This window comes from Amblyomma maculatum, chromosome 3 (genome assembly GCF_055883805.1).
Source record: "Amblyomma maculatum isolate TAMU_Amacu chromosome 3, ASM5588380v1, whole genome shotgun sequence".
NCBI classification, from domain to species: Eukaryota; Metazoa; Arthropoda; class Arachnida; order Ixodida; family Ixodidae; genus Amblyomma; species Amblyomma maculatum.
In genome coordinates this window covers 107,535,068-107,601,026 of record NC_139346.1, presented here as the reverse complement: position 1 = coordinate 107,601,026, position 65,959 = coordinate 107,535,068, and the positions used below count along the sequence as shown (strand labels likewise).

Here is a 65,959-nt window from a genome sequence, read left to right as displayed (position 1 = left end):
TGACTTGGAGGAGTCTTTCGATGGTTTTGAGAGTGATTGACATAGCAGTCATAATTACTTCGCTCAATAAACTTGATGTTGCTGAAGATAAATCGAATTTTGAATCGATCAGCGACTTTTTTTTTTTTTGGTAGACAAATGTCGCCGCCATCCTGAATTTCGGTCCCATTCAGGAAAAGCGCCCCCTCCACCTTTCGGGTAATTTCGACGTGTGAGGGGGGGGGGGGGGGGGCTTGCTCGGAATTTTACGGTAATAGATGTGCTGGTTAGCGTTTGATCAGATGCAAAAGACAGCAAGAAAAGACACTCCTTCACATCATGCTTTCTTGGGTGCAAATGAACGAAAGAACTGGTGTCCATATTTCAAAGTGCTACAGATCGACTGTCCCTATCAAACATTCTTGAGATATTATCAATAGGCCAACACAACGTCAGCATGAAATCCCTCCATGAGATCAAGAAAGAACTGTGTGAATCTAGCAATGGCCATCACAGTCTCAAAGTTCGAAGCTATAGCCTTCATGCAGTGAACAGCACTTACAAAACCTGGGCACGTAGCAAGACTGAAACTCGTGGAATTTCTACAGGCTGACTACAACTTGTTCAAGAAATTCTAAACAAACATTTGCCACTGAGAGTTGAATTTACCCATGTTTTGAGACATGCAGTGACTTGAAAATGTTCATATAAATTCAGGAGCCATTGAGGCAGGCTGTCTAGCAAACCACTATTTTCAATATCCCTGACTTTTCCATGTTTTCCCTGACTACTTTAGTTCAAATTCCTTGACGAGTGAAGAGGCTAAAAAATATAGCTGCTGATAATGAGCACAGACTAATCATTTCAAACAAAAAGCTAGTTATTAATCATATTCTGCAATTTTACAATAGTTTACAGCAGCGATTTACAGCAGCAGCGGCGGCAAATGGACATGCATAACAACTCCTGAAATTTTCCTCTGTGCAGGCGGGGACCAGACAACACACGTATTTTGCATCCGCCACCGCCAGCTCTTTACATTCTTCTTGCAATAGACATTGACGACATCCAGACACTCAGTGGGACTGCGCTGCAGAGCTTTCTAGGCCCCCACCCATCCGTGATCCCCACCGAGGTGTAAAGATAATGTGCACCGAGACATCGTTCAGTTTGCAAGTGGAAGCGGCGGCAAATGGACATGCAAACAACCCCTGAAATTTTCCTTTGTGCAGGTGGGGACCAGACACCGCTCGTATTTTGCATCCGCCACCGCCAGCTTTTTGCATTCCTCTTGCAATAGACGTTGACGACATCCAGGCACTCAATGCGACTGCACTGCAGAGCTTTCTACGCCCCCATCCACCCGTGATCACCACCGAGGTGTAAAGATAATGTGCACTGAGACTTAGCAAAATTTTTGATGCTTTCCCTGACATTTCCCCGACTTTTGCTGGTGCATAAAATTTCCCTGACAATTCCTGGTTTTGCCGGTTGCTAGACACCCTGATTGAGGTCATGCCTATCATAGAAGAACAATTTCAGCACTTACCCCAACTTACACCCAACTTGCAGAAGGCGCATAACCTCCTGCGGCTCAAGATTACAGTAACCGAAGAAATGCGAAACGAAAGTGGAAATGCTGTGCTCTTGAAAGACAAGTCGAATATAGCAGGTAAAAAAAGGCAGGCTGACATAAGGACTGACCATAAACTGTGCATTTTTTGACTAAAAAAATTGAAATCAACTGTATGCCTCGATACAGGCAAGAATGCCGAACTGGCGCAAATGTTTTCTCCAAGACAATCAAGTGAGAGTCAATTCTAGACTTTCTGGATGTACTATCTGTCGATGAAACATACAAAACCATCAAGACCAGAATGACATGTTATTGGTGATTGTTGAAAATGACAATGTGGAAAGCACAACAGTAGCTACGACAAGACAAGATAGTGAACCCAACGATCAACTACCAGACCATGCACCAGAGGGCTCAACAGCAACATTGACAAGGAAGCTAAAAGTGCTCGCAACCATTCTGGAATGCTGAAATGCTGGGGACGAAGTTACCATAAATAAAGTGGTACAGCCAGAAAGCAGTGCAATCAGCAAGAGTTATCTACTTGTGACTGAAGGTTACCCCTATTCAGAAACAATGCATCGCATGCTTTTATAAGCTCTGCTGCAAATTCAGTTATTGCTGCCTGATGCACACTCTGGTCAACATGTTGCAGTTCTTCAGAGTGCATTTGGGTGCTTCTTATTACTGTATATGTCCATTACTCGCATCTTATTGTTTGAAATAAAGCTGCAGTACTTGCTTAATAAAAAAAGTATGCAGTCCGAGCAAATACACCAGGAAAATGTTGAGATCCCAGTAGCACAGGGTACTAATGCCAAGCCAGGTATGAGAGGTACATCTCTCGCATGAAAAGGCATCGCTAGACAGCATTGGCACTACTATGGTGCTAAAGCAGAAATGAGGGATGGATAACCAGGTGGTTAATTGATGGTGCACACGCGCATTATGCATATACATATAGGCATACATGTGGTAATATCCTGAGTCATTGGCAACCCCAAAAACCATGTTAACCATGGGCCTCATACTTCACTGAAAATACTGTATTGACTTCAATCTAAGATGACATTTTTATTTTTTTCAAAAATATGGTGCACGGTTTGGGGGAGTCGTCCTAGGTTCGGGGATGTCTGAAAACCGGGTTGAGAAAAAAAAAAAAGCTTACGCGAGAAGCACACGACACTACAGTGGTAGCCTGGCGACAAAAAAAAAAAACAACCGTGATCTCCCGAAACCCACTCAAGGTCACCCGGATCCTTAGCCTAGGGCCAGACTGTGTAGCGTCCGCTGTTCTGACATTCTCTTTTACTTCTGCCTGCGTACTCCCTCCGCTTAGGGCATGAAGATAGGAGAGAATGAATAGGCGAGGGAAGAAGCAGAGCAGTTTCAAGTGATAGGCCTGAAACAATGCTACTCGCCGCAAAGTCAGCGCTTGTGCGTCGTCTCTTTCTCTATGAGGGAGATTCCGTGGTGCGTCCATTTTTTTGTTTGCGTCTTCTTTGTTTGCGGATGTAAGCAGTCCGGCTTGTGTGTGCTTCGTGATGAGTGAAACCAGGCGCCATTATACAGCACAGTCCAAGCGAAAAGTTATTGCTGTTGCGAATGAGACTGGGAACAACCTGGAAGCAGCCAGGCACTTCGGTGTTGCAGAGGTGAACGTGCACAGGTGGCTACGAAATGGCAGCAGTTTGGCAGCGTGTTCGAGTCCGCGGAAAGCCTTTACGGGATCGCAACGCGGGTGCCATGCAGAGTTCGAGAAAGGCTTACTCAGTATGTGAATGAGCTCAGGAACAGATGTGTTGCCGTCATCATCAAAATGACAGAGATGAAAGCGAGGGAATTGGTCTGTAAGCATGGGATTAGTCACACAATTTTCAAAGCAAGCAACAGCTAGGTGAGGTGTTTTATGAACCGCGCGGGATTTTCGCTCCGCCGCCGGTCTTCAGTGCATAAAAGGCTTCTGGAAGACTGAAGAGTTAGTTTCATTTCAGCGTTACGTCACCGGGCTGCGACGCCAACAAGGCTACAGCCTGGGAGAAATAGGCAACGCTCATCAAACAGTGATGCATTTTGACATGCCAGTCAAATCCACTGTCCAAAACATTGGCTCTAAACACCTGAAAGTTTGGACGACTGGAAATGAGAAGCAACTGGTGACCGTTATGTTAGCATGTACTGCTGATGGTAGAAGGCTTCCCCCCACACTACCTTCAACCGGAAGACATTGCTGAAAAAAACTTTCCTGCCGGCATGATCATCTGCTGTAATGAAAAAGGGTGGATGACTACAGACATGTTAGACTGTCTCTGCACCGTTTAGTTCGTCGTCCAGGAGCGCTGCTGAGACCACGTTCGATGCTTGTTGTGGACGCGTTCAATGGGGCACACCATTGACCTGTGCCAGTGTTTGCTCTTTCACTGCGGTCGATGTTTACGTTAATTGCGACCCAAAAGAACATTATGTCTTTAAGATGCGGTCCATTTTACATTGTGTATTATGTTGCCAAGTAGTGGCATGACAGCATCTCTGAAATTTAAGACTGTGAGTACACTCAGCAAATCTGTGTAAATAACACTGTTTTCAATGCTCCTGATCATTATTTTTCTATTTAGGATAGCATAAGATTCAGCTGTAAAAATTGATGCACATGAAAGAAGCCTAATTACTTAACCCAGTTCTCTTCCACTGTTGCACAAGCAATATAAGCAGTTTCTGAACTGTACATATATTGTATCGCAATATTCTTTTATGATATAAACTTTAGGAATTCAGCTTTTGTTGAACTGTGTTAGAGTGGAGTCACATAATAGTACAGTGCAGGTTAAAGATTCCCAGGCGGTCAAAATTACTTCATAGCCCTCCACTACCGCTCCTCTTTCTCTTTCAACTTTCATTCCCACCTTTCTCCCTTCCCTAAAAGCGTGGTTTCCGAAGTCAACGCTAATGCCGAGTTTAAAAAACAAAGCCACAATTCAAACTGCTGCTGCAGTGAAGAATGGGACTTTGGCATCAAACAGAAGGCGGATGAGGACAACGCCGTTTGAAGAATATAAGTTCCCTTATTGTGGTTAAAGTGGGCATGGAATGCCACTTTTCCTATAAGCGGTCCCATTTTGAAACAAAAAAAGCGTGACAGATAGCCTCACAAAATGGAGTAGAAAATTTCAGCGTCAGCGTTTAAAAGGGGCCATAGACTTGTATTCAAAACCGTCTCAGGTGAGGGTGCTGCAGTGAACAGAGCTGTCTGCACTGACTGGCAGCAAGGGCAGCTGCAGGAGATTTTCATCACTACAAATCGAGACATTTTCAAAGTCAACGAGATGGGTCTTTTTTACAAGCCCCTTCCATTGAAGACGCTCGCCTACAAAGGCAAAGCCAGCACGAGTGGTGAACGGAGCAAGGAGAACATGCACAAAGATTAAGTACAGACTGTGCAATGTATGGAGAAATTTTTGTCAGTACAGGCTAAAGTTGAATGCTACATTTGATGGTGCTTTGTCAAAGTTCACTATGGCAGTTTTTAGGCCTCAAGCTTTAACAAGACTCTCATCAGTTTACTATATGACTGACCCAAAGAGTTTAGATTAGCATCTCAGATGCCTGCCTGCCATATGATTAGGCTTGTCTGCAAATGGCTGGCACAGGAAACATATGCAACCTCATTGATGTTGGGGCATTGAATGACATGCACAGCTCATCAATTCTGCAGCCTGATGACCACAAACGGATTGCAGTGGCTGGCCCGAAAGCCTTTTTTTGCTAACGTTGGTGCTTTGGTGCCATACATAGCAGGCTTCACTGCTCGAAAAGTCAGTAGATGTGAGCAGTGAACCACAGCCCAGATAAGATGAGCAGGCACATTTACTATGAAAAAAAGCTGAGGTGGCCTTGTTTCACTGCTGCAAAATGTCACTGGCCTCTGTGAAACAGTTGAGACAACTACAGGCTGAATGTGATGCTATATAACGATGAAGTGAAGGGCAAAACATCATCATGAAAGTCTTGGGTGCTTCGTTAGAGAAAAAGTGGTTCATTATAGTCATATTTACAATCTGTGATAAAAATGCTCAAAAATACATAAATATAAAGGCAGACCGCATGACTTGTATATTTGGAATCCTGTCCCTTCATTCCATATTATATCTTGATTCATTTCATTATGGGTGCTGACCTAGTGGCAACAAAAACAAAATTTTAGTTCCTAGAGCGTAGCCTTCAACTCTATACCAAAATGACATCTTAGTCAAGCAGATCTTGTGTTATCACAGCCTCCTAAGCCAAAGTTGACGAAGTATGACATCATGCTGCTTTCTAAGAAATGACAGACCTTAGAGTTTCCCCATCTCCTTTTAAAGTCTTCAGCTCTAGCTTTGAGCCTTAAGGCAACGCACCTTTATTGATGCCAGATTGGCAGAGTTCAGATGACAGCAGCAGCCAATACGGTGCCTGTGCCTAGCCAGCAGCAGTTGTGCCGAACGAACGTAGCACAACTTCTGCTCGCGGAAGCTCCAATTGTGAGCTTCCTGAATCTGGCAGTTTCGGGAGTACACACTGATATGTTGCGTCTCAGTCTTGCAGCCTATCCTATGTTGAGGAACACATTCAGCCATAGCAAGAGAGTGCAACTGCTAACCGAAGCATTCGAATAGATCCAGCTGCGAGCGGTGCATGTCGATGCCGACTGTTCTGAAGAGCGCCGGTTGCCACGAGATCTCGGCGGCAATTGGAAAGCAGTTGTCTCGGTGCACCACTGAGAACTCGCATTTTAATATACACTGACTCGACGAAGTCGTACCAACTGTACTACTCCAAATGCTTCTTGATTACGGCTGCCCATAAAGGACATAAGGACCTTGAGCAAAGGGCAGCAAAGCGTGAACAAGTCACCATCTGCTTGTCATATTCTCAAGCGCGAAACAATGTAATATAACTGCTATTGTGGGAGGCAGTGCTGATAAATGACTTCAACTTTAGCCAAACTTATTACGATCATCCCACATCATGCCTTAGCAAAAAAATGCGGAAGAAAAAGTGCCAATGTTGTGTTTTTGCTGTGTGTCACTCAGAGTCGACATTGTGACATGCTAGTGCAAAAATAAAAATGCCGGTCTTAATTTTACATTTTCGTAAGGGGTACATATGAGCATGGCATTTTACTATGAAGGTTATTGGACTGCTGAACTCCATGGACGAGACTACAAGATAACACGAATCATCTAGCACGTGTGAATTTGCGATAATGGGGTACTGATGAGCTATTTGGTTTTCAGGCACATGTTTCATTTTTATGCTGTTGTTGGGACGAATCGACTGTTGGCCAAGTTGGTACATAATAGAGTAGATATACCACGCAAAATGAACAGGACGGAAGCCTTGTCCGTGTTTATTTCTTTGTTCCGTCCTGTTCATTTTGCGCCATGCATCTACTCTTACCTTGTTTATCGGACAAGTGCGGCTGATTAGTGGGAGTGCATCAGAGACAAGAATTTGCCTGTAATATGTGTGTAAAGGGGAGGACTGCAGTGTGTGCAGAAGGCATTTAAATGTAGGGAAGAGCTACCCTTACTGAAGAGACAAAAGGATATGTGCACTGAGCGAGTGCGATATCTTGCGAGGTGTTCGCAAAGCTTCTGATCAAGAAGAAGAGAATGTTCATTCCATTCCATGTTAGCCGCTAAAGATAGCGAGCCAACGCTGAGAACAAATAGGTCGAACCGTAGCCAGAAGCAATGGTTGCTAGAGAGCACTGTAGAAACTGAACTGATGAGTGGGGTAGCAACCATGGAGAACAATTTCAGTGTGGAGAGCAGGTTACAGAACACCAGTGATTTCCCTACACACTCCCCTGTTTTTTTCTGAAGACCCCCCTCAATTCGCAATGAGCTTTCTGCTCGTTACGAATTGCCAGATGTCCGACATGGCACTGAAAATGATTGACATGTTTTTAGATTTTATCGGAAAAGTTGTGGGGTGTTAAAGCAAGAAAGCGAGACGGGTTTAACTGTTCAGATGGCTGAGAATGCGCACATATATTTGTGTTGGTTTCGTACTGTACTGTGTCGAATACTGCACACAGAAAGCTAGAATTTTTGCTGCAACATTGCATTGGTCCCTGCTATAAAAAAAACGTATATTTTGAAAATTTTTTGTTTTATTTTCATCAAAAAACTGATACTTTTGTGTTTTTTTTACCACAATTTTTTGCTGATGGTTCTTTTTTTCATCACTTATAAAATAAATATATGGCTTGTCCCTAATACCAATGCGAAGAGGAATTCCTCCTCTACAATTTGGTACTAGACACTCCTGTACCAAGCAAGTTTTCGGGGAGACGCAGGTCGAAAATCACCATTTTTTTTTTATTTTTTGGTTTTGCTTGTTTTAGCATCTTTCAGCATCCTACGTTTATGCAGCAAATTATGAAAACAAAATATCAATGAGAAGTTAGTTAAAAACATGCCTGAATGACTCGTGGTGACTGAAAAAATCACGAATTCTGCCAAATTTTGGCCATCTTTGAGCGGCCGCCTCGCAGCAACGGCGCCGGCCGGCATTGCGGCCATTTGCAAAAAATAGTCCAAGCCTTCTGCTTTTGATGGGCACATCTGTCAGTTTCGTATTCTCACAGGAAAACAAAAAAAAAAAACCTTATTCCGTCTTCCGAGCGCTCCCACTGGACACGTGACACGAACGCGAAACCGCCATTGGCTGGCACCGTGAGGTGCAGCCAGCGACGCAGTTTCATATCAGGCTGCATTTCATCTTGTCTCTGGACCAGCCGGCGTTTCTATTCTTATCGAAAGTTTGACGCGATGGACAAGAAAAAGCGCAACTTTCGTCTCACAAGAAAACGGACTGTGCGCCTGTACAGAGGAAAGCGCGAATAGAAGCACAGGTATGCAACAAACGCGGCGGACGCTGCAAGCACCGTACACCAACGGAAAGGCAGCCCGCCTTCAAACGTTACGAGTGCTATGCAATCAAGCAAGTCTGACTTTATCAGCGACGCTTTCAGTGAGCGCATCAGAGAAGAAGCTGACAATGTTCCGAGATGATGAAGCAGTTGATAGTGGAAGCGGTGCAAGCGCCGTTGGCGAAATTGACGCGCTGACCCGGCTCGTGAGCGGTGCCATGTGCGCGACTTGCGGGAAATGCGAACTCGCTGTTGTAGAGGTCGTCAACAAGCGCAAAGGCCTCGCTTCTCTCCTGGAGCTCAGGTGTGCGAATGGAGCATGCCCGGTAGCAGTGGTTTCTGCTGCTTATTCATCACTTCGCACTGCTACTGCCGCACGCGAAGGCTGCGACCCGGAGCAGTGCAATGGTAGCCTCCGTGATAGTTTTGCGATCAACATGAAAGCAGTGCTTGCTGCGCGTTCGATTGGTGTTGGCCAAGACCAGCTATCGAGGTTTTGTGGCATTCCTGGTCTACCGAAACCACTTCACCACAAGACATTCTTCAACATAGCCAAGAAAGTGCACATCGCGGCCACCAAAGCAGTCTCCAACAACCTTGCTGAAGCGAGGCAAGTAACTTCATTGGAAGTGGGTCAAACTGACATTGCTGTCATGTTTGATGGGACATGGCAGAAGCGAGGGCACAACAGCCACAATGGTATTGGCACTGCCATTTCTGCGGACACTGGCCTGTGCCTAGACTTCGAAGTACAGTCAAACCTCGTTATAACGAAGTCTCATTTTGCGCGGAAATTCGTTCGTTATATCCCATATTCGTTGTAAAAGTACACACAAATTCCTACAAAAAAAAATTCTGTTCATAAACCCAAGCAAAGGCTACGCTAAAATGGAAAGCACAGAGCTGAAGAAAAAGCATTTTGTTTTCTTTAAAGCGTGGTATAAGCACGCGAAGCCTTAACTTTCATTTTGCACTGCCAAGCAAAAATGAGCACACAAATCGGGATTTAGGCCACGCAGAACTGATTCATTTAAAAAAAGACGTAATCTTCATTTGGCGGCACTTCACACTATTCGATAGAATAAATTTCTCAACGAAATCGACACTGTGCAGTGCTTTCCCAATGTCAGCTGATTTGGCCACAGGTAGGTTCTCAAGGTACCTTCTCAATTTCCTCGCCATATCGGCGCCCTCGGTGCTGCTGCGAGCTCGCTCTTCGCCTTCTTCACTCTCATTGCTGCTCGTAGCATCATCTGTAGGAAACAGCAGATCGACAATTTCTTGGTTGGTCAATTCGGGCGCCACAGCCAAGTTGTCATCGGCAGCAATAAAGTCCTCGAACGTAACATTCGGAACCGCCAGTTGACGCCATGTCGACTCGTCAAAATTGTCCGCTTCACCTTCAGAATCATGGGCGTCGTTGGGCTGTCTCGCCAGTGGATGGTGCTAGGCCAGCATCAACAAAGCAATTTCTTATTGTCGACTGTACCACTTCGATCCATGCACCGTACAGCATGTCCAGCGTAATTTTGAGGTTTATGGCCGTTAAAATGCCCCTGTCTATGTCAAATACGAGCTGCGTAACCAATCGCTTTCGGTAGCAGCATTTTAGTGAGCGAATGATGCCCCTGTCTAATGGCTGCAGCACTGAGGTCGAGTTTGGCGGCAAAAAAACTAGGCGGACCGCTTCAAGTGGTACAGACACCTTATGGGCAGAGCAGTTGTCCAATATAAGGAGCACTTTCCTGCGCTGCTCTGCCATGTCTTTGTCGAAGGCCTTCATCCATGCTTCAAAGAGTGACGACGTCATCCACGCCTTTTTGTTCGAGTGATAGTCCGCTTGGACATTCCGGGCGTTGCGCAGGCACCTGGGGCGAGCAGATTTACCAATAACAGTTAGCCGCCTTTTATCTGACCCATCCATGTCGACACAAACAACGGTGACGCGGTCTTTGCTTTTCTTGCCTCCTCGGCACAGTTTGTTCTTCGCAACGAGTGACCTTTCCGGGAGCAGCTTAAAAAAAAGCGCAGTCTCGTTCACGTTGTAGACATCGCGCATCTCGTAGCCATCCAGTTGCATGCGGAAGTTTTCTGCCCACTTCTCGCAGTTCTCTACATCGACGGCTGCTTCTTCGCCCAACAAGGTGTGGCAAACAATCTGGTGGCGGTCTTTAAATCGCTGCAGCCAGCCACTGCTTGCATAGAAGTCATCGTGGCCTAAGACGGAAGCGAGACTTCTTGCCTTCATTTGAAGCACGGCACCAGACACAGGCACGCTGCGCACGCTAACGTCCTTGAACCACGCGAACAAGGCATCTTCAACATCCTGGTGGTGACAATACCTGACGCGCTTCCTGTCGTTCTTCACGATGCCTGCAGAGTGCACGTTTTCTATCTTCTGCCTTGCGCTCAGTATGGTTGACAGAGTGCTAGGCGCAACGCCGAAGTCTGCGGTAATCTCTTTCTTCTTGCGCCCGCTTTCGACCGCCCTGAATATTTTTATCTTTGTTTCAAGAGAAACTGCTTTGCGTTTCGGCGCCGCCATGCTGCAAGACGACGGCACGACCTCGAGGAAAGTGAGCACAAGCGCGGGTCGGCAAAAAGTAGGGGCAGGGGCACGCGGGCGGTGGTTCAATCACGTGCAGGTCACATGCCAGGCGTTGATGCTAGATTCACTCGCAGTCCCTAGATGGTGTGGCGTGCGAAAGCGCGGGTGATTCAAGCACATTTTAGGTGGAGGCGACGCGGGCGGTGGTTCGATCACGTGCTGGTCACATGCCAAGCAGCCGTTGATGCTAGATTCATTCGCAGTCCCTAGATGGCGTGGCGTGCGAAAGCGCGGGTGATTCAAACACATTTTTAGGTGGAGGCGATTGATAAAACCGAAACTTAGCGTTTTGAAAAATTTTTTTTTTGCTTCTCTGCGGATTTTGAGTCGTGTGAATACGAAATATGCTTCGTTATAACCGATTTAGCGTCAAATTTTCAGTTTTTCATTTCGTTATACAGATAGAACTCCCATACAAATAAAGCACAGCCAACCAAACTTTGCTTTTGCTTCGTTATATCCGATAATTCGCTGTATCCGTGTTCGTTATAACGAGGTTCGACTGTACTGTCAAATTACTGCCAAGCTTGTAACAGCCACAAAGTGCTTGATGAGAAAGAAGAGGAAGCATGGCAGGCATTTCATTCTGCTTTGTGTGAAAAAAATGTGCAGTGCTCATCGCATGCTATGGAGACAGAAGTAGAGCTAAGTATCTGGGGCAGGACAGAATCTTACGACACGCAGATGCCGTTCACCACATTTCTCTGTGATGGTGACAGCAAGGCATATACTGCAGTGTGTGAAGCAAAAGTGTACGGATGCAAGGCAGTGACAAAAGAAGACTGCAAAAACCCCGTTGCCAAACGTCTTGGTAGTGCACTAAGGAAGCTCAAGACACCGCTGCCATGTGGAGAGAAGCTTGGTGACAAGGCCCTTCAGAAACTGCAAAACTATTATCAGATAGCAGTAACAGGCAACAAAGGTAGTGTACAAGAAATGTACTATGCAATATGGGCAACATACTTTCATTCATGCTCGAGCAATGGAGCAAGCAGCCACAAGAATTGACCTGACGGGAGAGAGTCATGGTGCAAGCACAAGAGAGCCCAAGCTTTGGGAGAACCAGCTACGGACCACACCCCCCTCCTGAACAAAGCGCAAGGAAAGGCAATGCTGCCCATATATAAACGCTTGACAGATGCCAAACTGCTTTCTCGGTGTTTGCGAGGAAAGACCCAAAATGCTGCAGAGTCCCTCAATAGCAAGATCTCGATGTTGTGCCCGAAGACTCGCTTTGCTTCACAGACCGCAGTGGAGACTGCCACCGCCATTGCAGTGCTGTGGTTCAACAGGGGCAACTCCAGCTTCGAAAAAGTGCTGGAAGAACTTGAAGTCTTCCCTTCAAAGCAGCTGGCCAGATTCAGCTTTGAATGTGGCCAGAAAAGGATAAAAAACATGTCCACCAAGCTGACTGCTGAAGCGAACTCCCATCGCCTTAGGCAGGTGGGGCGAGCTCGTACAGAAGACTATTCACAAGAACCGTGAGGGTGAAACATATGCAGCAGGAGATTTTTAGTCTAGTAATCTAATGGTCAACATTTTGAACTATAGTATCACCAAGTTTCATGGGATTTCAGTGAGAATTTTGGCATTCAACAAGCAAATAAACTTTCAATTGCGTTTTTCTCAAATTGGTGTTTTTGCCCATTTGTATAGTTTGTGCATACAATTTGTCCCCCTTGCACTTGTTGAATCACAATGACATTTTGCACAGATGTTCCTTGGGGTGCACAGAGGTGCAAATCTTGTTCTTACTAGTCTCATCATATTTTTCTGAGTTTCATAAAAAAAACTAACACGCAATAGAATGCCCCACTTTGTGGTCTATAATGAACTACCCAGGCTGATTTAAAATGCTCAGTCATAATAATTAAGAAGAAAAATTGTGTGCACAAAAAAAGTGTTAATTATGCATTTCATAGATAATAAAAATTTACCTACTATACATATAAAAACACTCACTGCATATTTCATAACAGAAGCTCGCTTTATACGAGCTGTGCAAATTTCAGCTAACTTCCTTATTAAAAAAAAAAGATTTTTCGAGGAGCGTCTCCCCTTAAAGAAAAAAAAAATGTTCATGACACCACCCAAAAACCACCCCTTTTCCCGCGAACAGGAAAGTGTTAACAGCTAAGGGACATGTGGACGAAACCTCACAGACAATTTTATAATAATTTTGTCAAATGAAGTCAATGCTGCTTTGCCGCTTTGTGGATGAAGAGTGGGCCATTGAGTGTCAACACAGATTACTGGTGAGCAAGGTGGAAAAAAGACTTGCCGGTTCCGCAGGCAAGTTAAGAAAGGAATGTAGCCAAGATACATCGTATGTCGTTATTTTATGACCAACTGACTATGGTTGTGCCAGCAAAAGCTGCTTCCAAGCTGTTGAAGTCAGCCAAAGTGCTTCTACTGAGCAATAAGGAAGCACTTTCTGAGGCTTGTGCACAAGGCATTGTTTCAGAAACGGCTGTCCTTAAAAGGTTCACATACAAGTCATAATAAGCCCAATGTTTTTGTAGAAAGGGCAATATTGCAACAGGGCTGCATTTCTGGGATAGCAATTGTGACAAGGTAATTAGAGAAGCCTGACAACATCGTGAAACTTGTGCAGGAATCTCGTAAACTGAGGTGCCAAAATTTAAGTGCAGTGTAATGATGAACTGTTTCAGCTGTTGTGCAGCTGTGACAGTCGGTGCTTCGTGAGTAGATGCTAGGCGACACCCCAGATAAGAAAAGCAGCTGGTACTGAGCAACTGTTCAGCATGTATGAGATATTTCGGTTAATTCATAAGTAGTATTTGCAACTCATCGGTGACTCATTTATGCATATAGACATGGAAGAGCAGGTCGTACCAGGGTGAATAAATGCATACCCACTTACAGTGCAAAAGATAAGGTGGAGCATTTCCACCTAATAAAGTGCTCATGTTTTCGCCTTCATGCCACTCTTCCGGCATAGTAAGAAGTGCCTTAGTATTCATGAATTTACAGCAGTTCAAAGTTCCATACAACTGCCTTTTCCCTCACACTCCTCCGCAGAAGATCAAGGCAGTCTAAACTCAAAGTGAACGTGGAGAGCAGGTTCAAGCAATCATGCCGTCAGCACGGCTGCCTATTGTAGGCCACATCAGGATGCTTGTCCAGGCTTCCAGTGGAAGGCGCACTGCAATGCCTACCCGCGGCCTCTGGGATCGAGAAAGTGGATAGGGGCCCCTTCCCTCCCTAGGCCTGTTCTTTAGCTCGTTTCGATATACTGTGGTCCAGCTTGCCAAATGCCAAGCGGCTCCACACTAACACAAATCCTGTCGCCCTGTCCTCTTCAGTTTACACGTTCTCTTATACTGCACCCTCCAAACATGATTTGGCAGCCAATCGGCACACTGGCATGACACGGGAATATAGTGACGCACACATGGTTAACGTGTGATAAGAGCAGTTTGCATTTGGGATGATATTCCCAACAGACAACAACGAATAGCATAATCTGTATCAGCCCAGCAATTAAAGTGTCATTTTTGCACAGCTTAAAAAAACTAAGACCGGCAAAGAAACACGTACAAACTAAGCGCTGGATATCGCTTTTTGAGCTGTGCAAAAATGCCTAACGCCAACCAACTTGCCCAGTATTCAGTTCTACTCTAGCTGAATCATTCACAGCAGCGTATAAAGCTACGCGGTCAAGAGCACTCCCAGTAAAAATGAAGTCACCTGAGAGTCCTGGAGCCCTTAGAGAATCCAACAAGCCATTCTTATTTTCTCTTGTGCACTGCCTGCACTGCACGACTTAAAATCTTTCAAAAGGGGGGGGGGGGGGGGTATGTCTGATTTATGTTGCCGCATGAGACCTTCCCCAGCAACCGAGAGGCTAAAACGAGAACCACGTTCAGAGCCTCCAACTTGAGCACCTCGATTCATTCGACATTTAGCTCAGCACAAGGCCCTTTGTCCAGCTGAATGTTGACCTCAATGAGGTGCTTCAGGTGCTCTACATCCACAGCGCAGGAACAGTTGCTCTCCTGTGCAAGGGTTGCTCGTGGCATGCTGCAGCTATTGCTTCTGCAGCCAGCGTCACAGAGTGCCCAGGCGGCGCCGGTGCTCCGCCCGCACTGCCTCCAGCTCCAGCTGGGGCACCTTGCTCAGTTCCTTCACTTTGCCATCGGAGGCATAGCACTGGGCAGCCAGCTTCTGGGCCTCCTTGTCGAGCCACTGCCGCAGTTGCACGCAAGCAGCTTCCAAAGCAGGCCTCTGCCTCCTACCAATTGTGCTCCAGAGCCTCCTGGTGGATGTTCTCCAGCTCCTCTCGCAAATGCACCCGTTCACAAACCGAGGCCCATGCCTGATGCAGGTATGCTTCTCGATTGTGCACCCGCTGCTGCAGCTGTGCCGCCTGCTCCTTAGCAAGCTTCTGCTCGGCCCTGTGACTTTTTTCGTTCTGCTGCACCCTGTTCAGCTGCTGATTCAGCTCCTACCTCGACTCTTTCACCTTGCTGACACGCAGGAGTGCGCTGACGATCAGCCTCCATGTCACACTGCCGCTGAACGTGCGTGGGTCGAACAGTACGTCTCGCCTCTGCATTCACTGTCACACTCGAATAAAATGAGGCCAACGATGCCAGTGAATGAGAGAAAACACATTGTCGGTATGAGTACTAAGGGAATGTCACAATAAATTATTTGTGGGCTCACCGAATGAGTCTCAAGGACATCAGTCAAATCATTAGGACTTAGTGGGATGAGAAAAGAAGAAGAAAGGGCGATGCACGGTAAAGTGGACGAGGCGTGTGTAGCAATAACAAAGCACACCAGAACGGCCGCTTATGCACAAAAAGAAATTTGCAAAGAACTTGGTTTGGACATCTGCTACTGGATGACCCAACAAAGGCCGAGAAAGGCAGAGCTCAAGCAAATGCACAGTTGCAAAAAGGTTCATTGAACCGACGTCCAGAGTCATTTAAAACCAGAGTTGTAGGCACACTGCAAGACAGCACCGTTAATGACTGAGGAAAAAAGTGCTTGAGGACAAACGCAGGTATGAAATCAAGATTCTGTGTAATCAGAACAACCGCCTGATGAGACAATATGCCACACAACACAATACGCCATGGGCGCCACTGAGAGCCATGTAGCGGCAGCCGCTGGGCCTGGTACGGCAAGCATGGCTAAGTGCTTATTCAAAGAAAGCGTCTGCTCAGGTGGTTTAGGACAGAAGATCGTAGTGGGGTCATCACTGCATCAGCACAACTCCATATGCACCAAGTGCCTGCCACAGATGAGTGTCAACAAGCTTGCATGCAAAGTGGAGCTCATTGCGAGAACACCGCTTTAATTAAAATGCCGTGCCAATTCATTGACCCTTAACAAATGTTCTTTCATTTCTTTATGATACAGCTTGCTTCGTTTACATGCAATGTTCTGTTACAGCAGGTTGAGGGGGCACCGTCGAATCTGCGAGTGCAACATAAAAAGCCAGCGACCTTGCAAATCAACACTGTGAGCACGACAAAAATAGCCCATATACATGTAGTGCAATAGCGCTACGGTAGAACGTGCTGATGCCATAAGTGAGATAACAGTACAGGGCAGCTAAAAAGCTGCCTCACTGGTTGGCCAAGAGCATGACGATTCTATATCTCATATATATGACATTATTAATCTTATCACCCTTATTTTCATTAGTGTCCCCTTTGCACCCAAATGTAGAATTAAAGCGCATTTTATCACCTACTCAAATGCCCTTAGTAAAAAATAGCAATGCAGCATGTCTTATCGCTTATGTAATATTGCAAGATTACTGAAATATTGGCTATAGCATTAAAATTACCTGCATGGGATGTTTCAAAACATATATTTCGCAAATATTTGCTCAGCCCCCCGCAGTGGTTTAGTGGCAAGGGTGCCCGGCTACTTAGCCAGTTGCTGGGATTGAACCCAGGCGTGGCGGTCGCATTTCAACGGAGGCAAAATGCAACCGTGTGCTGTGTGATTTCAGGGGGGCACACTAAATATCTCCAGTTGATCAAAATTATTCCACAGCCCTCCATTACCGCGCCTCTTTCCTCCACCTTCCTCTCTTGTCTTACAGCACGGGTCGGGTGCCTACTGAAATGAGAGAGAATATCTGCTCTGTTTCCTTTCCTAAAACCATTTCTTTTTATTCGGTATAACAGGGCTGGCGAAACAAAATTGAAGATGCACGCTTTCTAGAGTGCAGCCTTAAAGTGGCATTTTAGGCATGTTTCGCAGGTGCCCAATTTCTCGCTGGAAGATGCAGAATTCACTTGCAAAGCAGGGCAGAGAGGATATGGAAATGCATTGCTACTGTAGTGCTATGTGTAAACACAAAAGGGCACAGCTTACGGACAAATGACGCATGGCAGTGAGGCAAGCCTTCAGTGAAAGCCTTGGGATTTACTGAAAGAGAGCATGGCTGGAAATCTTCTATGGGAAATGCGTGGAAGAGTTGATTACACTACCCCTAGCAGCCCCTCCTGTACAAAATGCGACAGCTGTAGCCACTCTGCTTGATGGCCTTCGGGGAGAAAACTGCCCACTTCTAACTGCAATTAGCAACAAATTCTCCCGTCAAGTTTTAGTGGAACTAGAGACTAAAGCAACCCTGAGTTCAGCACCAACTCAGGACACCTGCAACAGCTGTGCCAATGCCTTGAGTCAAGGAAAAGAAAAGGACACCCCCACCAGCTGTGCCGATGCTTTGTGTCAAGCAAAAGAAAAGGACACCCCCACCAGCTGTGTCAATTCCTTGTGTCAAGCAAAGGAAAAGGACACCCCACCAGCTGTGCCGATGCCTTGAGCAGCAAGTCCTGCCTTGGAGCAGTCACAAGTGAAGGTAAGCCCTTCTTGTATCATAAAAAGCACCCTTCAATTGTTCTGTTGCGTAGATCGAATATGTTTTGGGTCGGTTCCATATAATAAATATATTTTAATTTTTGAATCACTTGCTCTTTGCCATTAATTTAAACTATGCCATGCCCCGCAGTCGCTTTTCATTACCGGCTGAGGCACAAAGCATGGTGTTGCTTTAGGCAATGGAGAAGAGTGGGAATTTCAAAAAAGAAACAAAATATACGAAGATACGTTATATTATACCGACTTGGTTTTTATATTTAACGCATCACTGATATTTAGTACTTTGCTTTTCAGCAGGAGGCATATATGAGTTAGCTCCGGACACCTGAGAAAAGCGCTCATCCCCGGAAAGTAAAGACCATCAGTGAAAATTTATTCCAGCGGCTAAAGATTACAAATCAGAAAACAAAGCAGCTAAGTCAACGTTTGGGCAGCCTTGCAAGCCAGATAACAGCAACGAAAGAAGTAAACTCAAAATCAAGTGGAGATACATTCCAGCAGAAAAATGAATCCTTAACAACAAAGCAACAAGATGCTTTGCACAAGTTCAAAGCATCAAAAGGAAAAAGCAAGACAGGAATGATGTACTCAGAAGAATGGATCCCGGAATGCATTATTATGAGCATGAAAGGCCCATTGAACAGGATTCGGCTTTAGCGAGAAAGTCTCGAAAATTATCGAGCAAAAGACACGCACCATGGATGTATTCGAGAGACTTGGTGAGCTCATCATCAATGAGAATGAATGGAACTATCAAAGAATGTGTCTCCTCTGCAGAACATATTCACGAATTTGTAGACATGGCTAAATTCACCCCAAGAAGTGGTAAGCACAATGTGCCTGACCATGGCATGGTGGCAATATGCATACCATTTACTAGCAAGTGGACACAGGTAACTGCTTCTTTTGCTAACTTGGGGAAATACGAAAGAGAACCTTTTGACAGAAGTCATGCTGGTAGCAGTAATCCTGGCACAGAAAGCTGGGTTGTTTATGGACTTCATTCCTTTACTTATGACGGTGCCACTTGCCATGACGTGGAAGGTCATGGCAATTCATGCAACGGCATCAAATATCAGATGCAAAAAAATACAACATGCAGTTGACGGGAAGCGGTTTCTTCATTTCGCCTCTGACTCCCTGCATCGTGTTAAATGTCAGAATGCCCTCCTGCACCCAGGCTTCAATACATCAGCCGGACGTGGAAGTTTTGAAGCCTCTTTCAATTAATTTCTGAAAACTGCTACTGTTTAGTACATGGAATACTATCACTGGAGATGAAATAATGCACATTATTTACCATTAAAAGACATTGAACTTTTTACAATATTTAGGTAATTCTAGTACAATAGAGTAGGCAAGAAAAAATTTATTTTTGTAATGTGATTGACTACAGGTGCCGGTCTACCCAGTACGGGAGGATAGCTCCAACATGACCCTTCAGGTTATGCCAGGCATAAATGCACGCCACACACACCGCCGAACAACTTTGCAAAAAATGCAAATGACATTCACATGCAAGAAAAGTGGTGGCGGCTTTATTTTACCTCATTTTATAGTGTGTTCATACTATGTTGTACTTCTTTCAGAATGATGCCAGACCTCATAGAGATTATGATGTCTCGATTTCCCACTAAGGCCCTGTGTCCAGATTTCAACTGCTGAGAACAACCTCATCTCATTTTTGACACAAGTTTCCGGGTGGGAGGTTCACGCCAACGAACGTGACGATTTCTTGTCAAGCTCTACAGCGATTGGACTTAAGGTCACTATTGGCAGCACACTGTCCTTTAACGGACTACCTAGCATGCAGCGCTGGGTGCTAATTCCTCATTTTTTGGCATCGCTAGGCAGTCTTAAGACTGCAACACATACCCAATACCAGAGCAGTTCTAGGTCACTGAGTCCTGCCTTAGCTTTTACAATCTAGCCAAGTCTGCTTCACATGGAAATACAGAACCAGTTGTGATTCTTTACACAGCCATGATGCTGTACAAGAGGCAAGAGGCACCACTAACTAATTGACAACCTGATTGCTAATGCTGATCACTGCAGTGCTGAGCTTGCTGTAAAGCAACTGAAAGAGACAACTTGTGATCACATAACATGTGCGTCCACAAGGAGTAATCAGCATTTTATTTTTTTTTATGTCACAGGATATGCAGCAGAAAAATTTTTGGCCAAACTGGCATGCAATGCATGTAGAAAGCTCCTACTCGTTGACAAAAATGATATACGAAACCTTCATGCTCCGGAGTTTACATGCCTGAAGCATAAAGGAGGCCTTTTATATCCGTTTCGCTTCCTTTAGGTTTCTGGAGAAGCTGAAAGAACCTTTTCACTAGCTGTTTCAGCATGCAGGAGCTTCACCATGAAAGTGTCACGGATATCTTTCGTTCAAACAGAAGCAGAGTATTGGCTATCCTGATCACTCTGAATCACTGTGCTGAGATGATGGTATTAGGGAGTTTAAGTGTACTGCAATCCGCTACCATGATCCACCACTGCGCAATCCATTGTGCATGCGCAGATCCCCTTGACACCAATAAATGACGCCACGTGCTGGAAGCCGGCATAAACACTTGCCGCGCTGGAACCAATCAGCACGTGTGCACTGTCCGCATGCGGTGCAGGATCACAGTATACTAAATACTAAACCTCTCTATTATGTAACAAGGCTGCACTTTTCTGTTAAGTCACTGAACTGTGCCAGAATGCAGAAGCCCAAAGGAGCGAAATATCTTAAGCTCATTTGCTCTTGACACATATATGATTTGGTGCTTTAATTCATGAAGTGTTTGTTTCTGTCCATTTGTTTCAATGCGTTTCACTTTCAGTTGTCACAGCATGTGCATGCAGACTGTTCTGTATAACATAGGACTATAATACATCTGCGCTTTTGTGCTTTGATTTCACATGCCTGCATATTTTATGAAATATAATGTGTCAGATTTGATTGTACATATCGTGAACTTCATCCACATCTGTAGTTACTCATCATCACCCTTCATTTCATGTGAACTTTATCTTCATTTGTGATTCATCATCATCGTCAATGTTCTGTGTGATCGTTCTTCTACATCATTGTTCGCAGTGCCAATAAAGCTCGGTCGCCCACCTCACAAGCGGTGCAGCCTGCTGCTGATTCCAGCACCTCTCAACTGAAACCCTGCAGCTACATCCGGTCGAATCCTGGTCGGCCAATCTACCAGGAAAGAATATCGCAATCAACATTCCCATGTTCCGGGTGTTGTCTTCCAAACTGCTGCTTCTTCCCAAACTGGCGTATTTCCCAAATCCGAGGCTTCTAGTGGCACAGCTACCACTCACATGTCCCAGGCTACGCCGTCAGGTCAGCCAACCTGAATTATTACCACCTAGCAGCGGTGTCCTCCCATTTATTCTGGCCTCCCCAGCCACGACGTTGAGAATTGGCTGGAGCAGTATAAAGATGCTGGCACCTACAATCACTGGAACGTTTCAACAAAACTTTTACGTTGGCTTCTTCTTGAGCCATGTAGCTAAGACTTGGATTGTAAACCATCGGGCTGCCACTCGCCATTCCTGACTGGACGCAGTTTACCACTCAGCTTCGTCAGACCTAATGGCACAGTAGCCACCAGCCTCGCTGTTTACCAACAGATATTAGACACCTGCGTGCAGCTTCCCGGGGAGAGTTACACCTCAAATATTGAGGACGTACGGAAGCCAGCTGCAACAGCATGGTACGTGAGTGACTATTTTTGCTGTCCGAGAGGTCTGTGCCGATAGACATTCATGTGCCTTATCAAACTGATCCCTACCATCATCGAGCCAGGAGTTTCATGGCCCACGATTGCGGACCCAAAAGTGGCCGGTGGGACCCACCGCACCCTGCCTGCGGGTGCCAACCCTTGTCAGGGCGCGCAGCTGCTGTGGTACACTTTCAGGCTGCGGTGGGTGCCTGGTGCAAGCATCTAGGAGCAAGATACAGCAGTGTTTTTGTACTGCAGCTTTCTGTGAAATAAACAAATGCATTTCTAAAAGAGGTAATTCTGTACTGTATAAGAAGTTATGCCACAATTATAGGTAACTGAAACAGAAACATTTCCAGCGTTAATTTTTTTGCATTGGATTTCGCATTGCATTCAATGTAACAAAAGCAGTTTCTGGTGCCTGCCTATATTATTGGGAAGATTCAGAACATGAAAATAGCAGCAACGAGGCAGCAGAGGATACACACGAAGGATGAGGTCCTTCTTCACTTTGGTGCACACCGAGCAGAATTTGAAGAACAGTGCAAGAATAGCGAGGCTCCCCTGCAGTTCAATCAGACTACATTGGTTCTTAAAGCTGCTCAGTTAATTCTGACACAACACCCAGCACATGCAGAATACTTATTGAATTGGTTCAAAGTGTAGTGATCACGGAGAACCGTGCATCCCTGCGAAATATAGCGCGCCATTGAGGATGAAGGAGACAGATGTATACATTCTCCTTTGTGTTTCCCTCTTCCCTCGTCGGGCGCAGGAGTGTGCCGCTAGGCGTCGCAGAAGCAATGCTCATGACATTAGCCGAAAAAGGACAACAGGAGAGATGCACCGAGGGCAAACCAATCGGAATTCCATTTGTTTCCCAGAAGGCTCGGCAGGACGGACCAGAGTCATTCGGAGGCGAGGTACTCGGCTGCCACGCCACAGTCCTTCCCGAAACGTCTCATCAAGAAGATCGACGCCGCTCGAGGCAACCGAGCTCGCCGGAGCAGCCGCTGCATCTATGTCAGCCACCGGGGTGCCGTCAGCCATGCCACCATCTTACACAGCAGCCGAGGCCCAAGCAGCGAGATCCGCAACCGCAACATGAGCGGCCACAGTCAGCGCGACGAGTTCCGGCAACAACGGCCGAACCATGGCAATGGCGGCTCTGGTCTGTGGCTGCTTATGAGTCTGGAAGCTTATGTGAGCACGGCGGCGTGGCCAGACCAGCTCCAGGTGGCAGCGGACCTCGCCCTGTAGCGGTACCGGGGGTTCGCAGCCGCACAGTGCGTGAGGGCATGGCGGCGCACCTGCCTTTGCTGATTGCTCCTGATCCTGGAGCCATCTATTGCGGCACCTGTGGCGGACTGGTAATACATAAGGCGACCCACAAGGCATCTGCCATCCACCGGGACACTTCGGAACGCTGCGGCAGGAGGCAGTATGAGATAGAATGGCTAGTGACCCGGAATTCAACACCCTCATCCTCTGGGTGGACGTTCCTGCTGCCCAGAGTCTCGAGCCCCTCCTGCCTTGCCTAGAGCCCTCGGGCAATCGGCAGGGCATTGCAGAGGAAGTGTTGCCCCTAGAAATTGACCTGCTTTGACTTTGACCTGAACTGACCTGAAATTGACTTTTAAAAGGAGGCTAGCTCAGACACCCCACACTGCCCGTCCCCTCCCCCTCCCGGCTTCTTCAGCAGGAATAAGGTGGCAAGGAAGTCGTTGCCGGCCTACTGTTGCCTGAATTGAGGTTGTCTAAAGGAAGGAGGAGTATAGCGGTCAGGAAAAATTGCGCGTCCCTTTGAAACACCGCATGCCTCTGAGGACGAGACAGGTGCATACCTTCTCCTCCAAGGGTGAGTAACCTAAAAGGGCTGCTCCATAGAGCCATGTTCCTCTCTTCCCTCGCCAGGCACAGGAACACACCGCTAGGCATTGCAGAAGTGACACTCATTGGCCGAAAAAGGGTAACAGGAAAGCTGCTTCGAAATCGGCGGGCACCAGCGACCGATAAGGAGAGACAACAGCGAGTCGCGACGAGGACGCAAGGTAAACACCTCCCTGCTTTACTTCTTTGTTGTCCCCATCTTGCTCAGTCAACTATCAGAACCGATTCGAACGGGTAGGGTCATCAGCAAGATCATCACCAACGGTTTTGGGAAGACCCAATAAACATCTGATCCCGGGCAAAAGTCTTGTTCTGTGTTGTGTCGTACTTCGCGTGACCGCTTTACAGCCGTGAGAACGGCTGCCTGTGGTGTGCGATTGCGGGAGCTCGAAGTTTGCGGCCTGAACCTCAGAGGAGGCTAGACGGCCTAGTAGAACCCCACAAAACTGAGACCCATGTGTAAAAGCCTTCACAGGTATGAAAGATATGAAGCTACTGATGTCTACTGCTGATACTGTGGCTGAGGTTGACGAGCTCAAAGCAGAAAAGAGTGTATTGGAAAGAGTGACAATGGTACTTGTGCGACTGAAGACCTTTCTGCGGCTTAGGTATTTTTTAGGCACAATAATACACCCCATGGCAGCTGTCCTGGAAGCACCTTTTCCATAGTCCAGCAAGGCAGAAATGCTGAAGAACCAGCTCGAGTGTGTCGTAACATACAGTGATGTAAGGACACAGAAGTTGAGGAGAAAAAATCCCACTGTGCATCCTGCCGCATTCTCACATACTCCCACAGCAATGGTACTCACACTGCTTAAGCTTTAATTGCTGTATCACCAGGTGCATTAGATTCCATTTCTGAGCGATTGTTTCGGTGGCCATGCCTCTGGTAAAGCATGCGTGGAGGATTCAGCTGTCTTATGAATCTAGAGGCTTTCAAAGATGACATGATGGTGGACAACGGTTTCAACAATGGCAGCACATGCGCTGCCATGGGGTAGACATTATTCAGCCCCCATTTTTGAGGAAGCAGGCACAATTTTCACTAGGGGATTCAGCTACGACGTCGCAAGTTGCGCACCACTAAGGCAACTTGAACCCCTCACCTGGGAAGATGACAAACGGTACTTGGTTGTGTAGAGCTGTCAGTCATGTCGAGGTGCTCGCTTCAGGGAAAGACAGGCCCCTTGAAGACACCAGGGACCCCCAAGTCCTCATCACTACCATGTAGAGTAGCGACGCTACTACTGTAGTGCTGGACACACCTTTTCTTGCTGCGCTACCCAGCACAAGAGGCGGAAAGCTGGAGGTGACAAGCTGACGCGAGAGAACATTTCAGTACTTCAGCAACTACTCGTGCTTCATAAAGCGGAAGCAGCACAAGCAGCGAAAGCCAAGAAACAGGCCCATAAATTGCTCAAAACAATGGCACACATGACTCGGGAGGGCAACGACATCAACACCAGCACAGTCTGGCTGTTGGACAGCCTCCCATATCATATCATAAATAAAGAAAACAATGGCAAGATACACCATGAATGTTTATTATTAGTTGGCTTGCAATGCATGATGTAAAAGCATGTGATGAGGTTAAAAGGATATTTTGCGGACAGAATTTGTACTATTAAGGGGGGGACACGGGTCCTTCAGACCAAAAAGTCGCGAAAAACTAACTTTTTAGAAAATGTGATATTCAAAATCAGTAGCTCTTTATCTACCTATCTGCTAAGTTTTTCATCTCTAGGATCAGTATTTTAGTCACAGTGCCAATTTATATAACAATCTCACCCGAATTTGGGCTGAAAACGGCTGCTGAAATGACTATTTTTCGCGAGGCATAGCTCCCATTTTGTGCGCGGCATCGGAGCCATCTTGGTCTCATTCGAAAGAGCCGCTTTTCGTCTTCAAAATGCCACCTCTGCTGTTTCCATTCGCCCACTGGTCGCATAAAATATAGCAAAAAAGAGAATTTGGCATTCACAATCACATTGGCTTTTGGGTGCACGTGACGGCAGGACATCACCGAATTGGTGGAGCTGCCTGGCGGCATCTGCTCGGCGCGCCCGAGCCGCGAGGAGACTGCGGAGACGCGACGCCGGTCACGCTTGGTTCAGAACTGCGAGGTGCATTCGCGGCAATATTTTGGGAAAAAGTGAAAAAGAAGTTGTTGACTAATCATCTGAAGTAATGTCCTGCCCTGGCTGTGTGTGCTCAGACAACACCCTCTAGACTAGCTAAGGCCTCTCCATATCCTCCTCTCCTTCGTGTCTACGTCATCACACTATGACGGACCGGCTCTCCGCGCTTTCGTGGAGCAGCCGTCGTGCTATGTCGTGCCCCCTCCTGCTTGGCGCTACTGCGCATGTGCGGAGAAGAACAAGCCGAAGTATCGAATCTAAGAAACAATTTCGATATCTTTATTACTGCTTTATTGCAAAAATAAAATATATTATTTTGTAAAAATTCATGTTTTTTGTTGAACAGCGTATTTTGTGAGCTAATATTGTTTTGTGCACGTGATTTTTTTTTCTTTTTCATCTTCATACTCAGTGCTCGCCTGGAAAATGCGTTCTCGCTACGATAAACTTCACTTGTTCGTTTTTCGATGGTGGTCGCAAGCGGTTGCACGTGGGTCTCATGTTTTCACCGTTCTGCGTTATTTTTTTTTCGTGCTGCGTCGCGAAACTGTCAACGCTGCGTTAGGAGTGAGCACCAGTACAGTAACAACAACGTGAGTGCATCGGTGCTCGAAGGTGTGTGTGAAGTTTGCAGGTGGTGATAATGCCTGGGCATTGCTGCGTACCGCGGTGTCGCGGGAACTACGATGGCGGTGAACATGTGCGTGTCTTCACCTTCCCTTCGGACCCAGTGAGGAGTGCTCAATGGATTAAAGCTATCCACCGTGCGGACTTCACTCCAGGAAAGCGGTCGGTGGTAAGGAAAGCATTCTTCCAACTGTCCATTTTGAAACAGCGCAATAAAGACAGGACAAGGTAACAGAAGTAAAGACGAATACCTCTGTTACCTCGTCCTTTCTTTGTTGCGCCGTTTCAAAATGAATACGTACCAACTTGCTCAAATTTCTGCTTTACTTCTTAATGTCGTTGTTGCACCTCCTTCAGTTGCATTGAAAACGCTGTGGGCAGCATGTTGCGAGATAATGCCGTAGTGCTGCCTCTTTTGAACCTGCTAATATGCCATACATATGCTAAGTAGTAACGACATAGTATTGCTGACATTCAGTTCGCACGACATTTATACGATATTCCCCGCCTTGTACTGCTGCGCTCCTGATGTCTCGTTTGTAAACTTAGGTTCTAAAGCTTTTATTGTCTTTGTTTTTTGTTATCCCAGGTCTGCGAGCGCCACTTTAAAACATCCGACATGGCAACAAACATTCTCCTGAAAAATTATTGCAAAGATAGGAACGACAGTCTTGTGCAAGCGAAAGTTGCTCAGAAGCGGAAGCTTTCCACTTTGAAACACTGACTGCTTGGACATTTTGTGTGTTGGTTGTTTTGACTTTTTGTGTGCAACACCTGTAAAGTTTTCTGAATACTTGTACTCTGTAATAAACATATCCTTTGTACGTTACACAGCTTGTTTTATTATTATTAAATTGAAAGGCAACTGCTCAACTCAGATGTCACAATAGAGCTATAAGCTATTATGAGAGCCATTACTTATGGCAGTGTTTTCATTTGCGGAAGCAGGGTAAGTGTTGTGATTGAAGAGCATATGAGTAGTAGCAAGTAGTAGCCAGATTTCTGTTAAACAGTCCCCGGTCTGTGATAGACCACAAGGTTAAATTTTTGCCCCCGAAAATAAATATTCAGTCCGCGCCAGGCAACGAGCTATTAAAAAAATAAAGATGTATGTGAAGACACAGCGGAAAATCAATACCCCCCCACGACACAATAAAAAAAGCAAATTTGCAGACTTTCGGGCAATATTAGGTGATAGTAAAAAATACTGAATAGCCAACATATATTCATAATCCGAAAACTGCTAATTATCAGTGTTCAAACATATTGCCCGCGAACTGTATACCGGAAATTATATTATACATATCATCATCATCATCATCAGCCTGATTATACCCACTGCAGGGCGAAGGCCTCTCCCATATTTCTCCACTTAACCCGGTTCTGTGCTAGCTGCATCCACTTGACCCCTGCGAACTTCTTAATCTCATCCGCCCACCTAACTTTCTGCCGCCCCCTGCTACGCTTTCCTTCCCTTGGAATCCAGTTTGTTACCCTCAGCGACCATCGGTTATCCTCTCTTCGCACTACATGTCCAGCCCATGTCCATTTCTTCTTCTTAATTTCCACTAGAATGTCGGTAACTTGAGTTATTTCTCTGACCCACTCTGCACGCTTTCTATCTCTTAATGTTACCCCTACCATTCTTCGTTCCATAGCCCCCTCCATAGCCCATATTATACATATGCGTCACCATTAAACCATGTGGCCAAAATTTTCAGAGAATGATTTCACGTAGGGCTGCAGATACACGGGAACGAACGAGCGCGCAGCAGCCTTCATGAAAAACCCCAGCTCCTGCGCCCGTCGTAGTGTGATGACGCCAGGGAGGAGCGGAGAGGCCTTAGCTAGTCTAGAGGGTGTTGGCTCAGACCGACGAAAGATGTGCACCGAACGATTGTGCGTACGAGCCTAAAGTAGGCCTAGCGTGTTCCCCAACATGGGAGACTGCTACTGTCAGCGGTCGCACCCACCGCGACGCGACACAGTGATATTGCAGGCCGCAGATGAGCAGAAAGATAAGCTAAAAACAGAAAAAGCTTGAACTCACGGCAACTCCACCAATGAAGCGGTAGTCGGATTGTTTTTGTGATGATTACGGCAGCGTGGCGGACAGTCCACTTGGCGAGGCGGAGTTCACGACCGTGAGATGTAAACAGTTTGCCGAGATTAGCGAAGTGTAAAGCTACGGCGGCAGTATTCGTGTTGAAAACAGTGACCATGAATAAGAAATCACTGTCAAACTTGTTCTCCACGGAGTAAACTGCGGGGACACATCGTCGGCGTACAGCTCGCTGCGCATTTGTGCGATCGGATCGCGTTCATAGTCTTTAGTGAATGTGCTTGCTTCCCGTGCAATGCAGAGCCCTGGGAAGCAGCAAACAGCTCCAAATGACATTTTTGTTCAGCAATGAATGTTTCTCACCGCGGTCTTGATACGAGAACGTGGTAAAACGAAGTATGTGAAAAAAAAAAAACGCTGCCAGCATATGACTCGCGCAGCCGAAAAAGTGCTAACCGAACCATAGCCTCCTTTATACTTGGGAGTGCCTGCTCAAAGGCAGGGAGAGCGCCAATGGTAGGCAACATTGCTCTGCTGATTTTCTCTGCGAGGTGCCGCCACCAGCCCTGGGTAGCAGGTTTGGCACGATTGACGGACGCAAACAGTGCGATTTGCACGTGTTGTGTGCTGAAATGGCCTACTGTTGTGTGCCGAAGTGCAAATCGGACTCGAAACGAAAAGTCCCAGGCATTTCATTTCATGAAATCCCCAGTGACCCAGAGTTACGAGGAAGGTGGCTGAAAGTCATCGCAAGGAAGGACTGGGAACCAAATACGACGTCGTGGTATTCGGTAGTTTGTAGCAGGCACTTCATCTCTACGGACTACAAAGAGGGATGCAAGACCCGCAGCTCAAGAGGGCTGCTACTCCCAGCGTCTTCGACGGTTACTCGTAGTATATGCAGCCGACTGCAAAGAAACCGTGCAGTGACAGTGGGGTAAGAAAACGGGAAGCTGCACATTGTCACAGTGTGCCTGCCGCCGCTGCCACCCGGCCCTTAGCTGCTGCTAATCTGTTGACCTCAGCCAGTCTTCCCCACAGGACCGGAGTCAACTTTCCAGTCGCAGGTATTTCGTTTGCAAGTCTGGATGCAGAAAAACACAGCAAAGTTGTGTGCGTTGACATTGAAAACGAGGCTGAGCCGAGCGACCCTGCCAAGTCCGTCACAACTAAACACCAAAGTGTCCAGGTTGATGTGCGCAGTGCTGTATCAGTGGTGGTGCGCCAAAAGTGGCGACGTAAAGAACGTGACCTAAAATCCAAGATTGAGAGGCTGAAGCAGATTGTTGACAAATATAAAGAGGAGCTTCGACAGCTAAAAAAGGACTGCTACCTGGCTTCTTTTTCCAGCGTCGTAAAAGCAGCAAATGAAAAACACTTGTGTACTAGCATACTTCTGGACCAAGTAATGAACTTTTCAAAAACTCAGCCTAAGTGGTTCGAGATTACAGTTCGTCATTCGACTGTGCTGAGGAACCTGTCAACGAAGGCTTACGAGCACATCCGAAAGGAGCGCATCCTGAAACTTCCAAGCCAAGCAACTTTGCAGAGATTTTTGGGAGCAATATCGGGTGAAGTGGGCTTTACACCATTAGTCCAGCAACAACTTCAAACTGAAGCAGAAAATCTTAAGAGTGAGCAGGACAGAATGTGCTGTTTAGTTGTTGATGAAATGAGAATTAAACAACGGCTGCAATCCGGCTGCAATCCCAGACGGCCACTGACGTCCGAATTCGGCGGGCGATTTCGGACGTCAGCCGGAATTCCGGCGTATGTGCGAAAGCGGATGGTCGAATCCGTTCGCCCAGCGGACAGCCGCCGTACGTCTGCCACTGGATTTGCTTTTACACAGCTATGATATAGTTTGTAGTCGTGCTCATCTGAACTGCGTATAAATCAGTAATGCCGTCAAATCTGCATTATATGATGCCAGAGCGAATCGATGCAATAGAAACCTTTCCATAGGACCAGTTTTTTTTTATTTTTCAGCATGTTTCATCGTTGAATTCTTCCTTCAAAATTTTTTAAAGAAAAGTTAAATGACCATTAAACATTTTTCTAATCATGATGCTTCAATGAAACTTTAATCGTAGGCTGAGTAGACGCAGCAAGCTCAAAAAGAACGAAACCGAAAATATCCCCCAAAAAATCTGAAATGAGCCAATCCAATCCACCTGACAAGTTTTGTCACGGAAGATGGCTTCACGTTTTCGCTTCTGCATTTTCTGCGCAGTTACAAATACCTACGGCTGTTATACACTGCTAGCATTGTTTTTGTCATGGCTTGGTGCGGCTGGCGCACTTTGTTCACCCGCCGATTCCAAAGTAAGTATTTCACCGAATTGTTGCTTTAGTGAAACTTTTCGATGCACCGACACATTACAGATGGTGCTGTGCTTTTGGGTAAGGTAGGGAGCCTACATGTTTCGCCGTGGCGCCCTGCAGGCTCCCTAGGGTAAGGAAACAGCTCTGTACAGCAGCCGAACGTTCGAGTGTTTTAGGCGAGGCTGACAGGATGGCTCTGCACCAACTGACTAAAGTGTAGCCTCATGTCTAAGGGCCATCCTTCTCGGCATTGTTCGACGCTACGCCAGTAAGCTGCGCAACCTCTCTATCTCTGATAAAGGAGTGCCTGCCTGAGCTTTAAAGGAGTTAATTTGTTACCCATGCGCAACGTGCTGAGTTGTAAAAACAATACGAGAAAACTTTTGCACTTGAGCCTTGCTTCAGATGCTTCAGATACCATTTGCTGTAGCCGATTTCGTAGGCCTACATGAAGCAGTACTTTTAGCATGGATAAACGTCATCTATGGGGAAAAAACAGCAACATCCCTTTGCATTCTCATTTCTTTGGTATGGCTAAAAGTATTGTATCATTATCTATATTATTATTGAATCATGATTGTCAGTGCTGAAGTTGTTAGAGCATGATGATTTTAAACACACAGGACTTCCCTTGGACAGTAATGTTTCTAGCTTGTTTACATGTAGGATGTAGAACTGATTTAAACAATCTTTATACAGCAAATTCCTTTTACATTGTCCACCATGCTACTTTTTGGGATTGTCCATTGAAGTAAATAGCTAGTATTTTAAGCTTACATGGTCGTCCACTCTTAGCTTGAATGAGAATGTGTGGCATGCAGCTTGCGAAATGGTATTGCATCCGTCACAGCCATACATCAAGGCTAAATGGCTTGTGGATAGAGGAACCAGCGGCTCCAGCTTCACGTCATCTGCCTCTTTTCTCCAGTGTGCACCACGAGCATTGAGGCAAAGTGGTTTATGTGTAAAGAAACCAGGAGCTTCTGTGCCATATCTGGCTATTTGTTACGGTGTGCAGATGCGCACCGAGGCAAAATGGCTGATGTGTAGAGGAACCAGGAGCTGCTGCTTAATGTCGTTTGCCTCTTTACTACGGTGCACAGCTGTGTCGTGAACGTTGTTCACGAAAGAACGGCCGTCAGCGCGGGGAATATTTAAACTACCACCCACGCTCTTTCGGACACTCGGGCGATCTAATTTATGACCTCCTGGCCCCTTCGAGGAGGACGCCGCTCGACCTCCTGGGTCACGCCAGGCGTTCACTCTTCCAGGAAGGCCCCGCTCAATGCCGGAGCCTCGAGTGGGGAGAAAAGAGGGGTCTTCAGGGCGAGGACGGGGACAGCGAGGACAATGAAGAAGACGGGAGTGGGATACAGTGGCGGGTAGTTGCTAAACGAACTTGGTGCGAAACGGACGCGTTTGAATGTGCTCCCTTTTCTGTTACCCAGTAAATTCAGTTGTTTGTTCATTCGTTTGCTTTTCTTCCTAATGACAAATTATTAACGAGCGATTAGACACATCAGACAAAAGTTGGTGCCGAAACCCGGGAAGAAAGCGAAGAGAAGTTTAGATCAACGAACCGTGGATATTCACCTCAGTTCGGTCTTTCATCGCAACAGACAAGAAGTCTACCCAACGCTGCCGCATGAAGTCGTCTCATCCCTTGGTTATCTGAATTCCTGTGATCTTCAGCAAAGCTGGTTCAACGATGGAGCGCCTCTTCAAAAACCGAAACGTACTGCGCACTCGTCACCAAAGTTACAAAGGAATGCCTTGAGGGACTCGATGAGCTAACGCAGAGCGATGCTAATGTCATGCACGCTCGACTAACGTCTCTTCATGCTGAGCTAAACGCTGTGAACAGTCAGCTCGAGGAGTCACTGGAGGATGAGCAGGCCGAGACAGAGTACGAACAAGTTTTTGAGTACAACGATCGAATCGCAACTGTCTTGGCCAAGCTGCAACAGTGCATCTCAAACCCGACTGGAAGCTCATCGACTCAGCGGGAGAATAACGCTGCCCAGACGACCACCTCGAAGATTAGGGTCAAGCTGCCAAAGCTGGAGCTCACAATGTTCACCGGACGGCGTCATGACTGGCAGGCCTTCTGGGAGGTGTTCGAACAAGTTGTCAACAAAAACAAAGAACTTTCATCTGTCGACAAGTTCCGCTACCTCAAGGCACATTTGGAGACACTGGGCCAAAAGCAGGACTCCTACACCACGCTTCTCATGCCGATTGTACAACGAGCACTGCCAACGGACATCTCACTCGACTACAGCCGCAAATGTGTCATCGAGACAACTAGTTCCACGGGCGGGAACGAGGAATCAAGCGACGGCACTTCGGAAAGCTCTAACGCAAGTGACAAAGGTACGGCAACGTCCTTTTCACGACTCATTTCTTTCCTCAAAATCGAAGTCGAGAGTCAAGAAAATTTGGCTGCCTTAAAAAGCAGGGATTTGGCCAAAAACCCTAAAGATATCAGAAAAGATCAGCCGAAACCACCTTGGAAATCGCATAAGCCCTTACCAACCGCAGCAACCCTGCATCAAAACGCAAACAAGGAAAGTTGTTTCTTTTGTAACGCCGAGGAGCTTCCAACACAAGAATGGGATGCCAAGCAAAGCATGGAGGAAAAGAAACGGCATCTGCAAGCGGCAGGGAGATTCTTCAAATGCGTGCGAAAAGTCTATCAATCAAGGAATTGTAATGCGCACCTAAAATGCATGAAGTGCGGGAAGAAACACGCGACTGCAATTTGTGATCCGTCCTATGCGGTAGCGCTCCAGAGGGAAGCCACTAGCGGAGTCACCAACGCGCAAGTTAGCCTTGAAGTTGCAGCAGGAACAGAATCTGCTTTTGCGAAAACTGTCTTGCTTCAAACGGCGTCAGCTAATTGCGGTGGCCTAAAGGCCTGGGCGCAACTGCGAGTCCTTTTTGGCGGCGGAAGCCAACGCTCGTACCTGACATCTGAAGCATCAAAAAGACTAGGATGCAAATTTCTTGGTGAAGAAATGCTAACCGTCGGTGCCTTTGGCGGTCACCAAGAAGAAAGAGTGTTCAGGAGAGTATTGGTCGAAGTTAAAACTAAAAAAGGAAAAACATGCAAACTAGAGGTTCTGGAGACAGATGTCATTTGCGATCAGCATATCCCAAAACCACCCGTGGCATTGATGGACAGGCTGAGAACGCTCGGTTATGAGCCCGCCGATTTCAGCAACGACGGAAGGCCTAGAGATATTGGGCTTCTCATAGGATCCGACCACATTTGGGATCTAACGACCGGCCGATCCAACAAGATCGGCGATAGACTGAGAGCTGAAACGGCTGTAGGTTGGACCAATCAAGGACCAGTTCAGGGCATGAACGAAGGACCCTATTGCATGCAAACGGTTGCCCTGCGAACATCGGTCACGGAAAGAAGTGCAACTGACATACTAACGAAATTCTGTCTACGGAAACGCTTTCTAGACGCTTATAGCCTCGATGTTGATGTCGATATACCCCTGACATGCCCAAAGAACGTCGTCGGGAAGGGTACTTGGAAACCAGCGAAACGTTGTGCAGTTTGCAGAATAAAAAGGTAACAATTTCAAATAATGTTATTATGATCACTTCTTTTCAGAGCAGAAACATTAACTTTAGAATTTGCTTGTTAAACCACTCAAAATGCAGGATTCTGCCACCAATGTGTACCTGTGTAATACCGAAATGCTCTGGCTGTGCTTTATGTTAATATACAGCATCCTTTATGCTTACTTCCTCTATGTACACTCCATGTCTTGGGCATTGCTGAGGGCGCATAGCAGCAAACATTTATAACATGCTATGTTTGGTCAGAGTGGCATGTTCGAACGATGGCAGAAAAACATTAAAATACTGAATGCCAGGTTCTGGTGAAACCATGTTTGTATCTTTTGGTATTCTGCATGGTTTTTGCGGCAGTTATATGACCTTTCTATGTAGTATGTGACTGTTCTGAATAGAGATGCATGTATACAGTGCCATCTGGAAAAAGCAATTGAGGGAAACTGGCAGTTGCCCTTGAAGATGTGTAATCAAAGTTCAGCACAGATAACTTGAATTTTATTTTCCCTTCTACTGCAGGAGGAGCCAAACCTGCTCTTTCCAGCTTAGGCCTGCAAGACCAGCCACAGCTGATTGAGCGAATACGCAGGTGTCACAAGCTGCCTCACCTATTATACAGCGGAAGATGCGGGAGCTTATGGCTGGAATATAGAGCGAAATTCACGGGACTCCGTCGCTCCTCTGGACAAGATTCGACAAGCCGATGGGGCAGCGACCGCCTGTCCTTGACGCGGCTGCTGCATAGTCGGCCGAGGGTATAAAATAACCGACAGCAGCACGCCCTCACCAGTGCGTTTGGGAAGATTCAAACTTCCGGCCACTCCGCGGTGCTCCGAAAGCGTATTGTGTTTCTTCGGGCCCGCGATCGACGCATCGTCCTCTGCACCTGTACGGCCGCCGCTACCGAGCAACACAGCCTTCGACGCCTCAGCAAACAAGAAAGACGTGAGAATTTCATTCACCACGGACTGTTGTTCAATCGAACATTATTTTCGCTTTGTTAACTTTTGACCTGACTTAGTAGTATTTTTCGCTGTGTTCTTATGTAACTTTTGCTCATACTTATAATATCTGAAATACCTGCTTTATTATCTTTATAGTCTTCATATTTTTATCACAGTGTTTTGCTCATTGTCGGGTTATTTTTTTTTTTTCTCTTATCATTTATTTCTTCGTCTTTATCAGTATCTTGTCGTGGCGTTGTATTCTCTTTCATTGTACTCTATTATTATCAGTGTAATTTTGGTCTGCTATTTATAAACCTTCAATTGTTTGTAAAAGAAAGTGACCTATTTGTACTTATTCCTCAATCACACACCGACACACGTGCTTCACGGGTTGACCGGCCTAACTTTTAAATGTGTTCACAACCCTCATAGAGGAACGACGAGTAATCGTAAAGGGGATCCCGCACCTCTTTTGACCGTAAAGGCGGGGGTTTGTGACATAATTGGTGTCCGCGACAGGACTGGTCAACCAAGTGTCGGTGAGGGAGAGAGGAGTAGGTGCAATTTTTTTAGTGTTGTATCCTAGCACTGCATAACGCTTTCCACCTAACATGGCTGATGCAGAGTTAGAACGGCTTGTTGAGTATGGCCGAACTTTTGGCTTTGAGGGTCAAGAGCTGCTCAAATGGGTAGATCAGGAGCGAGCTCGTCGCAGAGAAGAACGCAATGAGGAACGTACGCGGCGGAAAGAGGAGGCAGAACTAGAATCTAAACTCCGGATGGCGGAGATGGAGAAAGAAAAGGAGTTACGGATGGCGGAGATGGAGAAAGAAAAGGAAATAGAGTCGCAGAAAGCCCAACTCCGGATAGCGGAGATGGAAAAAGAAAAGGAGTTACTGATGCTCCGACGACACCTAATAATCCGGCAACTGACGCTAACAGCACCGGAGAGACAAGGTCAGAAACGGGGGAGAGTCAAGCTGCTCGGCCCGAACGCATAAGCCCGCACAAGCTGATGCCGGTTTTTAATGAGGGCAGGGACGACCTTGACGCTTACCTCATGCGTTTCGAGCGTGTCGCTGAGAGTCGGAATTGGCCTCGCGACCAGTGGGCTACAGCCCTTAGTCTATGTTTAAGCGGCGAAGCGCTCAGCGTTTTTAGTCGCATGTCTGCGTCCGAGTGCTTGGACTACAACAAGCTCCGGCAGGCACTCATGATTCGCTTCCGTATGACAGAGGAAGGGTTCAGAGAAAAATTCAGATCTGCTAGTCCCCGGAACGAGGAAACGTGTTCACAGTTCGTGACGCGTCTTCAGAACTTCCTAGACAGATGGATAGAGCTGTCGGACACAAAGAAAGAGTACGCAGATCTCTTTGACCTGATTCTAAAGGAACAGTTCCTTTCTAACTGCGCCACTCCGCTACAAATGTTTTTGAAAGAAAAGAAGGACACATCCTTCTCTGAAACAGTAGCAAGGGCAGAAAAGTATGTGGAGGCCCATGGCTGGTCAAACTTCGGAAAGCGAAGCACCCCGAAGAATAAGGCAGAAAACGCCATCTCCAAGACGACCGAGAGAAGGGAAACTTTGCTTCAATTATCGGATGCGAAGAGCAGCGATGAAAAGAAATGTTTTATTTGTTCACGCACGGGACACCGCCCCGAAAATTGCCGGGCTGCCCCATCCGACGGATCGGGACCGCCCAAGAAATGCCACAAATGCGGAAAACCAGATCATCCAAGCTGGAGATGCTGGGCAAATGGGGCCCCGAAACAGAGAGAAGAAAATCGGGAGTCCGCTGCAGTATGTGTTGAGAACGGATACCTCGAACTTAAGGATGGAGGGAAGATCCCCGTCATCAACGCTGGGTTCACCAGTAAAGAATGCGCCGTCAGGGAATGCTTACCTGTCGTAGCCGGCATGATCGGAGGCCAGACAGTCCGAGTCCTGAGAGACACAGGCTGCAACACGGTGGTGGTAAGAAAGGACTTAGTACGGAAAGAAGATATCACCGATACGAAGTCTCCAGTTTACCTACTTGACCGCTCAGTCCTAATGCTCCCAGAAGCTTGGGTCGATGTCGACACCCCGTACTTTCAGGGACGACTTCTCGCTAAGAGTATGGAGAATCCCTTGTACGATTTGGTGCTGGGAAATGTGGAAGGTGCTAGGCCAGCAGACGACCCCGATCCGAACTGGCACAAGACAACAGAAAGCGAGACTACGAAGTCCACTGCAGAAAAAGTTGAAGAGCTAGCGCCTGACACCGAGAGCCCCGCACCCATTTCGGATGCCGCTGAAGCTTGTCCGGTAGTGACTAGAGCGCAGGCGTGCAAGGATAAAACGCTGAAAAAGCTTAAAGTCCTGCAAGGCCTCCCTAGTGTATGCCGCGAAGAGTTGGTTCAAGAGCAAGAGAATGACGCGACCCTACGCTCGTGTTTCGATCGCGTAGGCCCGCCGCAAGCGAAGAAAGGAAAGGGTAGCCACCAGTTTTTCATTGCTAACGGCGTCCTTCAAAGGAAATACGTCGCCGAGTCGGGCGGGCAGTACACTCAAGTTGTTGTGCCCCAAAAGTACAGATCAGCTATTCTCAAGCTGGCACATGATGGGTTGATGGGAGGCCACCAAGGCGCGAAGAAAACCCTACTGAAGATCAGACAGAATTCTTCTGGCCAGCAATGCAGGCTGACGCTAAGCGGTTCGTTGCCTCTTGCGATCTGTGCCAACGCACAACTCCGAAGGGTCACACCACACGAGCGCCTTTGGTTCGAGTGCCCGTCATTGAGACACCGTTTCAGAGGGTGGCGATCGACATCGTTGGTCCACTCAACCCGAAGTCCGCTCAAGGCAATCGGTACATCCTGACCATGGTGGACTATGCCACTCGGTACCCTGATGCAGTCGCACTTCCTAGCGTCGAGACCGAAAGGGTAGCCGAAGCACTTGTCGAAATGTTCTCCCGTGTAGGAGGGCCCAGAGAGGTCCTCAGTGACAGGGGCACGAATTTTACGTCCGAAGTAATGAAGGAGGTTAGCCGTCTGTTGTCAGTAAAACAGCTGCATACCTCTCCCTACCACCCGATAGCGAACGGCCTAGTCGAACGGTTTAACGGCACGCTTAAACAAATGCTCAAGCGCATGTGTCAAGAGAGACCAACCGATTGGGATCGCTACCTGGCTCCACTTTTGTTTGCATACAGGGAAGTGCCCCAAGAAAGCCTCGGCTTTTCCCCATTCGAACTGTTATATGGGCGAAATGTGCGTGGACCCCTGGCTGTACTTAGAGAGCTTTGGACGAATGCAACCATCCCTAACGAGTTGCGAACGACGTACGAGTATGTGCTTGCTCTACGGGACAGACTGGAAAATACCTGTAAACTTGCCCACGAAGAGCTACAGCGCGCAGGAGAGCGTTACAGCCGCTACTACAACATCAAGAGCCGCAAACGCTCACTCAAACCGGGAGAGAAGGTTCTTATTCTTCTTCCCACAGAGCACAATAAGCTGCTCATGCAATGGAAGGGTCCCTTTTCGGTCATCAGCCGCAGGGGCGATGTCGACTATGAAGTGGATTTGGGCCATGCCACAAAAATATTCCACATCAATATGCAGAAGAGATACCAGCAAAGGAAAGACGACACCATTGTTGCAGCTGTCGGTGCAGTAATATCAGCAGAAGACACAGACGCTGGAGAGATTGAGCTTCCTAAGCCCTCCCAGACACAGTCTATCGGGGATGTACACATTTCCGAGAGATTGAGCCACGTACAGCAGAATGAAGCCAAGAAACTTCTGCAACAGTAAGAAGGTATATTTTCGGACCTTCCGGGAAAGACCACGCTAATCGAGTGCCAACTGAAGTTACAGAGCGACCGGCCGATAAATGTAAAACAATATCCGCTACCGTACGCTTTGAGACAGGCAATTGCATCAGAAGTGGACGACTTGCTCCGATTAGACATCATTGAGCCATCGGAGTCGCCCTACAATTCCCCTGTGATCGCCGTACGCAAGCCCGACGGGACGCATCGGCTATGCATTGACTTTCGGAAGTTGAACGAAGTCATCGCAGACGACGCCGAGCCCTTACCACGTGCGGACGACTTTATCGCCTCGGTAGGCCGCAAGAAATTCTTTTCCAAGCTGGACCTATCCAAGGGATATTGGCAAGTACCGTTGTCACCCGATTCAAAGGCGATGACTGCTTTCACGGTTGGCACGGGGCGCTTTCAATTCCGATATATGCCCTTCGGTATTAAGACGGCGCCAGCCATTTTTACGAAGCTGATGCGGAACATCTTGGCCGATATTCCCGACGTGGCGTACTACTTCGACGATGTTCTCATTGCCAGTGCGACATGGGAACAGCATCTCCAAACATTGTACGAGGTCTTTGCTTGAATTGAAGCGGCTGGTCTCACCATCAAACCGCTGAAATGCGAGATCGGAATGGAAACCGTCGCATTCCTGGGCCACCAAATTGCGTCCGGAGAATTGTCACCCCTCACCAAGACCCTACAGAAGATACAAGAAGCTTCACGGCCGACAACAAAGAAGCAGGTCCGATCCTTCTTAGGACTCACGGGTTACTACCGTGATTTCATCCCGAACTATGCTGACCTAACCTGTCCTCTGTCAGATCTAACACGGAAAGGTCAACCTTCAGTCGTAAGCTGGGGCCCCGAGCAAGAACGGGCTTTCAAGAACTTGCGGGAAAAACTGGCTGAGGCACCAATTCTGAAATTGCCAGACTTTGACCGGGAATTCGTCCTGCGAACAGATGCTTCTGATAGAGGTGTTGGAGCTGTTCTGCTTCAATCGCATGACGGAATCCTGCACCCAGTTGCCTATGCGAGCCGCAAGTTGCTCCCTCGAGAGGTAGCCTATTCAACCACTGAGAAAGAGGCTTTAGCGCTCGTTTGGGGAATCGAGAAATTTCAAGTCTTCCTCTACGGGAGAAGGTTTCTCGTTCAGACGGATCACCAGCCTTTGAAGTTCATAAAAGAAACAAAATCTGCAAACAGCCGCGTTCTTCGCTGGAGTATTAAGCTTCAGGAATACAACTTCCGTGTCGAGTATATTAAAGGCAGCGAGAACGTGGGAGCAGATTACATGAGCCGGCTGGAATAGTTGTTAAGCTTGCACTACTGCATAGCTGCATTGTGTTGATTGTGTAATGAAAATCGTACACGATGTGCCTGTATATATGTGCACTTGATTGTTATCAGTGATCCGTGACTTGTGACATGTGCGCAAGACATGACTGAAGAACTACAGTGTTGTGGTGTGTGCGGGTTCAGATCAGTGCGTATATGGTGCGCGTCATGAACGGTAGTGAGTGACGAACGATCTTCAGTGCACTGAACGGACCCAATCTACTGCACCCCTCTATAGGGGCGTAATAACATCGTTCTCGGCGCTTGTGGAGTTCTAGAATATTCCGAGGCAATATTCTTCAGTGGGGGGCAGTGTCACAAGCTGCCTCACCTATTATACAGCGGAAGATGCGGGAGCTTATGGCTGGAATATAGAGCGAAATTCACGGGACTCCGTCGCTCCTCTGGACAAGATTCGACAAGCCGATGGGGCAGCGACCGCCTGTCCTTGACGCGGCTGCTGCATAGTCGGCCGAGGGTATAAAATAACCGACAGCAGCACGCCCTCACCAGTGCGTTTGGGAAGATTCAAACTTCCGGCCACTCCGCGGTGCTCCGAAAGCGTATTGTGTTTCTTCGGGCCCGCGATCGACGCATCGTCCTCTGCACCTGTACGGCCGCCGCTACCGAGCAACACAGCCTTCGACGCCTCAGCAAACAAGAAAGACGTGAGAATTTCATTCGCCACGGACTGTTGTTCAATCGAACATTATTTTCGCTTTGTTAACTTTTGACCTGACTTAGTAGTATTTTTCGCTGTGTTCTTATGTAACTTTTGCTCATACTTATAATATCTGAAATACCTGCTTTATTATCTTTATAGTCTTCATATTTTTATCACAGTGTTTTGTTCATTGTCGGGTTATTTTTTTTTTTCTCTTATCATTTATTTCTTCGTCTTTATCAGTATCTTGTCGTGGCGTTGTATTCTCTTTCATTGTACTCTATTATTATCAGTGTGTAATTTTGGTCTGCTATTTATAAACCTTCAATTGTTTGTAAAAGAAAGTGACCTATTTGTACTTATTCCTCAATCACACACCGACACACGTGCTTCACGGGTTGACCGGCCTAACTTTTAAATGTGTTCACAACCCTCATAGAGGAACGACGAGTAATCGTAAAGGGGATCCCGCACCTCTTTTGACCGTAAAGGCGGGGGTTTGTGACAGCAGGATAGTAGTGGACCTGGAATCCCGGCCTGCGGAGGACGCCCACAGAGGACTCGATCATCTCTTCGCTAATTCCCAAATATTAAATTTCAATAAATACCTTTTCCTCCTCCACCTCCCCAAGGGAAAAGCTGTCACGGCCAAGGATAATTAAAAAAAATTATTCAAGTAGATTCTTAACACTACACTTGGCCTGCATTTTACCATGCCATTACGTCTATTTTTGCATGCAGCTTTAATGTGCATATATTTTTTAGTGTAGACTATTTATGCATGCAGTTTTTGCAACCTCGCATGCTGGTATACTTATGTACTTCGCATGTTTTCAGGAATGGTGCATTTGTGTAAAGCTCAGCTAGCATATGTGCCTCTTTGATGGAAGTTTTAATTGCACACTACTGTTCAGTGCTTTGCTGTGTGAAAGTAAAGCAGACAATAGGAAACGTGAAGCTGTTGCATATTCTGTTGTCTGCTTTACTCTCACGACAAAGGCACTGGGCACTAGTATGTGATTGAAATTTCCATGGCACATGCTTGCCGAGCTTTACACGAATGTTATTGGCGAGTTTTTACACCAATAGCGGGCCCTGCAAACAAGTTCCGGGAAACATCCGAATGTCCGCCTCCGGCTCTCCGTCAGACGCGATCCAGATCCACGAACGATAGTCGGACGGACGTCCGCTGTACGTATATCGAACATAACCGGATTTCCGTCGGACATCCGACCGACCAAAAACGGATGTCCGTCGGACGTATATGTCCATCTGGGATACAACAAACGAATGCTTTTGTTGAAGAAGTAAACTGTGGAAAGCATATGTCAATGGCAAGCACCTCTGAACCACTACTGGCCAATTCCTTCTTGTGTTTTGTGCTTACTGGCCTCTCAGTGCGCATTCGAATACCTGTGGGCTATTGTTATACCAAGAACTGCACTGGCCAGCAGCTGTTTGTGTTAATGAAGCACATAATTAAGCAGGTAGAAGCAACATGTTTTCTTGTGATGCGCATTGTAATTTTCAACCACAAGATCAATGTTCTTGCCATGGAACTCCTATGCAATGGAACCCTTACACATTGCATTCAGCATCCTGAGAATCCAGCATGAAAGTTGTTTCTTGTTTGACCAGTGTCACCTGATCAAAAACATCAGATCAGTTTCTGGCGCGAGACCTTGGTGAGAGTGGTGAGGCTTCGTCCTCTCACCTGAGGCAGCTGTACCGCATGCAGCAAGGAAATGTTGTAAAGCCAGTAAGATTTCTGACTAGGAAGCATGTTTATCCTTCAAATATTGAAAAAAATGAACGTGTCAAGGGCTAGTCAAACCTCGCCAGCTGTCAACGCAGCACTCATGGTGCTGAAAGAGCAAGCAGGCCACACAACAGACATTACTTTTGCCTCTGTAGGCCCCACAGTTCAGTTCATGAAAACTGTGCACCGTTGGTTCCTGCTGATGGACATAAGTAACTGTGTCCAGCATGTCCGCCAAAAATTGCCTGATGCCATGCAGTATGAAACAGCCGATGACACCCGCCTGACCTGGCTGTTGACATCTTTTCTCGAGTACCTTGAAGATATGAAGGTCAAATGCACACAGAAGCAGTTTCTAAGCAAAAAAATGTACCACGCTTTGGTGATGACAACCAAGTCAAATGTGGTGTGCGAGGCACCTGCTACAAGTTTCGAAATTCAGGCTTGTGCTCACGCAAAAGTTTTCATCAGACCCAATAGAATGCTTTTTTGGATGGCTTCAGAGATCTGCTGGCAGCAATGATCAGACAGATGTCCAAGCTGTTCTGGAATGGAAAAAGTACTGAAGACCGGAATAATTTCAGCTTCTAACTGCAGCAATGTACTTGATGCCACAAGTCATGCGACAGGGGCACTACATAATGCCAGTGAATCGAGTGCTGATCACTCTGGCCAGTTCCTAACAGAAGTGACAAGACTGCTCGAAGAAAAGCTTAGGACTCCAGGCAGCTTCCTTCTCACAGTGGATATCGTAGCAATCGCCATGGTAGGAGGTTCGAGGCACCTGCTACAAGTTTCGAAATTCAGGCTTGTGCTCACGCGAAAGTTTTCATCAGACCCAATAGAATGCTTTTTTGGATGGCTTCAGAGATCTGCTGGCAGCAATGATCAGACAGATGTCCAAGCTGTTCTGGAATGGAAAAAGTACTGAAGACCGGAATAATTTCAGCTTCTAACTGCAGCAATGTACTTGATGCCACAAGTCATGTGACAGGGGCACTACATAATGCCAGTGAATCGAGTGCTGATCACTCTGGCTAGTTCCTAACAGAAGTGACAAGACTGCTCGAAGAAAAGCTTAAGACTCCAGGCAGCTTCCTTCTCACAGTGGATATCGTAGCAATCGCCATGGTAGGAGGTTATCTAACTTGTGTAATTCAAGAACAGATTGACTGCAGGAGCTGCATTTCGCTTGTATCCAAGCCAGTATCATCATCTCCGCATGAGTCTGATCCGGCATCAGGACAGAGGAGGGCTCCTGTACCCTTCGAGTGAATTTGTGTGTGCTGCGTGCCTTGAAAATGTACATTGAAGTGATATTGAGCAAGAGAAGGAATCTTGCTAAGCCACTGCACGAATCAGTTGAGAATGCTGTCACTGTACTGGCAGACTGTGAAGTTCTCAAGTGCTCTTTCCCCGAGCACCACCTCAGGCTCTTAAAAATTGTGCGTACAAAGTATTTCAGGCCGATATTTACCAACTATGCTCTGAGCAACCCTGAGCTCTACGTGGAAGCGAAACAAGCAACAACAAAAATAATGCGTGGCGCAGGCTTCTATTGGTTACTTGAAGCATGTGACCAACGTGGCGGCTTTTGATTGGCTAGGCGTGGCTAGGGAAGCTCATGGTTGGCGCCGGTCGCCATTTTGAAGAGGCATCGCTTTTGTCATCGTGCGAGGTTCGTCATGCCCGGTGGTGCGAAAAAGCTCCAATCTAGGCATCATTTTGGTCGTTCCCAGAAGAAAGGTAGGGGCAGGAAGCGTAATGATGCTGCTACCGCGTTGCGGGAGCATGCGATGGACAATCAGGCTCCAAAATTGCCCGATAACGCCGTCGTAACCGAAGACGCTTCCCCCAACAGCGTGCGCGGTGACTCCAGCCGCATAAACATCGATGTTATCGACACAGAAGTGTGCGAGATCGCTTCTTCTGATAGCATGAGCGGTGCTGACCTCGGCTGTGCCAAGATAACCACCGATGCAGTCGACGACGGAGAAGCGTGCAACAACGACTGCGGCCGTGTGAGGGTGAACACCCCTGTTACGGACAACAGAGAAGTGTGCGAGGCGCGCGCCCGTGAAAAAGCAGCACTTCAGCGACTTTCGTTGATACCAGCAATGACAGGGAAGATTGGGCCTTTCGCAGAGGAAAGCACTGCAGTGACGACGCCAGTGTCTGATCAGCGCCCCTCTCCTTATGTGATCGTAAACCTCGACTCACTGAATTCGCTGCTTCAAGTTTTGCGATGCGAAACATGCCATGAGCCAGTGAAGGTAGTGAGGGGCGAGTGCGACTACGGCCTCGCGGCGAAGCTAATGGTCGCATGCAACAACTGCGGAGATATCGGGGCCGAACGAAGCTCGCCCCGAGTGGATGGTCCAAGGATATGCAACCCATTTGATATTAACCTCCTGGCTTCAAGGGCGATGATATCTACTGGAAATGGCCAAACAGCCATGATTGATATATTCACGGCAATGGGATTGTCCCGCAGTGGGATGCATCACAAAACATTTCAGCGCCATCTGAAGCAGAGTTTGGCACCTGCTGCCATGCAAGCAGCTGAGGTTGCTATGAGCCAGTGTGCACAAAAAGTGGCCACTCTGTATGAACAGCTATGTTTTGATCATAGAGGCAGCATAGCAGTGTGCTATGCGAGTTAGCCAAGTGCCATCAAAGGATGGCACTTGGCTAACTCGGGGTCACTCCTCACACATAGGCGTTGGTGCAGTAATAGTTATCTACAGGATATGTATTGGATTACATTGTGCTGTCAAACTTTTGCTTAGGGTACGAGGTTGGACCCAAGCCAGATTCTGAGGGCTATGCAGAGTGGCAGGCAACACATCAGTGTCAAAAAAATAGTGAGAATAAAGCTGGTCACATGGAGGTGGAAGCTGGCCTCATACTTTTTCAAAGGTCTCTCCAGCGACATGGATTGCGATACACAACCATCTTGTGTGATGGTGACAGCCGTACATATGCTGCAATCAAAGAAGCCAAGGTGTATGGCTTCATCGATGTCCAAAAGGAGGACTGTGTGAACCATGTTCAGAAGCACATGGGCACGGCACTGCGGAATTTAGTGCAAAAGCCCAAAAGTGAGAGAAAGCGAAGCCTTGGTGGGAGAGGCCGGCTAACAAACGAGCTCATCACAAGACTAAGCACATATTATGGATGGGCTCTAAAGTCTAATGATGGTGATGTGGATGCAATGCAGAAGGCAATAATGGGAATATACAGGCATGTAACCTCCACAGACGAACATTCAGACCATAGCCTATGCCCCACTGGAGCTAATTCGTGGTGTCGTCATAACGCTGCAAAAGCGAAGGGCGAGCCAGAACCTGGGCACCACTACAACTTGCCAAAAGATGTGGCAGAAGCCATGCTTCCTGTGGTACACCCATCTCTCTAAAAGGACCCTTCTACAGAGGTGCCAGCGCTGGAAAACTCAGAACTCAAATGAAAGCTTTCACTCAGTGATATGGAGCCTGGTGTCAAAGGAGCAGCATGCTTCACTCTTTGCCGTGCAAGCTGCTGCTGCGGAAGCTGCCTTACGTTCAACACTGGAAATTTACATGCATCCACTGCAATTCTGTAACAGCTCAGTATGAATATAACAAGCACTGCATCCAGAGGGCAAGGGAGAAAGACCTCCATCGAAGTGCCAGCTCCAAGAAGAAGCGAGAAGCCTCTCTGAGCATGAGCAAGCTGGTCAAGAAAAAGCATAAAGATGACATGCATCCAGATTATGCCCTGGTGCATTTCCTTAAGATTTTATTGATTTTCTCCCAGTAAAGATATTCTGAAATGATTTTCCTTATTTCTCAAAACATCAATTTTGACACTTCTGCAGTTTTGGAGGGAAAATAGCATCTGCTCTATTTAAGCTATGAGCATAATTTCTTTTGTGTGAGAAAGATAAATGCATGCAGAATGCAATATGCTCAATTTTAATGCAGTATTTGCTTTAGAAATTTTCTGAAAGGGGTCATGTGTTTGACATGCAAAGACAGAATTTTTCTCTTGCAACTTTGACAAGCTCCAACTCTAGTTCAAATTGGCCTGGAATATTAATTTATACCTTATTACACTCCTTAAGTATTCCAGATTGTTTTTATATTCTAACAACTGCGCTTGGATTTTCTGTTTAGAAGCTAATTTTTCTCCAAACAAAGAACCCAGCTTTACAGTGTTTTGGTAGTAATTCGGAAACTACTTGCCCTATCAGAAAAATAATTACAGTTTTGGAATCAGCATGTCAAAATACATAAACTGTGAAAATTTGGTTCATATCTATTCATAAATAAGAAAGTTGCCTCTTAAGTGTAACATCCCCCCTTAAAAGTGCCCCACTGCCATCAGGAGTCCTTTATAGGAATAACACCAAGGCATGGATGATTAGGAAGCTTTTTGAAGAGTATGTGCACTTCATTGAGTGCCGTTTTGAGGCGAAAGGAAGAAATACTGTTGTTATCCTTGACAACGCATCGGCGCACGTTGTGGTGGATGGCGTCAAGGCACTGAAGCTGGTGTTTTTGCCACCAAACACCACAGCGATTGCCCAGCCCTTGGACCAGGGCATCATTAAAGCTGTCAAGCAGCTCTACAGGAAGAACCTACTGCGCAGGATGCTGCTTGCAAATGGAATGCGGCAAGGTGTACGCCATTGACCTGCTGGGTGCGCTTCACCTGCTGGAAAACTCATGGTGGCAGGTCGAGTCTGCTACTGTGCAGAACTGTTTTAAGCATGCAGGTTTTTGCAAAGTGTGCGCGGGTGATGCAGACGACGCAAACGATATCACCGGCGTCCCAGACCAAACATGTGAGAACCTGCTGACCGAAGTACTTGAGAGGGAAGGTTCTTCAGAAGGCATTACGTCGTAGACATCGTAGGCATTACATAGAAGGGACGTCGACAACGAAGTGGAAACTTCGCCAGACATGTCGGATGAAGCCATCGCTGCCTCACTGTTGGCGGAAGTGGCTCCAACTGACAGTGACGACGACACAGAAAGCGTGGAAGACCCAGGGCCAACAGTGGCCGAAGCTGCGCGCGCTGTGAGCGTCATGCGGCTATTCGCCAAAAAAAAGGGGACTGGCCAAAAAGCTGGCTCGCGGCCTGAATGAGTCTGAAGCTGCTGTTGTCGCAGCTAGACCACCGCGGCGTCAGACTAAGATTACCGACTTTTGCAGTGCAAAATAAAAGCTGCATTTTTTTTTCAGCCTACTGCCCGTTTCCTATCGTTTTTTGGCAGGTAAGTGGGTAATTTTACGCAACTCCTGTTAAGCCGTAGTACCTTTTAGGACGTACTTTTTCCAAGTTCTGGCCAACTACGGCTTAACGAGGTTTTGCTGTATCAGGTAGTTTACTTGCCGTGTTTATGCATGCTTGTTTGTGGAGCTCCGCATGGCACTTCGGCTATTGTGGTTGGTTCCCAGTGATCAGCGACATTTGCCGAAAGCGGCGCAAACCAGAACCAAACAACAATCGCCACAGCGATGGCCTTGTTCAGACACCTAGCCTATTCTTCCACCGTGGTAACAGGGGAGAATGTTCGAAAGAAAACAATAGGTCGTCAATTTGAAAAAAAATAAAAATAAAAATTAGGCATGCCACTGCAGAACTTCTTAAAATATTTGCAATGCAGCACTGTCAGATACGTGGCCCCAGCATCTGGTGGTAGCGGAAGCTGGCGCCAATATTAGACTGCATTGGAAAACATTTTCTGTCAGCACTGAGCCCAATACGGCCACTATACTAGACGGCTACGAGTCCGTGGCTCTCGGCACTCATATAAGCTCTAAGCCAGTCGAATCCTGCCAGGCCAAGCCAAAAGGTGTCCTGCCAGGCCAAGCCAAAAGGTGAAGTCAATTTTGTCTGGGTGCATGCTTGTTCTTCCTACATTTTGTATGCTGCTTGGATAACAGACGTACATGCTTGATTCAATTACTTAGTTTTCGCAACTGCATTGCATACATACACTGTTATTGAGTATGCTTACACAAAACACGCCTGTTCTGACGACTTTGAGACTTTGGAAGCCAGCAGCAGGTCAAGGTATAAGCAGCTGGTTCTTACACCCGCTTTGCGCTTTTGTGGGATTGAGCCATGTCAGCCAATTGACGTCGCTAAAATTTGCACACAAATGAATATAAAGAGCAATGTTACCACTAATGATAGTACAAAGATCACTGGCGAAACGCATTTTACTCTTGCTTTTAGGTAATTGCAGGGCTGGGCAAGATACTTCAAAAAAGTATCTTCGATACCGATACCCGATACCCTGAAAAATTGTATTTCCAATGCCGATACAAGATACAGGATTGAAATTAAGTTTCGATACAGATACTCGGTACTGTATCTTCAATAACTCAGTACATCACTGAACTTCTAACAAAATAAAGGCGGTAATACGATAAGTGGCATTAGGAACTTTTACCGTGCTTTCTGGAATCTTTAGGGCATTCTTATAGCGTAGTTTTTCTGCAAGGGCTTAACGAATACGCCAGCATGAGTCATTGTTTGGGCAGCAGTCCTTGTCAGAACTTTACATTGAATTGAAGCCATGGTTACAGTTAAGCAATTGCTTACACAAGCAGCCTAGCAAAATATTTCCTTAAACTAATGCTCTTTATGCGAACCGACCTATGAGCCAACTGAGCAGTTATATCAAAATAACGGCTTGAGGGGCAAGTTGGTGCATCATCGTATTCAGATATGTGGCGCAAATAAACACAAACACAGGAGAAGCGTGTGCTGTGTAGCTTCTCCTGTGTTTGTGTTTATTTGCGCCACATATCTGAATACGATGAGCAGTTATACTCCCATTAGTGCGATAACGAACTTTTGCAGCTCTGCATTTGTTAAAAGCTAGAAGGAAAACAAGAAAAATAAAATAGCTGAATGTTTAGTCCGGAAAGAGCGCGATGTGGACGTGCTAAAAGCGACGCAAATGAGCAAAGCCTCTCTACATACGCACACGAGCACACTGCAATGTTATATTAGATGAAGATGCCTTTTATCAGTGTTTAGGAGTGAATTATAGCCGCGTTGACTGAAGCATCATGGAGGTAGTTAGGAAACTCAAGGTTTACTAGCGTCGCTGGAGAACTACGGCTGGTTATAGATAAAAGATAAAGTACAGAAAGTGGCTAATATGATGTCAATCAATTCGTATATTTGAAAAATTCAAGTTTTTGTTTTTTTTAGGACAGAGATAGCTTTACAAGTTTTATTTGAGGTTTGCTCAAATGTTTTTCGCAAAAAAATTGACAACGCACAATTTCTTATTCGAATTGTGCTGGAAAATTTCATTCATAGCTTTCATCTCGTGAATTTCATAAAATTTCGGACATAATATTTTTTCCCCGTCAACACAAAGTCTCACAGCGGTTTCAATATTTAAATTTTTCTTTCGTACCGAGTATATTTTTCTTTCGTATCGAGTATCTTCAAAATACTCGATACTTTAAAAATGTATTTTCGATACCAATACTTTCATTTTCAGCACACTATACCTAATTCCGATACACAAAATGTATCTAAAAATAGTATCGAAGATACAAATATCTTCAATACTGCCCATGACTGGGTAATTGGAAGCAAGTGAAGTAACCAATGTTCTTATAACTTATTCGATAGTGCCATGGATATCTCCCTATGCCTATTTTATCACTGCTGTCTCAAAGAACACACAACAGAGCGGCGCAGTTCTATAGCCATTCAGTGATGGCCGTAGCCTTGCTGAAACGTTTCAACATGGTGCCAACACTTCAGAACAGACAGCAGCATATTGTCTGGCACCGAGGACGATGCACTATCATTCTGCAGGTAATTCTTGCATTTTGCAAAATTTCAATACATTCCTTTCTGTCTGGGTCATGAGGTAGTTCCTCAAGCCAGCTCTATCGTTAAAATATTTTTAGCATAACTTATGTGTTCCTTTTTAATGTGCGACACTTGTTCTCTATCTTTAGATGGTTTGTTTTTTACTGCCAGATTGAGAACTGGACTTCTCAAACGAAACGCTGAAAGGGTTGGGCCCTGCTCCACGTACGCTGAAAGAATGTGCCGCCTCGTATTTAAAGGGCGCGCCGCTTCACAAAGGGACGAGAGCAATATTGGCCCTCGACTTAACTAAGGCTTTCGACAATGTCGAACACGAGACCATAACGGCAGCACTTTCAGACTAGGACGTAGGCAAGCGTACCCACAACTATATCAAAGCCTTCCTATCCAATAGGACGACGGAGATACGTTTTGGGCCGCTCAAATCAGACACCTTCAAACTGGGCAGCAAAGACAACCCGCAAGGATCGGTGCTCTCACCCCTGCTCTTTAATATCCCACTCATACCAATGACTCGAGTCCTAGAGTGAGTTCCGAACCTGTCGCACTCCCTCTACGCAAACGACATCACGCTATGGACGACTAGAGGGAGTGACGGCGACATAGAGCAGACGCTGCAAGCGGGAGCCGACGTTGTCTCGGAGCGGGTGGAGGCGATAGGCCTGTCCTGCTCTCCGACAAAGTTGGAGCTCTTGGTGATGCGTTACAAACCGAGAGGATCGGCAAGAACAACTGCTATCCCCGTAGAGATCTACGTAAACAACAGCTTAGTCCCTAAAGTCCAAACGATTCGATTATTAGTCATGCACCTTGAAAGCAATGGCAAAAACACAGCGACAATCAACAAACTCACGGCATGCGTAAACCAGACGAACCGTCTTATTCGACGCATCGCCAACAAGCATGCGGGAATGAAGGAGCCGGACCTCAGATGACTGGTTCAAGCCTTCGTGCTGAGCCACTTCTACTCCCTTCCGTACCTAAACCTTTCTAAAGCAGAAAAGGAAAAGATCAACTGCTTAATAAGACAAACGTACAAGGCAGCCCTACATCTGCCGAGATTCACACCAACCACGAAACTCTTGAAAATGGGAATCCATAACACACTCGAAGAGCTAATCGAAGCGCACAGGATCGGCCAATACGAGAGGTTGTCCAACAAACCTACAGAGAGACACATTCTCGGGGAACTAAAAATATGTTTTGAAACAACTAAAACGAGCGAAAGATCCGTACCCCGAGATATATTCAAACACCTCGTAATGCACCCAATCCCAAAAAATATGCACCCGGAGTACCACAAGGAGAGAAGACAGGCCAGAGCCAAATCTCTTCACAAGCAATATGGGAACCGCGAGGAGGCAGTCTATGTAGATGCGACCGAACACGAAGAGCGGGATGTCTTGGCGGTCGCCATCGTAGACCAAAATTTTGAACACCTCTAAGCCGCTACCGCCCTCAGCAGATCTGCGGAAGCAGAGGAATCCGCAATAGCAATTGCAATCACCTATACTGCCTATGGAATATTTTCAGCGACTCAGACGGCCGTGCGTAACTTTGAAAAAGCCAAATTCCCTGAATGGCATATAGAATCCTAAAAAAATTCCATTTCTCTCCCCGCCAGATTAAAACTATTTGGATCCCTGCGCACTCGTCTCACCCGGGGAACGAAGTGGCCCACAACATAGCCCGAGGATTCGTCAACCGGGCAGTGGACCAATCGTGCCTGCGAGGGGTGAAGGAACGCATGATAACGCACCAAGAAATCACCATGTATTACAGAAATAGCAGACTAGAATACCCAGCCCTGGATAAATCCCTCAGTAAAATCCAGCATGTGACGTGGAGGCAGCTCCAATCGGATACCTTCCCTAACCCTATTAAACTATCACTGGTCAACCCAGGGCTGTACACCCCCGAATGCACGCTTTGCGATGCCAAAAAGGCCGGCTTAGCTCATATACTACCCTGAGCTCCAACACCCCCCCTCCCTCAAAGCCGAATGGCTATTATCTAACCCACTAAAATGGGAGGCTGCGGTGACCAGCTCCGAACCTGTGGTACAACTGCGGGCGGTGAGCTGTGCTTTGGAAGTCGCCGAAAAAAACGGTCCGACGGCCACACCACGAAGCCAATGAAAAGAAGCCCATTAATCGTCTGACAAATGTTTTTCTTTTTTTTTTCTTTTTGGAAACAAAGTTTCCACCACCAAGACCACCAACAGCACTCCCCATGCACTCCCCCCACTGCCACTTTCATCTCCCACCAGCGGGAAACCGGTCCCCCCCTTGGACCCTATAAAGCTAGGTGTGCGGGCATCTCGCTCTCTCTTGGGCGCCCCTCTTGGTTTTGCCTGCTTCTCGACCGCGACCCCACCGACCTACCTCAACGGACGGCATCGATGAGATATGCGAGATAGTAAATATGTTGAATCACTCACAAAATCAGAGGAATCACTCACAAAATGGCGCCCAACGTGGAGCCCAAACCCACGACCCTGAGATAAAGGGTCTCATGCTGTACTGACTGAGCTCTGCTGTCCCCGGCTGTGGACTCACTGATCGGGGCGTTTCCGACCCAGGCGTGGGCAGGGCCCCCAGCACCTCCACAGGTTTCCTGGGTGCCCGGCGAGCCTCGGGCAGCGGCCAGCCCCCCTCTGACGGGCTCCACTTCCCCCTCGGTCAACTTGGATGCCAGCCCGGATCCAGAGCACTTCGAACGCCTGCTGGTGGACACCGGGTTTAACGTAAAGAAAGGGGTAGATCGTGAAAAAAAATATTTTTTTCAGAAATAGGCTTCAAAATCTGCAGCTGTTTTTCTACCAGGCTGTGAATTTTCTAACCACCAGAATCAATATTTGTGTTCTAAAATGACTATAAAACTTAGATCCGCGCTCGTTCTGAGAAAATTTTCATGCAAGAACAGTGATTTTTCACACCATGCTATCGTCGTTCTACTGCAGCGATCGGCTGCAAGTGAAAAACGACAAGACAGTGAGCCCCCCCTTTGTGAACACTCTTGCCACGTGTGCAATATAGTCGACCGGGAATCAACGTGCTGCGCTCAACGATATATTTTCGACGATGAATACCGCAAAACCCGCGTATAGTACAAGGTTTTTTTCAAAATTTTAGGATGTAAAATTTCTGGCTTTTACTATATTCGGGTCCCAAAATTTTAAGCCCCAAGTTCGTAGTTCTTGTTTCGTTACAGCCCGGAAATATCATCATCAAGGTTCGCAACGAAGGATGCGCCGTCTAGTGGTGGCGTCAGCTACCTTTCTTTCTCTGTTGATGCGTCGCCATTTTGGACATCAACTAGGCGAAGCGTGCATGTCAGTGACAATGTCGGGTCCACGGAAGCAATATTCAGCTGTTTTCAAAAGAAAAGTAATACACTTAAATCTCGTTATAACGAATTCGAAAGGGCGCCGAATTTTTTTCGTTATAAGCATTAGTTCGTTATAGCCACTAACTAATAATTATGAAATTAAATATTGCATACGAGGGTGCACTTACTGCAAGTAAGCCGTAGCCGAGGTATCAGCTTCCCGCTGCGGCCGAGTGGCTGCGTCCGCGGCAAGAGCTATCCTTCTTGCCTGTATCGCATACAGCAAGAACTAGAATCAAGCACATAAGTACAGATTTTATTGCCTTTCATGTCGATGGCGCCAACCTTTCATGTCGACGGAGCAAAAAAATCCGTGATGCTTCGCTGCTGTGTCTTTCTTAACCAAAGCACAGCCTTCTCGGCAGCAGCAGCTATTTGGAGCCCATCTTCTCCGTTTTCGTGGCCGCCGAAGAAGCGGCGCAGCAGGTCCACCGCGTCCAGCGCCTGGGACGATGTCGGTACATCACAAGCAGAGGGCGGAGTGTCGTTATCCCGAGCGACACCTTCATCGTCGCTTCCTTCGGGCTCCAGGGCAGAAGGCACAAAGTCGTCGTCAGCCGGCTGCTTCGTTGCCACAACGTCGGCGTCCACGCCCACGTAGTCGCAGAAGGTTTCGCCTTCACACACGACGCCAGCGTCATTGAGCTCCTTCCATAACGCTACAGCTTCGTCTGATGCGGCGGCAGCAGTGGCAGCAGCCGTAGTACCACTGGGTGCGGCTATTTCGTCTGCTGAGCCGTCGCTGTCATGGTTACTTCCGTTGGCAGCAAATGATGCTCGTCGAAAGCAGTTGGCGATGGTGCTGGCTGTCACATCCATCCATGCTGCGTGAAGCATCTCTATAGCCATATACAAATCGACCTTCGTGTCGCGGCTCAACTTCATGTTGATCAAAAGTCGGTCTATAACCCGCTTCCGGTACCCAGCCTTAAATGACATTATGACACCTTGGTCAAGGGGCTGTATAACTGCCGTGCAGTTCGGGGGCAAGAACCGAAGTTCAATGTTTTTTAGCCCCACAGTTGTGTGGTGAGCAGCGCAGTTGTCCAAGAAAAGGCATATCTTGCGATTCTCCTTCTCCAACTTCGCGTCCCAGTCACGTAGCCAACCAGCAAAAATTTCCCTGGTCATCCAGGCCTTCCTGTTTGAATGGTAATGCGGCTGAAGTCGCCTCTTTCCTTTAAAGCATCGTGGCGACGCACTTTTTCCTATTACCAAAGGTGGCAATTTCTCGGAACCGTCCATATTCGCACAAAGAAGCACAGTGATGCGGACCTTACTACCGTATTTACTCGAATCTAACGCGCACCTTTTTTCCGATATATCGTGTCCAAAAATTGGGTGCGCGTTAGAATTGAGTACGACCCTAAATCTCCGACATCATATCGCCATCGGCATTTCAAAATGGCCGCCTGGTATGCACTTCGAGCCTACTAGCTGGTCTAGCTGTCTATGCCTAGCTGCAGTAGCGTCCTTCGTGTGCTTTGGTACATGTGCTTTGGTTAGCCTACCCGTTTTCTGCGATTGACCGACCAGTATGGACGTGCCGAAGATTCGTCGAGTTCATCATGATGCCGCATTTAAAGGGAAGTCATCGTGTGTGCAGAGACGGACGGAAATCGGGCCGCATCACGCGCATTCGGAGTTCCGGAGACATGCGTGCGGGACTGGCGCAAGCAGAAGGAAAAGATTTTCGGCAGCAAGGCTACACGAAAAGGTTTCAGTGGACCGAAGCAAGGTCGGTTCACCGAAATAGAAGAGCGGCTCGCAGAATATGTTCTAGAGCAGCGAGCGGCGCAGCGGCCAGCGACGACGGACCTGCTCAAAGTCCGGGCGATGCAGCTAGCCCTACAAACAGGGCTAACGCGGAGCGACTTTAAAGCGAGCAGGTGCTGGCTGTCTAATTTTATGAAGAGAAAAGGCTTTTCTCTTCGAAGGCGGACAGGGATATGCCAGAAGTTACCTGAAGAGTACGAAGAAAAGCTGCACAGTTTTCAGCGGTTCGTTCTAAGTTTGCGCCGCAAGTACGGCTACCACCTCGGCCAGATTGGAAATGCCGATCAGACACCGCTGTACTTTGACATGCCTGCCACCACAACCGTTGAAAAGAAGGGGGCGAAGCAAGTGCGCGTGTTGTCTTCCGGCCACGAAAAAACACGCGTCACCGCAATGCTTTGTTGCACCGCGGATGGACACAAGCTGCCCCCGTATCTCATATTCAGGCGCAAGACGCTCCCGAAAGGAATCGTGTTTCCGAGTGGCGTGATTGTGCGCGCCAATGAAAAAGGTTGGATGACAACGGACTTGGTCGCCGACTGGATCGATAACGTCTGGCGCAAGAGACCCGGCGGCAGTTTGGGCCTGCGTGCGATGCTTGTGCTCGACGCTTTCAAGAGCCATCTCGACCAACGCATCAAGGACAAGCTCGCTGCGTGCAGCACCGACCTTGTCGTGATACCAGGTGGCATGACATCGCAGCTCCAGCCGCTCGATGTTTGCTTGAACAAGCCAGTGAAAGATAGGATTCAGGCGCTCTACACCGAATGGCTTGTGAGTGGCTGCCATGAATTCACTCCCAGCAACAGAATGAAGCGTGCCTCGTTGCAAGAGTTCACTGGATGGGCGAAAGATGCGTGGTGCACGATACCGTCTGCCATGGTCATCAAGGCCTTTAAAAAATGTGGCATATCGAATGCCATGGACGGCACCGAGGATGAGATGCTTTGGTCCGTCAGCAGTGACAAGGAGTTGTCTGACAGCGACGACGAGTGAACCTTGTGCCGGCATAGTGACAATCTTGGCAAGATAAGCTGTTTCCTTTTGTGTGTGTGTTTTTTAGTGCACCGAGATTAAATCTTTGCTTTTCCAAACGAGACGAAGTTGTATTGCTGTATGAAAGCGTTAGGTGCGCGGTACTCTTTTTCGCGGAGAACGGGTGCGCGTTACAATCGGAGCTTTTTTTTTTTTTCGGGGTGGGGGTCACGAAAAACGGGTGCGCGCTACAATCGAGGGCGCGTTAGATTCGAGTAAATACGGTATGTTTCCCGCCGCGACAAAGCTCGCCTTTTAAGGACAGGGTCTTCTGGGGCAACATTTGATAGAACAGAGCAGTCTCGTCAACGTTGAACACATCCTTCTCTTCATATTTCTCAAGGAGAGGACCAACGTTGGCTTTCACCCACGCCGTTGCAGATTCTGTGTCGACGGCCTGGGACTCGCCAGTTATGACCCTGCCAACGATATCGCGGCGCTCCTTAAAACGCTGCAGCCAGCCATCGCTTGCAACAAAACTGTCATGACCCATGATGCAAGCAAAGTCTCTCGCTTTTCTTTGCAGCAATGCCCCACTCACGGGCACATTAGAAGCCCTTGCGTTTAAGAACCACTTGAAAAGCGCCTCTTCCACGGCCTCAAAGGCGGGAGGCCGCAGCTTCTTGCGGCTACCTTTCACTCCACGTACAACAGCGCCAGCGACGGCTTCTTTCTTGCTGAGGATGGTAGAAAGCATGCTCGGCGCGATGCCGAACTCACAGGCCACTTGAGATTTCTTCTTCCCTGACGCAACAGCCTTAATTATTGCTGCCTTCTGCTCCAGGTCGATGACTTTTCGTTTTCGCTTCAAGTTGCTGCTGCCGGCGCCGCCGCTCATGTTTCTGTCACGAAACTGGTGACTTGGCCAAGTCGGCGAAGAAAGCAAACCGACTGCCCTACGCGGTGGTTAAACCTAGCTGACCTAGCCCTACAGACCGTGAACAGGCGTACTGTGTACGGAACAAAGCGAGTTATGGCGTGCGGAAGTGCGGAACGGAACGGAACGGACTGAGAGGCTTGGCTACTTGACCAGCTTGGCCTGGCTCGGAGCGTTGCCGGATGGTAAGGGGCTGCCGCGGGAGATTCGAACTGCCGCATCGGAGGTCCACAACGCGCCGTGCAGTTTATCAAATATATTATTTTGTGTGCAAAGTGGCCGGTCAGTTGTCACTTTGGAATAAAAATTTTTCGTTATATCCGTTGATCGGCGAGTTTTTTTCGTTAAAACGAAATTTTAAACACATTGGTTTCTATGGGGACTTTCAAGGGGAATTACGATTCTTTCGTTAAATCCATTATTTCGTTATAAACCGTTTCGCTATAACGAGATTTAAGTGTAGTAGCAGCTGAGACCATCGGAAATTCTGCGGCAGGGCGACAGTTCGGCGTCACCGAGGGTAGCATTTGTGGATGGAAAAAGCAGAAAGAAGCCCTCTTTGCGTGCACTGGCCTGAGACGAAGTTTCCGGGGGCCGAAAAACGAAGCATATCTGGAGATTGAGCAAGGCCTGACCTCCTTCGTACAGCAACAGCGTGCACGACATCTGCCTGTGAACATCGAGTTGCTCCAAGCAAAGGCAAGAGAGATCGCAGCGGAAAAAAATATCCCGCAGAGCCATTTCAAAGCCAGTAGGCACTGGGTGTCTCGGTATATGCACCGCGCTGGGTTTTCGTGGCGTCGAAGGACGTCAATATCACAGAAGTTACCCGCAAGCTATAAGGAGCAGCTTGTGGCGTTTCAGCGGTACGTTATATCACAGAGAAAAAATTTGAACTTTCCGCTGGGCCAGATCGGCAACGCCGATCAGACTGCGGTGTACCTAGAGATGCCCTCTGCACTCACAGCGCATGAAAAAGGCAGCAGGCAAGTTTGTGTGCGTACGAGTGGAAATGAAAAAACACGGGTGACCGTAATGTTGCCGTGCATTGTGGATGGCCGCAAGCTACCACCCTAAGTAGTGTTCAAGCGGAAGACTTTGCCAAAAGGTGAGCAGATTCCCAAGAATGTTGTCGTCCGATGCCAGGACAAAGGTTGGATGAACGAGACTTTAGTCCTGGATTGGATAAAGTCCGTTTGGTGTCGACGGCCTGGAGCACTGCTCAGTTTACCGTCAATCCTTGTGTTGGACGCCTTCCGCTGCCACCTAGCAGACTCTGTCAAGAGACTGTTACACGAATCTCGCACCGAGCTCGCTGTCTTGGGATGACATCGCAATTGCAACCGCTTGACATATGCATTAACAAGCCTTTTAAAGACGCCGTGAAACGCTGTTACGCTGAGTGGATGAGGTCGGGAGACCCCGAAGTGACTCCTTCGGGGCGACTGAAGAAGACTTCTCCAGCAGTCCTCTGCGAGTGGATCGTGGACGCATGGGCTGCCATCCCTGAGGAGCTCATCGTTCGGGCGTTTAAAAAGTGTGCAATTTCCAATGCACTGGACGGCACAGAGGACGAGTTCTTGTGGGAAGAGCTGTCCGACAAACTGTCACACGTTTCACTGTCTTCTGACACTGAAACAGACGAGTGAAAACGAGATGCTGTAAAAATAAAGGCCTTCTTCCCTCGTATTATTTGCGAGTGAAAACCTTTTTTTTTTCATTTTCGCTACCTCATATTGCACCTCGTACTATACGCGGGTTTTTACGATATATCACACCATAGCCTACACGCAAAAACTTGGCAGGAGTATATCAACACAAAGTTGACACTGGCGGTAGACCGTGTGGCCCATATGTTGACTTCCAACTGTGCGCAAACACTTCAGGAAGTTTACACGAAGCTAAATAGTCAAACCTCAATATAACGAATTATTGAATATATTGAATTTTCCGAAATAATTTTGTCAAACACGTATTTTTAACTTCCCATAGCGAACGCGGTTCGGCATAAAACAGATATAACGAACTTCACGACGCCAAGCACTACCTCATTTTAATAGCAGGAGGTAGGCTTCGTTGCACTACAAGTGTGTTGTGCGGCGCAACAAACGTTCAAGGCTACCTCGCAGGCGCTGACAGCGCCACTTCAGTAGCGGCGGCAGCGGCCCGGTCAAATGTTGCTTTTGGCTTTTTGCGTCTTTTCAGTCTCTTTTGCATTTTAGCGTTAGCGCCGTCGCGGCGTGGCCGTTGTAGCGTGTGTCCGGTGGAGGCTGCGTCGGTGGTCGTGTCGAGTGTGGTGCGCAGGTGTGCATAGTGCTGTGATGCCGGTGAACGTGAAAAAAAAGAGCAGCACTGACGTTAAAGACCAAGCTCGAGATAAAATCAGGGCCTTCAAGGCAGTTTACAAGAGGAGACTGACACTCTTCTCGTGAAGCTTCGTATGAAGCCGGAGTTGAAGATCGACCTGCTGGCAGCATTAAAGCGGCATGGGACAGCGTGAAAGGCAAAACGATTGCCAACTGCTTTCGGCATGCAGGTTTTGTTCCAGCAGAGGACCGTGCATCAAGTGACGATGGGGACGATCTCGACAAAGCAGAAGCAGAGCTCCGCGAGCTCGATGAGGCCTAGAACATTTTTCGCGTCTCGGTGACAAGCCCGCAACAATGACTGTAGAAGACTTTGTAGGCGGCGATGACATAGCAGCGACCACGGCTGTACTGACGAACGCTGAAATTGCTGCGAAAGATTTTGAACATCCCACAAACGAAGCTCAGGCTGGCCCAGCAGACGATGAGAACATTCAGACTTCACAAGAACACTTGCTGCATTAGAATTACTGCGTCGCCACTGCAGTGCTATTGAGGGCAGGCCCACTCTTCCCCCGTGCCTCCGACGCTGCAAGTACGCCACCACCACCGCCGCGCCGGTCTAGCCTGCGCCATTTCTTTGTGTTGTGCGCTGTGGTTAGGGGTCGACTACTGTGCAGTTTTTTTGGGCGGGACTGTGCAGAAGTGCTAGCTTTGTGACCGTAGCAGTGCAGAAATGCCAAAGTACAAGACTTTAACGCTGCAGCAGAAGTTCTGCTTGATCCAGGAAGCAGGCAAGAGCGCTTGTTCGAAGACCGAGTTGGCCAAAAGGCATGGCGTGCCCCTCTCGACGTTGTCCACAATATTGAGCAACAAGTCAAAAATACTAGAGGCTTACAGCAAGACCTATTCTTCGAAGCGGTAACAAGTGCGGGCTCCCACGTATCAAGATGTGGAAGCTGCTCTGCTTCGCTGGCTGCAGAAAGCAAACGCTGCCCACCTTCCCGTCAATGGAACGCTACTGCGGGAGAAGGCCAACGACCTAACTCTACAACTTGGGCACGAGGAATTTAAGTGCAGCAATGGATGGTTTTGCCGTTTTAAAGAACGCAATAATTTAACCTTTCTCACCGTCTGTGGTGAGAGCGGCAGCACTAACGAGAGCGTTGTCGAGGATTGGAGAAACCACACATTGGCGCCGCTGCTTAGCGAGTATGGCGCAGACGACGTTTACAACCTTGACGAGGCTGCACTTTTTTATAAGATGCTGCCAACAAAAACATTCGCACAGAAGAACACCGCCATCAAGGGTAGGAAACAGGCCAAGGACAGGATTACTGTGCTGTTCGGCGCAAACATGTGCGGTAAACACAAGCTGCCGCTACTGGTCGTCGGGAAGACGGGGAAGCCTCGCTGCTTCAAAAATGCACGGCTGCCGCCAAAGGATGAACTCGTCTACAGGCACAATAAGAAAGCCTGGATGACAGATGCAATATTTGAAGAGTATGTGCGGCAACTTGACCACAAGTTCGCGGCCACGGGCAGGAATGTCCTATTTGTCGTCGACAACTGCCCGGCACATGGCGACATCCCACATCTCCAGGCCATCAGGATGGTATTTTTACCTCCGAACACCACTTCGATCTCCCAGCCGATGGACCAAGGCGTCATTCACCACACTAGGAAGATTTATCGGTACCACCTGCTCAAGCGCATGCTCCTTTGCTACGACAATGGCAAGGAGTACTCCATCGACCTCCTCGGAGCCATATGATTCATGGTGTATGCTTGGAAACAAGTGGAGCCCACATTGATCCGGCGGTGTTTTGAACACGCTGGTTTTTCCAGTGAAAGCACTGTTGATGCCGATGCAGACCACCCATGTACTACTACTCTTGACGAAGAAGGAGCAGAGTATTGCGACCGCATCAATGCGCTCTGCGCAGAGGATGAGTCCAACGCAGTCGGCTCCGCCGAGGATATCAACATTGAGAACGAAGAGCAGACTGGCTACTCTGACTTGGAGAGTGAGATCACTGCTGGTACGAACATGCGCGATGACAGCGACGATAGCGACGACGACACCAACGAGCCTCCCCGAGCACCTGCTCTTGGTGAAGTTATCGGATCGCTGAATGTTATCCGCAGTTTTGTTGAGTGCCGCGATGGAAGTTCAGAGATGTTTCGTCTATTTGTCCAACTCGAGAGCATGACCTTAGGAGCCACAAACTACCGGACGCGGCAAACCAGCATCTCTGATTACTTTCAGTAGTAATTCAAAATATGCCGAATAAAGGTAACACGTTCCTGCAACGAATTTTTTTGCCTAAGTCTTATTTCTTGGTGTGTTCGGTTAATTCGAAAACCCACTTAATTCAAAGATTTCTCGCGGTCCCGATGACTTCGAATTAACGAGGTTGTACTGTAAATGGACATGATCCAAGTAAGCACCCTCCAAGTTGCTGTGCCTTCTCTGATTGAATTTTGCTGCTCTTGCATGTATTTTCTATGAAATTTTATGCTACGAATTATGGATACAACGAACTATTTTCAAATATTTTAACTGTTCATTATAACGAGGTTTCACTGTATTGGAAACCCACGCAACATCTCTTTATCATTCAACAGTTCCTGGATGACACGTGGGCACTCTTCACACATTGGCATCGGAACTGTCTGAATTGTTCACGGGACATGTTCTCAACTTTGTTGTGCTAAAAACTTTTACGCCACACGCATACGGGGCCTCAAAGAGGACGATCCAACATACCCAGCCTGGTACGGAACCACCACTGCCAGAAAAACACAAACAAGGCTAGCGAAATGGAAGTTGAGGCTGCCCTAATTCTATTCCAGCGGTCACTGCAGCAGCTAAAACCTCCGTTATACCACAATGCTCTCGGACAAAGTGTGTCGCACGTTCCCCGCTTAGACATAGTCACCGTCAGGCACAATATTTTCTGCCTTTTCCTCGGGACAGGGTAGTTGGCCAGCATTTGGTCAGACTTATCCACACCTCCCATTGTGTGGTTGTAGTCTCGCACAATACTTGGCTTTGTGACGTTTCATCCTCTTGAATCGGTGAACGTTTCCATGCTTGCACTATGCACTGTGCTCAAGACTGTCACGACCTTCTTGTCGCGCCATTGGAGGGCGACACATTTACCCCTCTAGTAAGCCTGGACCTCTCCTTTTTTCAGCTTCATGGTTCGAAATTCGGGAGGCATGTCCTTTCTGTTTCCTCTGACGGTGCCGTATACGTCTGTGCGGTTCAGAAGGAGGAGATCCACGAGCTCTGGAGAAGTGTAAAAGTTGTCTAGGGTCACACAATACCCTTTGACAAGCAAGGGCTCCAGGAGTTTCATTACAACTTTGGTTCCCATTGGCGAGCTGGGTTCAATGTTTGCTGGCATACTGAGATTGGTTCCTTTTCCAGTGTAGATGATGACATCCCACACGTAACCTGACGATGCCTCGCAAAGCATAAAGAATTTCAATCCAAATCTTGCTCTTTTCAACAGAATATACTGCACCCATCCCAGCCTGCCTTTGTGGAGCATGAGGCTTTCGTCGATGGATATGTCCCTCTCAGGTATGTACACTGAGCGGTAGTTGTTCAACATCCGAACAATAAATGGCCATATCTTGTGCAGCTTCGGCTGTGGATGCCCACTGAGGTCGGTGACAGAGGCATTATCAACGAAGTGAAGCATCCGCATGAGCAGTTTGAACTGATTACCGCTCATTACTTCTCCGAATATAGGTGTGAACAGGAGCTTGTTTTTCGACCAGTACATATTTTGTTGCGGCTTGAGAACAATTCCTTGCAAGAGCAGGAGAGCAAGAAACACCCACATCTCCTCCTTTGTGACAGGCACCCATTTTTTGATGCGGGAATGCTCAGTGGGGCGCAAGCTTTTAATCTTCTCTGCGGCGTAGCGATTCGTTTCATCAACCATCAAAGAAATTAGCTCCTCATCAAAAAACTGCTGAATGTATTCAAGCAAGTCGTCAGGCGAAGTAATCGAGAATTTCTTACCAGGCACAGCCAAAAACGGAAACCTGGGAGGCTTGGTTGGAATGTTGTCCAAGTCAATCCTCATCCATTGGCGCGCACTCGCAAAGCTATCTTCTTGGCTGTCCACTTCTTCATCAGAACTACTCATTTCAAGGTAGTCACTGTCGTCCTCACTTCCTGAAACAATGTACATCTCTGTGTCAGTATCATCGTCGCAAGAAGACGACGACGAAGAAAACGTTCTTTTCCGTACTGACGGACCAGCAACAAGCGTGCCTCCACCACCGGACGCCATTTTTACAACAAAAGTTGCATCACAAAAACAGATTTGGAGCTGCAGAAAAAAAGCAACTTAACGGATCAGTGGGGCCATCTGTCGAGCAGTGCACGATATAAGCCGCTAACGAGCGCTGCACGTCCAAAACGGCAAAGGAAAGAAATGCATCTACGAGGACGAGCTAGACTCGTCCGAAACGGTTTGGGGACAGTTTGGGAAGGACGACCTGCGCTCGTCTGAAACGGTTAAGGGGTTAAAGGGGTTGTGAAACGTTTTCTGGAAATTTTGCACAGCTTGTGTATATGGGACCCTTATCCTGCATCATATAATATACCTCGATTCGTTTCATCACCCACTTTGATTTAATAGCAACAAAAACAGAATTTCAGTTTCCTAGCGTGCTTCCTCCTCAACTCAACAGATAAGTCATAGCGCTTAGCCAATGAGAAGCTCCCGTTGCCGGAGCCTGCTGAGCCAAAGTTTACCGAGCTCGGTGTATATATAGAGGTTCTAAGCGTGCCCTACTCTACGCTCACACAGTGTTTTTTAATATGGCAGACGTCCCAGGTTCCAGCGTTGCTGCTATAGTGAATTAGAATATAGTCGCTACTGTTAAAACATGGTTACATCATGGGCTTTGAGCCTTATGCCGACGCAACTTTTCGGGTGCCAGGTCGGTGAAGATGGAGCCTGCGACCGGTACAGTAACACGTGTCGAGAGGCCGCGGTAACCGCGGCACAACTCCGGCTTGCTGAAGCCCCGACCGCCAGCCTCCCGATCCCAGCCATTTCGGAACTATGCATTAGTATGTATGTCCGAGTCTTGCAGCCTAGCCTACGTTCGACCGTTGCAAGAGTGCGCAATCGCTAACCGAAGCTTTCGAACAGGTGCAGCTGCGGGCAGTGCGTGCCGATGCCGACTGCTCTTGAGAGCATCTGGCGAGATCCCGGCAGCGACTACGTAGTTGAAGCAGCCGTCTGGGTGTTACAGATCATCCGCACTTACTCCAAATGCTTCTTGATGGTGGACTGGTAGTCGAGAACACAAGGTAAGAACCTTGAGCGAAAGGCGACATAACTTGAACAAGCGGCCGCCTGTATTTCATTTTCTCGAGCAAAAAACGCTGTAATGAAATCTATTGTGAAAGGCAGTGCTAATAAAAGAAAGCTTTCCCTTTAACATTACTTACTTGAGATCATCTACACTGTCTACAGTGTCGATATGGCGCCACGTTAGCGTGAACACAACATCGCTGCTTTTCATATTTTTCTTGTTTTCTTAGAAGGTGTGCATGAGCACGACGTTTCACGATGCAGATTACTGGCTTGCTTAATTCCACGCACGAGTAAATGAGAAAACACGCATCATCTGATAGTGTGAACTTGCTAAATAGAAAGGGCATGCACATTGATGTGAAGTAAGCAAAAAAAAAAATAACGCTGTCCAGACACATTTGCTGGTTTTATTAGCCAGGTATGATCTTCAATAAGTGCAGCACTTCAAAACATGAATACATAAGGAAAGCCACAAGAAATGCAGTAAATAAGTACAAAAGCTCTCATTTCGGAGGAGTCTGTGCTAAGTG

At 47.3% G+C, this 65,959-nt stretch overlaps 3 pseudogenes; all 3 read left to right on the top strand.

Moving 5' to 3' along the window:
* Positions 1-11,604: 11,604 nt before the first annotated feature.
* On the top strand, positions 11,605-12,595 carry LOC146195505 (uncharacterized; annotated as a pseudogene).
* A 30,217-nt stretch (positions 12,596-42,812) lies between these two features.
* On the top strand, positions 42,813-43,405 carry LOC146195504 (uncharacterized; annotated as a pseudogene).
* A 197-nt stretch (positions 43,406-43,602) lies between these two features.
* Positions 43,603-44,437, top strand: LOC146195503 (uncharacterized; annotated as a pseudogene).
* Positions 44,438-65,959: the final 21,522 nt, after the last annotated feature.